The sequence below is a fragment of the Pinus tabuliformis genome, chromosome 1_1 (genome assembly GCF_031772625.1).
Source record: "Pinus tabuliformis cultivar Carrire ecotype Pingquan chromosome 1_1, CPIR1, whole genome shotgun sequence".
Lineage (NCBI taxonomy): Eukaryota > Viridiplantae > Streptophyta > Pinopsida > Pinales > Pinaceae > Pinus > Pinus tabuliformis.
This window is the reverse complement of record NC_142297.1, coordinates 886,570,204-886,642,292: the sequence shown is the minus strand read 5'-3', so window position 1 is coordinate 886,642,292 and position 72,089 is coordinate 886,570,204.

The following is a 72,089-nucleotide window of genomic DNA, read 5'->3' as shown; positions in this document are numbered from 1 at the left end:
AAGGAGGATGAATAAATGGGAAGATAAGGACATTTGGGATGCACATTTTAGTGTGTTAGATATGGTTTTTCTGAGGATTATGGGAGATCAATTTCAGCCACCTAAGGGGACAGCAAATCTTTGACAAGCAAGTATGAGGGGCCATTTTGAGTTAAGAAGCGAGTGGGAGGAGTTGCCTATGAGTTGGAACTTCCATGCCACATGCATTCAAACATCCTGTTTTCCATATCAGTCAGTTGAGGAAGTGTCAACCTGATGTAGGACATCTAGACAGAGTGGAGCCACTAAGGGGACCAGCCATGGTAGTTGACAGATCAGACCTTATTTTGGAGAAGATCCTAGATATTTGAATGACAAGACTTGGGAGCAACATGAGACAAGAATTATCATTGGATGGAAGGATGCACCGAAGGAGGACAATTGGGAAATGGAAGACTAACTGTGGAGATGGAAGAAAAACATTGTGAAGTACGATCAAAAGCTACAGATGATAGCCAAATTGTCGAGGATGACAATGAATTTAAGTAGGGGAGAATGTAACGCCCACGAGTCATCGTTGCGAGTTGGTGAGTCAAGCGCACCAACCAGCGTGTTTAACTGACGAGTCGACATGAGTCGACGTGGGTGCATGAAGGGCAAGATGAGATGGACGCGTTTAACCAGTGAGTCAAGGGCATGCCCGCACGATGTGACGAGCTAATCGATGTGAAAATGACTAAGTTTCGGAGGGGTTAGTGAGTTTATATGGGTGGGCATCCCACACGTGGGCACCCCACACCACAGCCAATGTTCCAAATAGTGAAATCATGGGTGAGAGATCAGCTTGACTAAAATTCGAAGCCCCCACTTAGATCGAACCACCATATATATTGGCGGAGGGATGGTGGCAAAAGGACGAGATCATCACACTTTATAGTGCAAAGGTGTTCATGGTTTATGGGCAAACCACCTGAGTGGAGAAGTGGAGGATGAGCCCGTTGGATGGGCAGAGCGAATAGAAAAGCACCGGCAACACATTTTGTAAGTCAGGCAACAGAGTTAGCCATAGGGTGGGGTGGATTAGGCAGACGAGTCGCACATCACCAAACACCTTAGGAAGAAAAGTTATAGCGGAGGAAATCTCAGCTAACAACGCGGAGTTGATTCAGGTGGACGAAATCGTGGGTAGAGTGGCTCGGGGTAAGGGCACCCATAATTGGAATGAAGAGCTGCAGCAAGTGTGCCCATGGTGAGACAGCACGAGGCCGTGGTAGAGTGACGATTTGGTGGTATGTGCACTAGGAATGACAGAATGTTCGGTGGAAATGAACCAAGTGCATGGTGTTGTAACGCAGGCAGGCCTGCACGGTGTATCAGCCAGGTTGGTGGACCAGTTGAGCTACACAACAACCTCCCTTTTTAAGCTTTAAAAAGACTCAGCTGAGCCATGCTCCCGAGGAAATTGTAAAAACAAGAATTATATATTATTTGCTTGCATACATTGTGTATCTCTTCTCTCGCATGGTTTTATGGTTATTGATGTATTCCGCACATTAATAAGTTAAAATGGGAAAATATGTGTATGTTAGGCATAGTCCGGAAGATAACTTAGAAATAAAAATGTCTAAGTGTTTAGTTGGTGCCGCACGTTGTGCAACTTGTGAAAAAAGAGTTGGGGGTGTGACATAGGTGGTATGGATGCCCAATCAACATCCCTGTCATCCTTCTGCAATTTTTTTACCTGTTTAACAAAGTGAACATATCACGTTTCTGGTAGCATACGGTGTCTGTCTCCCATGAAATGAGTTGCACTAGATTCAGGATGACAAGAACTATGCAACCATTTAGGTTCCACACCATTCTGACAAATTTGATTTTTGAGCATAATTTTGAGCACCTGTTCACTCCTCCCCACTGGAAGTCTTTTGGACCCCAAAAGATCACTTTCATATTTCCAACAGGTGAGGGTATAGTTCCCTCACCCTTCCAATCTTGATCCATTTTTCACTAACTTGGAACTTGTGGTCTACACGATGCTTGTCATGCCTTACTATGTACTTGCCTTTGCCCTTTTCAAGTTGTTCTTGCATTTTTTGATGTACCATTTGGAGTCGTTCAATGAAAACTTTAGCTTTGTACATGTTACTATTAGTAGCAACATCCTTCTTACCAAGATGATCCAATACATTATGATGCAACTGGTAAACAAATTCCTCCACTTGATTCCTTTGACTCAAGCTTGAATGTATATCTTGAAAGTATGTATTCTTCTGAGCATAACTTTCATGTAAAATAAAATGATGCTTGAGGAAAGTAGTTATACAAACTATAGGCCTAGAAAGTACATCAACAAACTTGTTGCTTATACCTTTCTTATACCTTTTGACCGAGTGGAATAGTAGAAGAAAACCCATCCAATGGAAGTGCCTTTGTTGTTGCAACTTAAACACTTCGCCATTGAAAAATTTTGAATGAAAAGAAATGGGCTTACAACATTACATAAAGACTGCACCCATGGCATAGTTGCATACATCAACTTGAAACTTAAATGTCTTTTTCAAGTTTAGAAGAGTAAGTATAAAGGATGAAATGATCTTTTTTTTTTAAAGCATCAAATGCCTCTTACTGTTTGCCTTCCCACTAGAAGACCTTTCACACATCTACCAAAGAGTGCAAATGAGCTACAATAGAAGAAAAATTAACAAAATCTCTCTAACATTGGGATGCTCCCAAAAGAACTCTTATCCAAATGACTATCTTGAGCATTTACCAATCCATAATGGCATCAATCTTGGAGAGGTCTAACTTCAACTCACCTTCTCCAATATCATGGGCCAAGTACATCAAAGACGTTTTATCCAACATATACTTTAACATCTTGAAAAAAAAATGTTACTGACATATGCCATCAAGTATTTTTTTCTCACACATGACATGTTCATAATGAAATTTTATGAAAATGAAAATGTCATCCAAGTAGACTATCATGTCTAGAAATGGCTTCAACACATCTTTCTTCATATGCATGAAAGTAGTAGGAGCATGGCAAATACCAAAAAGCATAACAAGCCATTCAAACAAACCTTGCTTGGCTTTCAACATCGTCTTACATATATCTCCTTCAACAACTCTAATTTGATGAAAACCACTTCTTGAATCCAATTCAATGAAATTCTTACCATTCTTCTTGGGTGACAAAGAAAGAGGCGCACCACATCGTAAAGGAGAAGGTCGAATGATCCTTTTATTCAACAATCCATGGATTTTTTTTGTTATTTCTACACTTTCCCTTGTTAACATCATGTGCATGTCAATGTTAGGAAGAAGACACATTTGCTGAAATGGTATTTCATGTTGGATTCTCCTCTTGGAAAGAAATCCTTTTTCTTTTGGAAACACCTAATCATCATGGTTAACTACATCAACAAAATCAGTTTTAAATTTTGAATTACAACCATAAAATTCTTCATAATCAATACCAACATTGGGTTTGATCATGAGAAGCACTAAATTCTTTCTTGAATTAACTAGTCTTTCCATTTTGCCTACATTAACTAATGAAAGATTTAGTTTCTTGCAATGAGCTCTCACAATATACTCCACACCATCCTTGAACAATTGGTACTTGTTTTCATGATGATATAAGGTTGCTTTTCTATCATAAAGGTAAGGAATACCCAAAAGAATTCCTGATATATCAAGCGATACAACATTTAATTCAACTTCGTCAATGAAGTTTGTTGTGATTGCAAACTGAAGAATAATTTTTTTTGTAACCAGTAAATTTGTGTCCTTTCATATCCAATCCAATGGAAATGGCTTGGGATGTGAAATGGTTTCAAGATTAAGTTGTTTGACTAAGTCATCGGATATCAAGTTGGCTTGAGACCCACTATCAAAAAGTGTGTCGACTTTTGTATGTTTTGAGATTACCCTCACATGAAATAATTCAATCCTTGTTTCTTCATTTGGAGTACTAGTGTGACAATTTGATATACTAGTGCTAGCAATGGATTTGTTTCCTTTTATACCCATGAATGTAATTTTAGTTTCATCACCCAAATCGGATCCCAAATCCTCTTGAATGATGGAAGATATCTTTTCTTTTCCTTTGTTGTTCAATTTCTTTGATTTCATTTCGGGATGAAGCTTCCAACAATGAGCTTCATCATGACCCTCTCCGAAACAATGTTTACATATTTTTTTCTCTCCTTCCTTTTTAATGGATGCATTTTTCTTTCCCTTGAAACCCTTTTCTTTCTCTTTACCCTTAAATGGATTTTTACTAACTTCTTCTAGAGTTTTTTTCCCTCTTTCCTCAAGATGAGTGACTTGCACACACACATCATCTAGATTATTGGGATTAAACATTAAGATAGTATGCCTAAGTTAATTTTGTAAACCCCTATGTACTTTAGCAATGTGTTGTATGATTGCAAATATACACCTAACATCAAATACCTTTTTCTGAATTCTTGGGTGTAATCTTGCACATTTTGACCTTTAAGCTGTCTAAATTTTTGCCAATTCATGATGGATTTATGCATATAAGCTAGAAGGTATGATTGTCTTTTCACTACAACAATGAAATCAATGCAATAAATTGATATCTTACCATTTTTTTTAATCTCCTTTTGGGTCTTTGATTCCCACCATACTAGTGTTTCACGCTCCATTGTCAAGGAAGCTAACTGAATCTTTATGTCATCCTCTTGAAGGTTTTGAATCCTACAATAGATCTCCAACTGATGAATCCAATTATCAAGCTTCTTTTCATTCACTTCACCATTATACATTGATAGCTCAAATTTAACATCAAGTTTAAAAAAAGGTGATTTACCAGTTCCCTTTGAAGTATGATGATGAGTATGAGTAAGGGTTGTGTTAGTGGAAGAGGGTGAAGATGCTTGTCAGGAATAATATGAAGAAGATGGTGGAGAGGGTGGAGGTTGTCTCCATTTCCATTACATCCTTTTCCATTACCTCTTCCTAAAGAACCTTCTCCTCTGGGAGGTTTGGGACTTTCCCCTTGTAGCCCAGTATTCCTCTCTTCATATAGGACCTTCACCATCTCTTTCATATCAAAGAAATCATTTATGAAGGTCTTCTCATCTTCTGTCATGTTTGTAGGTTCTTCTTCACGTGACATGATCTCTAGAGTCTCAACTACAACTTGAGATTGAACTGGCATCGAAGATTGTGGTAACCTTTCTCTCCTTCCCCTTGACCCAACTACATGGCTTCCAACCAGCTTCCCTTCTCCTCTTTTGAGTTTTAACCTTGTAAGCATGTCTGAAACTTGTAAACAGTTAAATCCTTCTTTCACAAAGCAAAACTTGGCTCTGATACCAAAATGATCTGATTCAAAATACTAGATTGTCATGCTAAGATCCTCCTCATATTAGAAACAAAATGCTTTCATTGTGCTTACAGACTCATGAATTTTTGCAAGCGAAAAATGAATTTTTATGTTAATTTTATGAGAAATTAAACATAAATAAGAGACTAAAGAATAGCATAAACATGTAGATAACATCATCAAAAACACATTACAACAGGAACATGATAAAGCAGTTCACCCCTACTGGCCTACCTCTCCTTGGTCTAGCTTCCAATGGATTTGGCCTATCTATTATGCTCAAAAGTGAAAAAAGATGTGTTTACAATGCTCAAATGCTTCTGAAACCTACTCGAATTAGTCCATAATGTCCAAAAATGGCTACCTAGCCTCTTTTTAACTCCAATTTGGTTGAAAAATAAAGAATTTATGAACTCTCCTAGTTAGGCAACTATTCGCTCCCCAAATTACACCAAGTATGACATGGTACTACAATTTCACCCCAAAAAGCACTATCTAGGTGAAAATTTTACTGTGCAGTGGGAGAAATTGTAGGATGATTAATTCTTCCCATAACCTCATCAATGGTTATAAAAACCGCCACAGTTAGCAAAGTGTGTTCACATGGTGTTTGGACTCAAGGTTAGTTCTGGTGGTCATCTTAACCATTTGTGAGCTGCGGACGAGGTGGTCACATGGGAGGTTGGCAGTCACGGTTAGGCTGGCACTTGAAACAACCATTTTCTGTCAGTGGATGGTGGTCAAATGGGAGGGTCATGGAGGGTTATGCTGGCGGTCTCCCCCCCAACCTGGTGGGCAATATATTTTAAATATAATCCGTCACCATAGCTTGTTAAGTCACATGTTGCGTGCGTAACAGTAAACCTTGGCGCTGTTATATGGGAGGTCAGAGGTTTGACTCCAGCCTCTAACCTGTCTTGCCAACCATATTTTAGCCAACCATTAGGAGGACACGTGGTAGCCTCTGGCTTAGCCATGTGTCACCTCCGCATTTGTCAACAGTATAACACATGAACTAATCGAACAATGCCACCGAATCAGAATATTCCAGAAATATTCCACTTGCCAACTAAGTTGTATGGCTGCCCAGTTAGTATCCCTGACATCTTTCTCCAATTTTTTTACCTGTTTGACAAAGTGAAAAAATAAAGTTTTTTGGAGTATACAGTGTTCGTTTCATGCGGAACGAGTTGCACCAGATTTAGGATGACGAGCACTATGCAGTCATTCGGGTTCCACACCATTCTGAAAATTTTGATTTTTGAGCATAAATTTGAGCACCTGATCATTCAAAATGCGATGTTAGACCATGGTTGATTTTCATATCGAGACAATATTTGTCACAATGCAACGTTTAATGATGGAAACCCTAGTCTATTTTCATATCTAGACAATTTGTGTCACAATGCGACATTTGATACCATGGTTGATTTATATATCGAGGAAATCTTTGTCGCAATGCGATGTTGGACCATGGTTGACCAAGATTGACCATGGTTGACCATGTTTCATTCTATATAACATGGTTGACAATGATCAACCATGGCTGACCATGGTTGACCATGATTGTCCATGATTTTCATATGGAGACAATTTTTGTCATAATTCAATATTTGACCATGGTTGACCATGACTGGTTATGATTGGCCATGATTGATATTATAAACCCAGGGGATCAATACTAAAACCCCAAGGGATCATGAACCCAAGGGTATAATATTAAACCAAGGGACAAATATTATAAACCCAATTTATATAAACCCTAAGATAAATATTATAAACACATGGTTGACCATGGTTGAATTTCATATTTAGACAATTCTTATCACAATGCGACGTTAGACCTTGGTTGATTTATGTATCGAGACAATCTTTGTCACAATGCGACGTTAGAACATGGTTGACCATGGTTTATTTTCATTTCAAGACAATATTTGCCACAATGCGGCGTTAGACCATGGTTGACCATGGTTGATTTTCATATGGAGACAATCTTTGTGACAATGTGACATTAGACCATGGTTGACATTTCTTGACCATGATTGATTTTTAAATTAAAAGAATCTTTGCCACAATGCGACATCAGACTATGGTAAACCATGGTTAATTCTCATATTGAGACAATATTTGACCATCATTTATTTTCATATTGAGATAATGTTTGTCACACTGCGACATTAGACCATGGTTTATTTTCATATTGGGACAATATTTGCCACAGTGTGATGTTGGAAAATTATTGACCATGGCTAAACATGACCGATCATAATTGACCATGGTTGACCATGTTTAACCATGGTTGACCATGGCTGATTTTTGTATTCAGAAAATCCTATGATAAACCCTAAGATAAATATTATGAACCAACATATATAAACTCTATGATAAATATTATAAATGTTAAAATAAACATGGTTGACCATGTGTTACAGATCCATTTGGGCACACAACTCCCAACATCCAAATTAGTTTTTTAAGGCTCATCAAACCCTAAATTCAGTTGCTTCATGCCCTAAACAAGTCACCCCTTTGAATGCCTCCTTCCCAGACAGTTTCATGACTTGAAGACATCCAGAAATAGCCTCTAGAGGGACCACCACAGGTAAGCCGTTATGAAGGTGCGCTGCAAAGTGGTCGAGTCCACTGCTAGGGTGCTCTACAGAGCACTTAGATTTCCTTTCACCTGCACTAGGAAAGAATGAGCGAAATTCACATAGGGTTTGGTGAATATTCTTATCTTTTAGAGTCATATAGAAGGTTCCCTCACTTATCAACTCCTATGAGCTTGAAAATGGATGAGGAATGAGTTAAGGTGCATCCTATTCTCTCATCCCTTCCTACATGGAACTAATTCTAAGTTTGGAAGACCATTCAATGCCACCGTTAATGACAAAACCTCCTTCATCTTCCTATAAATTTACCACTCATCTAAGTGATCAGGGGCTAGATTACGTTGAATTGCAAGGAGATAATGTTGCTATGAGATTTCGCTTTGAAGCAAGTATTGTAATGCTACAAGTTTGTCATGCTTTTGATGTGATGTGGATGGGATCCAAGCTGGACGAATGGCTTTGAATCGGGCACCAATGGTTGTAATTCCTTCTTCTATCTAATAAAGTGTTTGAACCCTTTTCCCATATGTTTGTATTGTTTCATAATGTTTATGTGTGTGAATTGTATCTGATTCCTTTCACTTATATTCAATAGATCTTACGCTTTGATCGGCTTTTATCTTCTATTTTTTTTATAGGGTACTTCTCAAGCAGATTAAGTATGGGAAGGAGCACCAGAATCAATACAAGAGAGACGAGAGGAAAGTGGAACTAAAGGTAGGCCTTCTATCTTCTCATCTTATCTATTACTTATAGGAAAAGTCTAAAACACTCTAAACTATTGTTCTCAATAGAGCTACTTATCTAGGGAATTAGTATTTATCCTTAGATTCTAAATTCTCCAAAACAAATTGGTGACTCCGCTGGGGATAAAATCCTCTTTCCTAGTAGCTTATCCACCTCCTAAGACATCCTTGTAGGCCTTATTTGTGTTCATAGATTGTAATTCAGCTCTTTACATTGAAAATTTGGTCAAAGCTATGTCAAATTGCCTCTTGAAATGGCTCATTGTCACCAGTGTAGGCCTGTGAGGGACACAATGCACTGCACAACACCCCTGGCTTAGGGACAATGCTTTGAAGTGCACTGTCTCCCACTCTAGTTTGCGCTGATCCTCCAAGGATCCGTTTCCCACCTTTGGAAAGATTTTTGCCAACTTTTCTCTGTTTGTTTGTTTGTTAATTGATCAATGAATGTTATGTCTCAAAAAATGATTTTTTATCTCCTGGTCTAGCCCAACATTGATTGGATTGATTAATGTTTCTTAATGTTTTCTTTGTCATTATTGATCGATAGTCAAAGTTAGGATATAATTGATTAATCTTCATTCGAAAGAAAGTGTTGTAAAGTCCTCTCTTCCTTTGAATTAGAACTGTTGTCAAAGTCTTCATTCTTATGAAATATTGATTGATTGCACGTGCATATTTCCTTTTGTTCATATTCACATTAAGGAAATTGAAAAGAAATACATGCATGTTGCATTGAAAAAGTTTGTGTGTGTTCATAGGAATAGTGTAGGGAAATTTCTTTTAGATTGTGCTCTTTGCTCTTTGATTGAAATAAATCTGATTTCTCTATCCCTAAGTAGCTAGGATTTTCATCGTTAAATTGAATGGAAAGAATGCTTATCATGATAGTTGCATTCCTAGTAATTTCAGAATACATACGTGGTGAACTAGAAAGGAAAATTCCTAAGCAAGATCAACTTAAAATTAACATCAGTTTACCCAATGGAGCATTGTCATTAACAACAACATTTAGTGGTTCTAAGATAGATATGTGTTCCAGTGTCGTAAAACAAAGCAGTTTTCACTAACTTGTCTTCAATACATCCCGAGTGTGATACCTCATTCCATGTACGTGAGTATATCATAGCTCATCCATGTACCTTCAGCTATACAGGGCGATGTTACAGTACATAAAGTATATGAGAATGCTCTCACTGTGTAATTTTGCATTCGACAGTGCTTATACAGACTAGGCCTCGATGTACATTCAGGTATATATGGGAGGACAAATCTAGGTTGCTATTCATCCTTAAGTAACCGAGTTGGCTGCCTTGTAAACTCTGATACACTGAACACAACATTCGGGGAGATTTCTTGCCCATACTTCTTGGTTCGCCTAGAGGTATTTTGTAGTTCACAGTTGCTTGGTAAACCATTTGCCTAGTATACCCCTTTTGTTTATTTATTTTTTGATAATAAAATTAATAATCAATCGTGGAGGAACATCAACCCTTACCTTGTTGTTCGTGGAGAACAATGAGCAAACCGCCTTTGCCACCCAAAGTGACACCTATTCAGACAAAGCAGTCTCACTTAACTGAGTCTAGTACATCAAGAACTCCTAGTTCTTCATCTGAATTACCAGAATCATCTATTTTAGTAAGTACTGAGACTCCAGTTACTCCAACCATTTCTGGTACATTCGTTTCTGAAGAAGTTTCACAATTACCTAAGGACATTAGCACTAATCCTAGTGAAACAGTAATCGACATTGTTCAACAACAAGTTGATTCTCAACTTGAAGTTTCTCAACAAGAAAGTACTTCTAAACTTGAATCAGTTCAACCAGAAGTTAATCCAGAACCTATCCCAGTTCAAACAGAAGTTACATCTAAACCTAAAGTTGTTCAGGAACCTCTTTCTGAAGCTGTTGTTCATTTACCTGAACATATGGACTTTGAAATTAAACATTCAGAAGTTGTTACTTTACCAAAGGATGATCAACTGGTTACCCCTCAAACATCAATAACTACTGAAACTTCAACTTTATCAACACCAGAAATATTTTACGGACGTGACGTTGAAGTTCTTCCACCTAGTTTAATTGCTATAGAGGAAGAATTAGAAGAATATTCTACACCTGGAACCCCTTTCAACTTTGGAACTGGGCTTTATCTTTACCCTCATACTTCTCATTTTAATTCTCCATTTGATCCTACTTATTTTCAAGTATGCGTCGATTCTTTAGGACAAATTTTGGGTCAGTTAACTATGGCTGAACAACCGTCAACATCTCAGACTGTATCATCTAATGCAGTTGTGGCAAAATCTTTTGTTGCAACCTCTTCAATGTTTTCTACCACATTTGAGTCACACCTGAATGGTGAATCGTCCGTCCCGGTTGGTTACCAATAATTGTGTGGAACCCACTCAGGGGTTGCTTCTACACCATCGTCATCACCCATGTCCTCAACTAGAATTTTACCTAGTCCTTCTCTAATGGGAACTCAACAGTTTGATCCTATATATCAATATCAAGCTGGGCAATTTGGTCAACAAACACCCATGTATCCATTAAATACTAGATTTCCACCATATGGAAAGCAATATGCTTATTCACCATATCCTCCTTATTCCGGAGAACCATCATATGGTAATATGCTACAGTATTCAGGTCAATCTGGAATTAGAGTTTGTCAATGGAACCAACAATGCTAGTTCAACCCAGGCTTATGTATCTGACACAACCAATGCAAACGGTGCCAGCTATTCCTACTACACCTGTTGTTACTACTGTACCACAGTCACAAGTTCAAATTGTTGTATCTCAACCCATACAAACTAGTCCTTCTACCTCGCAACCACAAGTTTCAGGTTAAGAAGTTCAAGTTCCTTAGATTTTTGTACAACAACCACTTGTTTCCGGGGTTTAGCAACAACCTCATGTTAGTATACCCTTATCTGGGCTGACCCAAGCTTACACTAGTATAGTTTATTCACAACCTGGCCAACCTTCCATTGTTGGGCAACAACAATTGTTAAATCAACAACAGTTGTACCAACAACAACAACGGTTGATTCAACAACCATAGTAGCCTTAATTTCAACAACCCCAATTCCAAAAATTCCAACCCCAATTTGGACTTGCTAAATAGGCTCAACCTGGGTTTGGTTAATATCAAGCTTACCAAGCTCCTGGTCAACCAGGTTTTGTAGGTTATGGACAACCACAAATTCAACCTGGTTATCAACAACCACCTTATGCTAGTTTTGTTTAACAATAATCATACCAAGGTTACCAAATGAAGATGCCCTATGTCGGCATGCAAAGACCTATTGCCCAGGAAATTCTATCATATCCTGGGTATGCTCAACCTGACTTGAATTGATAGTTTCTGTTTGTAGCAAATTTAGAATTACCAGATTTAAATCGGCTCACAAATGATCCAATCTTATATGCATCTTGGCAGCCAATAATTCTACATAATTTACCATCTGACATTATGAAATTTAATGGAAATCCTGGAGAATACCCATCAAATCATGTCATGACCTTTCATTTGTGGTGTTCATCAAACTCCTTAAATGATGATTTGGTTAGACTTCACCTTTTCCAAAGAACAGTTACTGGTCCGATTGCTAAATGGTACATTGAGCTACTAGGATCTTCTTTCGACAATTTCAACACTTTAACCACTACATTTTTTACCCACTTCTAGTTACCCATCAGAAACAAGACTGGAATAGAAATTGTAACCAAATTTAAACAGACTAATACTACCCATATATCAGATCATATTCATGAGTGGCGGTGTGATCGTCGAATGGTTAAGACATATGTTCCCGGTCAGCTTTTATCTGAGTGGTTCATAAAATACTTGTTGCCATCAATCACTGAGGATGTGGCCAAAGGTGGAGTTGTCATAGAAGAGCAAGTATTTTTTCATGCCTAAAACGTGGATTTGATTTACACACAATCTGGCACTCTCTATGATAAAATTCTTAATGCACCTCGACCAACCTTCATTGTTCCCCCTCCTCCACAATCGAGTAAGAACTCTGATGCCAACGATGGCGTGATCGGTTCCTCGAGCACACAAATGGTAGGAAGACCATCTGGTCAAGATCTTGCCCCTTCCAATCAATCTACCAATGCATAAGAAAATACTCTTGCCTCTGAAATTAATGTCGTGTCATTTGGTAAAGGAAAAAATCCAAAGCAACTAGGAAGCAAGAAAAATGGGGAAAACAAAAAGAAACAAGATAATTCACCTCTAGAGAAATCATCTGATTCCTCTACTTTGGCAAGGAAACCTTGTTATCCATGTCTAATCTGTAATGATGAGCATTTTACAAGAGATTGTCCACACCGCTCTAAGGTCTCTAAACTTTTAAAGACTTCAAACACATCGACAGTGTTGACTGACCCTGAGACACATTTGGTTGCGATAGACCATGCTTCCACATCCCAAGTACTCATGTTATCCATCACAAAGCCACAAAATGAAGTTTTGGTGTCAATAAGAAACAAATATTATGGAAATCTACCATCATCTTCAAATCATCAGGTTAGTGATTAACCTAATCCTTCGATTTCAACTTCATCTGAAAATATTTCACCTATTGTAGCGGAATTGACAATAAAACCACTAAAGGGAGTTGTGCACAAATTTACATTTAACCCTCGATCTCGAGCAGCTAAGAATTATAACATAGTGGAAGATCTTACTCAATCACCTTCTGCTATGTCGACACTCGAAGTGTTGCAAAATTGTCCCTCCCAGAAGCAGGACTTACTGTCAGCAATTGGCAAAATAGATCCTATGGATTCTAATCTTGTGGTTTTTAACCATGCGAGATATACACCATAGTTACCGACACGGTTAGCTTTCCTAATTCAAGTAAAAGCTCTCAATAATAATGTTCACAGAACTATTATTGATAAGGTGGTATCCACTTGTATTATGTCAATGAGCTGCCAAAAAAAACTTGGTTCACCACAGTTTTCATGATCACCAACCACTTTGAAAGCTTTTGACGGAAGAACATACACTCCTTGTGGGATTTTGAGTAACCTCCAAATCGAACTAGGGGCACAACAGTTATTGTTGAAGTTGAGGTAGTTGAGGGACCCCTCGATTACAAAATTTTAATGGGAAGGCCATGGGTATATGCTATGGCTATTGTGGTTTCCACGTACTTTCATACTATTGCATTCCCTTTCAAGGGTGGAATTACAATCATTGATCAACTAGGCTTCTTTACCAATAGTTCACAGGCTACGGGAAGCATTCTATTGGTAAACGAACCCCCACTATCACTTCAAAGTGTTGGAGTAGGTCTCTTTCAAGATCCTTCCCTAATGGGTACTTTTACCTTACCATCACCATCTGATTTGGTGGAAGTGGCAAGAGTAGAGACTTGCAACATGATTTCCTCCACCTCATCTGACTTAACGAGGATTACCAACAAGGTTGAATTTGATAGCAATATTGAGGTAATTCTGTTAGGCCCCATTGAATCGTCATAGCAATCAATTTTTTGGGCTTGTGCGGCAAACCCAAATCTACACTCAACAATTGTATGGGTAGACTGTTCGTTAGAATATTATACTTCTTCGGATCCTTTTCCATGTATACATTCTAAGGATGAAGGAATCATCCAATCAATGATGATAGGAGAAGAACCATGGGAAGATTTTCATCATTGTTCCCATATTCCAGATGATGTCGAAGATTATTCAAATGAACTAAACCACCCGTCGGTAGTTGATTTCCTATCAAATTCAGTTTTCATAGACACAATAGAATCTGAGAAAAACCTATCAAATATTGAAGAAATAATTTCTATTAATATTTCGACTAAGCCTAATATTGCAGAGAATATTCATGTCGGCAAATCTTGTTCTCCATCAAAACTCGATAATTACCATACTCTCTTTCATGAATTTAGAGATATCTTTTCATGGTCTTATGTGAAGATGCTAGGAATTGAATCTAGTATTGTTGAACATGAAATTAAAATGTACCCTAATGTCAAGCCAGTTTGACAGTGGCTTCGACCTGTTCATCCAAAGAAAGCCACTACAATTAAAGCATAAGTTGAAAAAAATTTGTGTACTGGTTTTATTTACCCTGTTCCTCCCATGAAGAAACAAGGAACAATTCGAGTGTGAATCAATTATAGGGATGTGAATGAGGCATGTCCAAAGGATAGTTATCCTGCTCCTTTTATCAACCAGATTATTGATGAATGTGCCAGATGTGAAATATTCTAATTTATGGATGAATTTTCCGACTACAATCAAATCAATATATGCCCACAGGGCGAATCGGAAACAACTTTTATTTGTCCATGGGGCACATTCGCCTATAGGAAGATCGCATTCAGTTTGAAGAATGTTGGAGCCACTTTTCAGAGGGCAATGAATTATGCCTTCCATAACATCAAGCTCATTGTTCAATCTTACCTTAATGATTTACCTACTCATTCACGAAAGCGGACTGATCACCTGCAACATTTGAGAGCAATATTTTTTACAATGCTGACATTACAAAATATGACTAAATCCACACAAATGTGTGTTTTGTGTTGGTTCTGGTTGATTGTTTAGATTTGTAGTGTCTAGAGAGGGGATTCGACTTCATCCATTAAAGGTTCATGCAATTCTAGATTTGCCTCCACCTTCAAATCTTTTACAGTTACAGAGACTCCAAGGGAAAGCCAACTTTCTGAGAAGGTTCATTCCTAATTACGCTGAAATGGCTAAAGGTTTTACACGTCTTTTGAAAAAGGAGATAACCTTTCATTGGGATCATGTTGCACAAGCTTCCTTTGACGTTCTTAAAGATACGTTGATTAGAGCTTCATTAATGTACTCTCCAAATTATCAAAATGACTATTATGTGTATCTCACTGCTGCAGATACAACCATTGGGATGGTTTTAGTCCAGGAGGAAAAAGGGTTTGAACATCTGATTTATTACTTAAGTTGTAATCTCAACGATACAAAAAGTAAGTACTCTTATATTGAAAAACTAGCTTTGGTAGCTGTGCAAGCTGTTCAAATATTTCACCATTACATCCTGTTACGAAAAACAATTGTCATTTTAGATTGAAACCCTATTTATGACATACATTTTGTCACGTCAATTACTAGGGGGAAAATACTCAAAATGGGTAGTTATTTTAAAGGAATTTGATTTGGAATTCATCAAGTCCAAATCAAAGAAATCTCTATTTTTCACTGAGTTACTATGTGACCTTCCCTTGACCTCCATTGATTCAACATCTAAACCATAAATATTGGATGAGTCTCTATTTCTAATTTCATCATCCAATGCATGGTATGGAGATATATTGATCTATCTCCAAAACCAAACTTTCTAGCAAGACACCTCTCGCTCGCAACAGCGACGTATTTGTTACCAAGATATATATTATATGATCTTTGGCGACACACTTTACCGTCGTGGTATCGATAAGGTTTTATGGAGGTGCCTCATGCATGAGGAAGTAAAGAAAGCATTAAATTATTATCATTTAGGTGCCTGTGGTGGAAACTTATCAAGATATGCAACCGCACAAAGAATTCTCTGTGCTGGTTAATTCTAGCCAACTATATTTAAAGATTGTATTATTGCTGTCAGAAACTATCATGCATGTAAAATATATGACCGAAAAACTAGATTACCACTTGCACCATTACATCCAGTTGTTATTGTTGGCCCATTCGCCAAATGGGGCATTGACATTATGACATGTAAACCCACCTCAGCTAGGGAGCATGGGTATATTATAATCGTCGTTGACTATTTTACCAAATGGGCTGAGGGGATGCCAACATTAAACAATAGTGGTGAAACAACTTCTCTTTTCTTTTTTAACAATGTGGTTGCCCGGTTTGGTGTACCACAAGCCATAGTTATAGATCATGGGTCACATTTTCACAATCACATGATCACTGAATTGACTGCTAAGTTAGGACTATCACATGAAAGTTCTACCTCGTATTACCCGCAAGTGAATGGACAAGTTGAGGCCATCAACAAAGTCTTGAAGTGAATGTTGCAAAGAATGATAAGGGTTGATAAGAGAAATTGGCACTTGATCCTGTACTTTGCCTTGTGGGCATATCGAACCTCGGTGAGAAATGGAACTGGATTCACACCCTTTCAGTTGGTGTATGGTTTGGAAGTAATCTTACTGATACAATGTGAAATTTCACTGCTCAAACTCGTGACGGACCTGTTACTTGACACTTCTAAAGAAGAAGCGTGTTTCTTGGAATTAATCCATCTGGATGAAATCCATCGTGATGCTGCACTGGCTAATGAAGCACATAAGAAATGTGTTAAGGTGCAATATGATAGAAATGTCAAGCCTTGTATCTACTCAAGAGGAGACCTGGTCTTGCTTTATGATGAGGAAGCTGATAAACTTGGAGCGAGGAAATTCGAACCAATGTGGATGTGTCCTTATGTTGTCAAGCGTGTTCTAGAAAAAGGAGCCAACAAGTTGGTAGATTATGATGGGATTCCATTGTCACAGCCCCAAAATAGGTTGTACCTCAAATGTTACTATGCTTGATTAAGTGTAGTAAAACTCACTGTATATATGCTTTCATTGCATGTGTGTGTGTATCTTTTAGAGATTTTTATCTGGTTATTAATCTGCTTTGCATTTTCTTGTAGATGTTGGAGTCTTCGGAACCTTTTATTGGTTACGCTAATGGTGCTAGTCGTAGTATGCAAAATTTGACTTCTACAACATGGGATATTTTTGCTCCAAGTGGCGAGTTAGTGATTTTCCAAGGGATTTGTATCAGTCGATCAACTAACAATATCGCTGAGTATAGTGCGTTGATTGAACTACTCTCTGATGCAATTTCACTTGGCATTCACCGAATCATCGTTAGGCTAGACTCGCAACTCATTGTACTACAAGTAACAAACATTTATACTGTCTGAAATCCAACAATTTTTTGTATGTTCCTTAGAGTTCATATTTTGGAAAGACGTTTTGAACACATTCAATATGAACATATTTCTAGAAATCTGAACACATTAATTGATTCCTTAGCGAATTATGTGTTAAGTAGATATTTGCAACACATGTAAAAGTAACATTTTTATTTCACATCATCAGTTGAATATGATTGCATAAAAACATAGAAAACTCTGAAATTAAATAGATAGGCGTTTTATAAGTTTTTACAAAATTTGTGCCCAAGACATGTTTGGTCATCTCACCCAATAACTCAAAAATGCATACAAAACATCCTAAGTAGATCTAGTGGTGCTCATGGTAACAAGTCACAACCTGTGCTATCATGCACAAAAGCCTCGCCCAATGGTTAGGAACACCAACGTTGTAGCCTCATAGGTAACTCCTCATTTCAGATATTTGGAATACGAAGGGTTAATCCCTCTATATGATCCTGCAACATTGATAAGGTTTCGGCCAAATCCAAGTCCTAGAGAACTACTCTCCCAATGTTTCTTTGCGCTGGCCCATCTGCAACCTGTTGGTGTCCTATAGGTCAAACAACACCCACATCTGTATGCATAAGTGTAATTTTAGTATAGTCTTGAAAATAATAAAAAACAAAAAAGAAACATGTAGAAACTTGAAAAAATCAAAAAACACTTTGGTCAAACAACTTACCCATAACACTGCATTGTGCTCCAACTAGTCGAATCAAATTTGGATCTCCACAAAAATCCATCCCCGAGTATGTATGCTTCTCGATAACAAGATGTTGTCGCTCAAGCAAGCTGAAAAATTCAAGGGAGAAAATGATTGTTGACTAACCCGCATGTCGAGCCATCAATTCAACCCACCTCTACATACGTGGATCTCTAGGATGAGAGACACCTAATGATACATGTTGTGGTTGCATCAATGGGATTATTTCTAAGGAAAAACCAATTAAGATCGAACCATAGCAGAAATTCTTCATCTTACCGCTCTTTATCTTAGTTAGTTGTTCTTTCAACAAAGAAAGCACGGCCTCACACCAGTTGAAAAAGTTTGGTTCTAAACACTCCAGTGCTCCCACTGTCTAGGTGGTCCAGGCCTCACTTGATGAGGGTTTGAAGTTTTCTAAAATTGCCCTAATCTATCGGTTTAATAGTTTTTGGCCACGGCTTATAGCTCTCCACAATTGGATCTTGGAGGTATGGAAGCATGTCATTTCTGATGAAATTAATATCTACCCCTATGATAGGGGTTTCTTTATAGTAGATTTTGAAAATCCTGAAAGTAGACAATGTATTCTAGATTCTAGCCCTTGGTTTTGGGAAAACTCAGGCCTATTCATGAAGCCATGGAACCCATCATTCGATTCCTCAATAATAGTCATAACCTTAGCACCAGTTTGGGTGATATTTCCAAGCCTACCCTTACATCCCTGGAATCTCTACTCGCTAAAATCCATTGGAAATGTGATTGGGAAATTTTACTGCAGGTACCCAGAAATAGAGGAATATGCCAAAACCACCTATGCACGCATCTGTGTGGAAATGGACTTCAACGCCAGATTCCCAGCTGAAATAAACCTAACAAGTAAAGATTATGTGTGGAACCAGAAACTCGATTATGATAGTTTCCTCTTGTGATGTTGATCCTGCTTTGAGACAGGCCATCTAGCCAAAAATTGCCTAGAAGCCTCCCAGAAATTCTGGTAGAAACAACGACCACAGATCTATAGGATGGGAAGGAGCACAGAAAGAACACTACACTATCATCAAAGATTAATACTCTAGAGAAAACTCTGAATCACAAGAAATCGAGAAAGAAAGAAACAACTCTCAAGACAAGCAGGGAGAAAGCCCCGCCCAACAACAAAAAAGTGAACATGACAACCCTTTAAGCATAAAAAATTATGAGGATTTGAATACTGCACAAAATAAATCTTCATTTAACAACAAATCAGATCTCCTAGACTAAACTTCTTCTCTTACTATCTTCAAAAGGACGAACACAATAGATGATGAAGCTAAGACACCAATGTCCCAAGAACTAGAAGAGATGAAGGAGTTGCAAGATAAAGGAAGCTAGAATACGTAGAGAAAAAAAGAAGGCTACAACATCGATCTCGCCAAGAAATACGAGGAGCCAAACAATTAAAAACTAAGAAAATTGTAGGTCCAATAGACCAATTTGGTCTCAGTGGACATTAACCACTATCATCATCATCATCATCATCATAAGATCTATTCACCAGATGTAGTGTCACACTTCCAGCCAACTTTGTGATTGTGAAGAGGATCATTCTTAAAGGAAAATCACCTACATCCCTAATATTTATTTTCCCACCCTTTCTAGGCTATGTACCTGGTTGACAAAACTGTCTCATATAATCTCTCACCGATTCACCTCCCGAGCAAATCTAGAAAGTGAGATGGGGGCACCTTGCCTCGATAGTCCAGTAAGAAAGCAAATATCCTCAATGGTAATAGGGACCATCTTGTCCCTAATATGAAAATTCTTATCTGTCAGATCCCATGCACGAACAAGGAACTGCAGTACTTCTATTTGTTGTCTCATTCCGGACAACTTAAAGTATTTGAGTAACCCACAATTCTTGAAGGCCTCAACTATACCCGGATTGTTTAGGGAAACCATGTCTTGTTCTTCATGCTCTCCTTATCACCATATAATTGACATTCTGATCCAATGAAAGCCTAAAACACAATCATAAGCTAAATTAGGATCCTTTCCAAGCAAAAAAACAGGACAAATTTTGGAACAAACAGCGAAAACAAACTTGGGAAACTCACCCAACGCAACCAACGCATAGAGAAAGTGCACTGCAGAGCATGCAACCTTCTATCTGGGTGCTCTTCAGCGTAGTTTTTGATGTCAAAGCCTGTGCTGATCCCAGGGCAAAAAAATGAATCCCCAGGGGCACCAAAAGACCCTAAAAATTGCATGAAATGACAAAAAGATGACTTGAAAAGAAAGTAGAGAGGTTTAGCTCCTACTTGGTCTGAACGGCTCGAGAAATGGTCCACAAAATCCCTCGAAATCAACTAGTGAAAATCGAGGTAAAAACTAAGCTCAAAGCACAAAACTGAATGGTAAGTTCCAAATGGTAAAAATGTAATGGCAAATACTTGTTTTATGTTTATTTCATGTTCATTAATCCAGCAAAAGTTAGTACTTACCTATTTTTGCCTATGAAATAGATATTTTTAATCCATTTGGTGATTTCTTGAGTAGGTTTTGCAATTGATTTATAGAATTCAACGTGCTTGATTGTAAGTTGTACCTTTGACCACAGAGTACGCTTTTATCTCTTTTTCGAGCTCTATTAAAAACGTAAAAGGGAACCCCCTTGGAGTCCTCTTTAAGCTCTTTTTAGACTCTCTAAATATGAAAATATTGCCGAGCACTTGTCCTTTCCATCTCATTAACGAATTGGAAATGATATCTCTCTTGTATTATTTTACGATTTTTCAGGCTTGAGAGATTAATTTACGAGAAAGAACTTGTGGAGTTTTCTTTATTTCCCTTTCCAAACTCTCTAAACATGAAAGGGACTAAGTTATCTTTGTCGTTAAACTCGTTAAAAACATCAAATAGTTACAAACTTGTCCATCTAGACAAGACTGAGTTTCACCTTTGCTAAACTCGTTAAAACATTAAATAGAAATGGATTCACCCGAAGGGTAAAATTATACAACAAGCATATGTTATCCTCCTCAAGCTTGATAAAAATAAAGAGGTACTGGTCAGCAATGACTGGGGAAAATGGGAAAAGGGGAAAACCACTTTATGGTAGTAGGTCACTTTTGAATATGACACTTTCACTCCATCACCGTGACTATTTGAGTTGGGTTATTAGCATAATGGTTATCACACCATTTATCTATCATACCATCCATCACTTTGTTCTGGGTTAATGCTACAAATTCACTTTAGTGTCGATGACATGTTCAAGAGAAGTCATTCAGTCAAAATTCATCTTTTGCAATACCATAAACCTTCATTTTCATGACTGCCATTCTTGAACTTTGTGTCGTCAGTCAAATTCCATCTCTAAAATCACTACACTCATTTCATGTCTTTAATGTGGACTATGTCAAGGCCCTCCTGCGACGAGTCACTTCTTGTCGACATGAGCACATTATCCAAGAAGTTGACTTAGAAACACCCATTCAGTGCCTTGAGGCTTGCATATATCAATGGCAGGTTTTGTGATTCTAGCGATAGGCATACATCAATGGCCTTCGATTGAAAGACTTTGTATGGTGTTCGACATCAAATCATCCATTCACACCATGAAAAATGTATTGCATTACCTTGAGGATCATTATCATTACCGGTGATTTCTCTCGCATCTGTTAACAACTTACATCATTCATTGGTAATCATATGGTGTCCTCCCATGTTCGACTTTAGATTACATATTCACATGGTTATACTCGTACTTGAGCAAACAGTTGAACAAGATTGAAGACCTCGGATCTAGTTTCATCCATCCGGGCTGCGATTTCAGGAGTACTAAAGCATATGTACAATGGATTTACATTGATGGTCATTCCAATCATGGGTCTATATATGTAAATGACTATTTATGTACATGTAATGAAATTGTATAAGCTGAGCATGGGTATCCCTTCCCTCAGCAATTCATGTAAAAATCAAATATCATGATATATGTATTGTAATTGATGCAAGTCACCTTCCACTTTGATATCTCCTCATCACATCGTAAAGAATTTCATTTGAAATGGGCATTTTTCCGACTTCATGCTGTAGGGGGCATCTATTACAAATCCATTTGAGCACATCAAACCCCAACATCTAGATCAATGTTTTAGGGTTCATCAAACCCTAAATTCAGTTGCTTCATGCCCTAAACAAGTCACCCCTTTGAATACCTCATTCCCAGAGAGTTTCATGCCTTGAAGACATCCAGAAATAGCCTCTAAAGGGACTAGCGCAGGTAAGCCCTTATGAAGGTGCACTACAGAGCAATTGAGTCCACTGCCAAGGTGCTCTGCAGAGCACTTAGGCTTTGTTTCACCTGCGTTGGGCGAGAATGAGCGAAATTCACATAAGGTTTAGGGAATACTCTTACCTTTTGGAGTCATCTAGAAGGTTCCCTCACTTATCAAATCCTATGAGCTCGAAAATGGATGAGGAATGAGTTAAGGTGCATCCTATTCTCTCATCCCTTCCTCCATGGAACTAATTCTAAGTATGGAAGGCCATTCAATGCCACCATTAATGACAAAACCTCCTTTATCTTTCTATAAATTGACCACTCATCTAAGTGATCAGGGGTTGGATTATGTTGAATTTCAATGAGATAATGCCGCTATGAGATTTGGCTTTGAAGCAAGTATTGTAATGCTACAAGTTTATCATGCTTTTGATGTGATGTGGATGGGATCCAAGCTGGAGGAAGGGCTTTGAATCAGACATCAATGGTTGTAATTCCTTCTTCTATCTAATAAAGTGTTTCAACCTTTTTCCCATATGTTTGTATTGTTTCATAATGCTTATGTGTGTGAATTGTATTTGATTCCTTATATTCAATAGATCATATTCTTTGATTAGTTTTTGTCTTCTATTGTGTTTACAGGGTACTTCTCAAGCGGATTAAGTATGGGAAGGAGCGACGGAATTGATACAAGGGAGACGAGAGGAAAGTGGAACTACAGGCAGGCCTTCTATCTTCTCATGTTATCTATTGCTTATAGGAAAACTCTAAAACACTTTAAACTATTGTTCTAGATATAACTACTTATCTAGGGAATTAATATTTATCCATAGATGCTAAATTCTCCAAAACACCATGGTTGATTTTCATATTGAGACAATCTTTAACAAAATGCGATGTCGTTTGACAATGATTATAAATCCAAGAGATTTATATTAAACTCTAGGATTAATATTATAAACCCTATGTATAATATTTTACTTTGGGAATATGAACCCTTAGATTAATAAATCCAAGGGATTGATATCATAAACCCATGAGACTAATAAACCGAAGGGAATAATATTAAACCCAAGGGATAAATATTATAAACCCAAGGTATATAAACCTTAAGGTAATATTATAAACCATAAAATAAACATGGCTGACCATTGTTGACTTTCATAGTGACACTATATTTGTCAAAATAGGACGTTGGACCATGGTTGATTTTCATATTGTGACAATCTTTGTCACACTGTGATATTGGACCATGGTTGACCATGAATGACCATGGTTGTCACAATGTAACATTCGGCCATGAAATAATCTTTGTCACGATGTGACCATAGTTACTAACCTCTGTTGACCATAGTTGACCATTATTAACCATGGTTGATTTTCATATTGAGACAGTCTTGGTCACAGTGCGACATTGTAACAAACATAAACTTAAAATTGAACCTATCATATTATATTAAACCTATAAAATACTAAATTAAACTTAAATTATTTTATATTATTTTAAAATAATACAAATTAACTTTTTTATATTCTAAAATTGAGTTTTTAAAAATTGAGTTTTAGAAATAATATTTTTGTAACTAAAATAAAATAAAAATAAAATATGACACCATTTTTATTAAGTTTTGAAAAAACAATTATTCATTTATAAATTTAATATGGATAAACAATATCCATTTCATTGAAATTTGCTTTTTCTAAATAAATGAAAATTTATAAGATCAATATAATAATTTAAATAAAAATAAATTTTATTTGTTCTTAATTTAAATCTATGTTAACGAATGAAGACACTATTGGGCAAAATGCCCATCAAATGTAATGACGACAAAGAGGTTATTTTGGTATGAGATGCAGCTACGAATAAATGGAGCGAATTGAAGCACAATCCACCCCATCACCTTGATCCAAGGATACCAACCAACGGTCACGAGGAAAACTCCATTGAGATGGATCCTCCTGCTTCCATCTAGCTTTCATTGAGCTGGGTCCCTCTGTTTTCGGAGAAGGATATTTATGTTTTTCAATAGATTTCATAATAGATTTTGGGCTACTGTTTTTGTATTTCCTCTATAATTTGCAAAATTCTGTATAATAAACCATTTCAGTTTTGATTAAAACAAAATGTCATATTTTGTTCAAATTTTGATTTCATACTTTTCATAACAAAAGGTTGTTACATTGCCACTAATAAGGATTCCAATCAGAAACTTAGAGTGAATATCTAAACATAGTATCCGATGAAGAAAAATCAACTTAACTGAAGAAACCCCATCAAACATTTAACAAAAGTAAGGTGAGCTTTTGCAAATACGTTTTCTTTACACATGTGAGGGCATCAACCAAAATAAGAGCTTTTGGTTTCTTGATTTAAATAAAGAGCTTAATTGACTTTTCAAGTAATTGTTAATTAATTCACCAAATAGTGGGTAACTCTCCTTGTGAATATGCTCGGGATGAAAATGAGATTGAATAAAAAAATGAGGCTATTTGTACAAAATAAACGTTCATTCAAAGAACTCTTTTGTCTTCATTCCAAATTAAATTATAAATAATTCCATTAAATTATTTAAATTACAGATTAAAGTAATTCCATTATATTATTCTTCTTTATTATTTATTATTAATGTTATATCTTCTGTAATATTATAATTATGATTGAATAATAAAGTAATTCAGAATTGAAAAAATAAACAATATAAAATGATGGGATAAAAAGGAAGAATATTTTTTTATCTCATGTATATTCTAATGTCTAAATCTTCTTTCCAAATTTAACACTATATATCTAATATATCTAGCTATTTATCATTAAATTCATCACTGTAATGTAGAAGTCTTTGTTTAAATCCTGACATTATATACTTTATTCTTCATCGTCCAAAGATTAATCTATTTTCTAAAATCAATTTCACTGTGCGAAATATATTTTACTGGATCCATTAATTTAATGTGAATATATTTCAGTATGTTAAAAGACATCTACGAAATAGTTTTCAATATCTACGATATTTACAAAATAGTGGCCTCTTCTTTACATGGTATGAAAAATGTGTATACATCACATCAATGCTTATCTTCAGAAATTCAACATAATTCTTATAAATCTCAAAATTCACATGAAAAGTGGCTTAAAAACCTGTACATAATGTCATAAACTGCAAAGCTGAAAGCACATAAGAAGTGCCTTACATTTGCCAATTTTGTAGAACTTACAACAAATGGTTTTTGATGATGTATGAATAATCGATTGTCTTTTACCTTTCGGTCAGAGCCTCTGAGTAATTCATCAAGCTCCTTGTGATATTTCTTTATTCAAATTGGTATCCTGCATAAGTAAGCATAGAGCCATGGACAACTTTCGATCACAAACCTTGGCGTTTCTTGCCAGAGAACTCATCATTAAATTATCCAAGAGGGGCGTTTTCTGTGAGGTGGGTGAAGAAAATGTAACCATCACCAAAGATAAAGTGAGCTTCTAGCAGTTTTGAATTTAGATTTGCTATGAGGTTTTTGGTAGCCACGTTAAAGTTGACGGCATACTGGTTGAGATCCTCTTGGAAACTACCATCTGTTGTCAGTACTCGCTGCAGTGAAATGCAACCCAGAGGTCCCAATCCTACGAAGAGCAACCTGCATACGCCTAATTGATGTATGGTGTGCGTCATTTTACATGTAAAAGATTATTAACAATAGGTCCAACCCTAATGATAGTAGTCTCAAATTTATGGTTCAAGAATACTCACTATGAGTTGTTGGCGCAGTGTGGAGAATCTAAGATAGTCTATGAAATCATCAGGAGCGGTATTCTCAGGAAATAGCCACCATAGGCGTCGATCCATCATCGGGAGCGTATTGCCACAAAACAGCCTCCACAGGTTTCGGTCCATCATGTAACAACAGAGAGTTGAAGTGGTGGCTCTTCGACTTCTTATCAGCAGCAAGAGCCTTTCGGCCACATTTCAAATCTATTCAATGTAACGCTCAATTAGTGGAAGAGATGATGGAAGCGAAGCCACTTCCACTTGCCTCTACCGATGGTTGTTCCAGATGAAACGCCATAGTTAAAACACAACCCTCCGATCAGACGAAGAATATTTGGTTGTCATAAAAAACCTATAAAATGTTAACGGCGATACATCCATATAAATATTCAGGTATATGTATTTTAATCATTTATTTGTAAAATAAATAGTCATATTGACAAAAACCGAACGAAACTCCAACGCATAAATTGCACTCAAACTTCCACTGCAAAAACCGGACGAAACTCCAACACATAAATTGCACTAAAACTTCCACTTACTCTAAACTTCCACTTCAGGAAAAATTTCAATTTAATAAATTGCCCACTTAATTTAAAATTTGAATGGGAAAATTTTGTGATTCCCACACGAATGGTTCTTCGTGAGCAGTCTGGATCAACGTCAAAAGGCCTACAGAACCAGCCCGTCAAGTTTGACACTCAACTTATTATCCGATTTAAAAGTTTTAACAAAAGATGTTGACGTTCTTTAAAAACAATTAAACGAGCAATTTTTTAAATAAATTAACAACCGTGTTTGACGAGCAAATCATCCCCGTAACCGGCAATTTTTCTGTCAAATTCCATCCCAATACCATAGTGTATATAACAACGCAACGCAGATCTACGAATTCTTGCACAGCCGTCGTCCCATATTTTTCTGCCTGCTTATCAGCTCTCCCACACTATAGCAGAGCACAGGATAATGAAAACTATACGTCTGGCACTCGTTCTAGTACTGCGATTCATTATGGCAGCTAATGGAAGCAACCCTTCATGTCCCACGGATTTTAACTTCGTCCATCAAATTCCATGGAACTTCGCTTTCTGCCAGACAGGTAATCATTATGAACAATGCCGGGATGTAGTGTTTAGCTTATTTACATTAGGGGTCGCGCAGTACATTCAAGATTCTTCCATATTCGGTTTTCCCGACTATGCCTCGGCCGCTGCCTGCCTCGATGAATTCGAGCATCAACTTTCATCATTGCACACGGTTGCACATTCCCCAACCTTGGCCTACCGCTGCCTGAACGCAGCCATGTTTGCTTCAAACCGTACTCCGTGCGACGGCATACAGACGAAACAGGATTGGATTGATCGTTTGGGCACTACTGCAATCGATTAGGCCTGCAAAGGGGATCTCTCTGACTTAACAGTTTGCAGTTCATGCTTTTATGCCGCTCCGCAAGTTCTCGGCACATTGGTCGGGATGAAGAAAAACAAAACGGATCTAAGCGCTTTCATATGCCTCCAGCTTGTGTACGTCTATGCTGCCGTTGTGAGTAAAATGGGTCCGAAGAGCCCAATAATCGCTTCTTGTATATTCAGATTGGGTATGTACCCACACAAAGAGAAAGATTACAACCGTTTGGTTTTAATCTCCGCTGCTGCGGGATCTGCACTTATAGTTGTTTCTCTTTCGGGGCTTCTGACCCTATCTGTCAGGCCCTCAGGCCTGCGGCAGTTTTTCAACTGTGCTTGGCGAGGTGCCGCACCACCAAACACTTTCTTTTCACCAATATTTATGTTCATGGACTACGCCTAACCACTTATCCTACTTAGTTTGTGTTTCTCAACCAAGTAATTATTAATGTTCTTTTATATCAATGAACACCCATACATATTCATTATCATTAGTAATTATACATGAAGAACACAATTGCACAGTATAAAGGGAGGGGCAACTCCATGAACAATGAGTCTGCCCAATAAGATATTATACAGTCTTTACAAAGTTACAATGCTTTACAAGTATACTTGGAAACCCCAAGTTTGATACTTAGCCAATTTTACAACCTTGTCACACCACCGTGTGACAACCAAGATTTCCTTGCCCAAGGTGGGCGGGTGCACCCTCACACGAGTTTCCTTCCACACTTCACAACCGAATCTTGACTTTGTGCACGAGAGGCCGGTGACTCCACCAAGTCACCAAGACACCCTCTTCACACAACCGGGTACACTTCGTTTCACCATGCACAACTTCCGCATTTGCCTCTGCACGACAGGCGGGTGCTCGCCCGAGCTGCCGAAGAACCCGTGCACAACCACCCAACCGCACAACCGCACAACTGGGTCGTGCACACCTTCACCTGTGCCCTTCGCACAACCGGTCACCCATGCCTTCACCCGTGCATGCCTTGCACAACCGGGCACCCACGCCTTACCCGTGCACGCCTTCTCTTCGATCGGCGGGCGCTCCTCGCCCTACGCCTTCGTTCACCTGATACCTCCGTGCGTTTAACCCATGCAACCTTGCCCAAGACTTGGGCGCATCCGGCTACACACTAAACCTGCACCTCGTATCTTCTTGAATTGCGCCTTACTTCTTGTTTGAAGGTCGAAGATGTGATGTCGAAATGCCATCCATGGTATGTTTACTTATACGAGTGGAAGGGCGAGTCGAGATACCCAACTGACTCGTCCTCCACATGGTTACACACCCCTTCACTTTGCAAACACCTCTAAAACATAGGTCGACCTTGCTCCAAGTATGGGTTGGCTGTGGGTAATCAATCCATGCTCCCACGCCTATATAACACTTCGCTCTATCCTTCTTGTGCTCGCATTTTTACTTGACTCTTCGCACATCGGTCGTAGAGCTGTTCATTCAAGTTTCCCAACCGTTTGTTCATTGTCGAACGCGGTCGCACTTCAGGTGGAACCACAAGTCCTTACATCCTCCTCCACCTAAAGGCGTTGTCGTCCTCGACAACATATCATCCTGGTAGCCATCCACCAAGATCAACATCAATATCTGTCTCATCCTTGGTCCATGATGTCAACTCCTCCACATACTCAAACATCCCTGCAACATATGTGGAACTGTCAGCTCCATCATGTGTCGTCCCATCCTGTGAATTGTCCTCCTCATCTGTCTGATACCAACATCTCTCCGTGCACTTCCGGACCCCATGTTTGAACTAGTTGGGTAGCTAATCCAACTGTCATGCTCAAGCCATGAGAGTGAACATCTTTATGCCTTCACCAGTCTATCTTGGATTCTGCCACATCTCGGACTCACCAAGAATCTCACCCATGCTCAGGTCCATAGAAACTCCATCCCATCTGCAAAATATCATGATGCTTGATGCCAAGTCATCCCTGCACCATCTGTCATACCTACTCAACTTTTTTTAAGGACTCAATGCCATGAGCAGCTAACAATGAGCCCCATCTTCTTTTTCACCTAAGAAGATGTGGAGGGAGTAGAGCCTGAAGGCTCACCCTCACTAATCAACTCAATCCATCTATCAAGATTTTCTATCTCCATCCTCTGTAGATAAGTGACCCGATCCTCCTCCGAGACATTCAGCCTCACATATGCCTCATCATCATCATCATCATCCTCAACCACTTCTAGCCTTCTTGACAAATCCAAGATACTATATGAAAGTGTCTTGATGACTAATGACTGCTCGGTAAGCTTTGTCTCAACTGTGGACAACTGCTTACTCATATCTTCCTTCTGCTTCTCATCCTCCATTTGCATCATTTCCAACTCACAATCAGGCTTTGTCACTCCAATGGTTAGTACACCAATGGGTACATCTTCCCTTCCATCGTAAATGCACAGCCTCTTCAAATGTTGAACAATCATAGCATCAAATTGTTTCAAGAATTCCATTCCCAGCACAGCTTCATGGTCATCTATCCACACTATAGTGAAGTCGACCTTCCCTATCCACTCACCTAGTGTTGTGTCCACCATTTCAGCTACACCAAGAAGACAATGAGGAGGAGAATTGACTGTCTTCATTTGTGCCTTCACCGGTACAAACTTCAGCCCAATCCTTCTCATACTATCTTCACCCATGAAGTTGTGAGTAGCCCCACTGTCTACCATAGTGAGTATATCAGCTCCCGCAACCTTCATCCAAACATACTCCAACTTGTTTCTCTCATGATCCCTTCGAGAGATCACCTCTGTAGCAGCAGCACCACCAAGTATCTACATCATCCCCACAGAAGCTTCTTCATTCTTCGCATTAGATTGTGCAATCGTAGCCACTTTCGGTCTAGAAGGACAATTCTTCACCGTATGTGGTTCAACACATATCCAACACTTCAAGGTTTTCTTCGTCTTCGACTTATCATCCGATTTCGAAGCATAATCCTTCTTTTTCTCTTTCGGCTTATCGGACTTCTTCTTCCTATCATCAGAAGACTCATCATAATGTTCCACCAACCAGTCCATAGCAGCAAAAGCTTCCTCAAGTGTTTTAATCTTCTGCCTTTTCACTTCATTGCTTGCCCAAGGCCTCAATCCAATAATAAAGTTGAACACCTTGTCCCTCTCTGCCATGTCAGGAAGTTCCAGAATCGCACTTGCAAACTCCCACTGATATGTCTGAAGGTTTCCTGTCTGCTTTATGAACTTTATCTTCATCCTTGCTTCCCACATTTCATCCTGAGGACTGAAATGGGTCTGCAAAGCTTTCTTCATCTCATCTCACAAAGTAATGTCACCAGCACTGCCATTGGCAATCTGATCCATCCTCCTTCGCCACCACATCTTAGCATCCTTTGTGAAGAACTGAGCAGTTGCCTTCACTTTAGTCTCATCATCAGATAGACCCAATCGTTCCAAGTATTGCTCCATGTCTCATAAAAAATTGCCAAGAGTCTTCGCACTCCTTGTACCATCATAAGATTTCGGTTCTTTGACTTTCACATGAGACATTCCTCCACCTGAGTTATGCCTCATGGCCTTTTTCAACACCACGATCTCATCTCTCGCTTCGTTAAGAGATTTCTGCAAGTCCACGATTTTTGCCAAGCCCCAATCTCTTGGCTCTTCAATCTCCTTGACCCTTACTTCAAGTTGTGTACACAAAAGATCAGTGTACTCGTGTTGAGTCTACAGTTCCTCGAGTTCTTCCTTCATCTTCGAATTGGCCTCTTGATCTCTCTCGACCAAGTCCATCTTCTTAGTCCAGAAAGCCTCTAAGTCATCCATCTTTTCCAACACCTTTTCAATGAATCCTATAGTAGTATCCTTTGCACCGTGACTAGACCCAGCCTAAGATTCAGCTGCCATCGCTAACAACTTCCTTCTTCTTTCTGGTCTAGTTTCAACCATCCAACAGCTTCACCAAGATGTCTGCAACCTGAACCAGCTCTTGTTCCACTTGTATGTGAAACAACTCCCTTCACCTTCAAGTACCTGCTTCACTGTCACTAATTCCAAGCTTCAACCAGCTTCTTGCAAGACTCCTCCAAGTCTTCAGACTAGCTCTGATACCACCTTCACTTCAGTGGAGGTGTGTAGCAGCTTCAACCTTAAATGCCCGAATCAGCTGCTCTAATACCACCTGTCACGCCTCCAGGCCGGAAGTAGTCTTTCAACTGCGCTTGGCGAGGTGCGGCACCACCGAATATTTTCTTTTCACCAATACTTAAGTTCGTGGACTACGCCTAACCACTTATCCTACTTAGTTTGTGTTTCTCAACCAAGTAATTATTAATGTTTCTTTATACTAATGAACACCCATACACATTCATTATCATCAACAATTATACATGAAGAACACAATTGCACAGTATAAAGGGAGGGGCAACTCCCTCAACAATGAGTCTGCCCAATAATATATTATACCGTCTTTACAAAGTTACAATGTTTTACAAGTATACTTGGAAACCTCAAATTTGATACTTAGCCAATTTTACAACCTTGTCACACCACTGTGTGACAACCAAGATTTCCTTGCCCAAGGCGGGCGGACGCCCCATCACACGAACTGCCTTCCGCACTTCACAACCGCATCTTGACTTAGTGCATGACTGGGGAGTGACTCCACCAAGTCACCAAGACACCCTCTTCGTACAACTAGGTACAAACAGAAGAAGATCATCTGGAGACCGCCAAGGGCTTGGCTTAACTTCACGATGGTGTCCGGCCTGCCATTTACCTTCACGATGGTGTCCGGCCTGCTATTTGCCACAGAGACATCAAACCCGCTAACATTCTGCCAGATGATGAAATGAATGCCAGTGTATCCGACTTTGGCATGGCGAGGACGATGACTAGAGAAGAAGGAAAATCCCATGTTACAACGAAGGTAGCAGGAACGCACGGCTACTTGGCCCCCAAATACGTTCTTTACAGCCAACTCACAGACAAGAGTGATGTGTAGAGTTTTGGCGTTGTTGTGTTGGATATCATGAGCGGCAGAAGGGCGCTGGACACCTGATTGGAGCCGGCGTCCAATTATCTAATAACGGATTAGGCATGGGTGCTTGTGAATGCAGGCAAAGGTATTGAGGTAATAGAGGTAATAGAAGAAAGGATTCATCATTGTGGGTCTTTGAACATCATGGCGAAGTTCGTTTCAGTGGGTATTCTTTGTGCCCACGTTATGGTCGCTTACAGACCCACGGTTGCGGAAGCTCTACAGATGTTGCAAGGTGACATTGAGATTCCCGAAATGCCCGACAGGCCTTTGCCTATTATTTATCGATCTCTCAGCTATGGAAGTTGCAGCGTAACTACAAATTACGAGAGCTTGTCATTCTCTCATCAGCAAATTGACAGTGGTGAGGTAGGCTAAAGCGGCCACCGTTTAAAGGAACGAAGTGTATTGCTATTTTTCTCAGCTCAAAGGTTCAATGTGGATCCAATCATGTAGGCGATATATATTAACACAGCATTTGGATTGTTGCTTTGTATGAATATAACGAAGCGTATGCAGATAAAAATCTGCAGTGAAAGGAGTAATTAGTATTATGTATTTTCAGAACTATTCTCTCTTCATCTGCTCCGATTTTCTTCCCATTATATGAAAGCTAGGTCGACAAATTCGAGCACCCTCGATTTCGAAGTTACAAAATCCTGTCAGTACAGTGTGATGCGGATGATATAGAATGATGAATGAGAAATTTGGTTAAAAAGATTCAAGGTGAAAGTTGGAAGAGCGCAAAAACCCTCTTGGAAATGAACTGTAAAGATGGTTTCGCCCGCGTTTTCTTGATCACTGGACGTATGCCACACCGATGTTTCGAAGTTTGTTTGTGAAGCCTTTTTTTTTTTTTTTCAGTCACCTAGGTATGATATACGTTAATATTAAAGTATTCGTTTACAGGTAGGATATACGTTAATATTAAAGTATTCGTTTACAGTTTCTATTAAAGGACTAAAATTACGTGCGATGCATATCTAGGGGTGGAATTAAAATGCAACGGAAACACTAAGCATAATCACACAGAGCATGCATGATCACTCAATTATCATACATTAATTAATTATTTATATAAATTACTTTTTATAACAAAAAGTAGACATAAATTTTGCATATTCATAAACAACAATAATGAAATTATCTATCAGCTAAAGAGAGTCCAAGAAACTGCCTTGTTGGGAATGATTTTCCATTTAAAGATATAATGGGTACCACCAGCCACTTTAGGTTATAAAGTCATTAGGATGAAGGAAACAAACTATAGGCATCTCTCCTTGCTAGTGCAACCCATCTGCTATTATTCTTAACTAATCTATTCATCTACAAAGCATTACAAAGAATTATGTTTCACTACCCGACATAACATAAGGAAGATCTTCCTCTTATATTCTCCACAGTCCATCATAAATATTATTACCTTTAGTGCTAAATATCATTACCTTTAGTGCTATTTAGTATAGGTAAAAACAACCTAACTTGTTGTATGATTCATAAGGATTGTCTAAAACATAAATACTCAGTTCTCAAGAACTCAAAGAGTAGAAAATGAATTCCTTTGGAAGGTTTCCTAAATTTCCCACCCTCTATATTAATTTAGAACCATAATTCTTTATTCAAATGTATCCGATTTTATCTTAATAGGGTAATTTTAATCAATTTATATATTTTCTCCAAATAGCAATGAAGAACATAGCATGTGAAGCTGAGAGTGATAAAAAGAATGTTAGTGTCAATAAAAAATAGAGGATTCATTTGGTAGAAGTCTTAAACTCCCATGATGATTGTACTTAACCTATGTTTTCATAACTATATGAGAAGACTTTCCCCTAACCTCTTACATTTATTTAATGATTAGTTTTAGTAAATCAAAGAGGTAGACAAATTTATTTAAATGACATGGTAAAAAATTAGATGAATTCTAAGGCTAATGCTTTGGAATAGGGAATTTAACTTCTCATAGACACCATGTTTCTTTTCCTTGTGGTAGAATTATAGCTCTTCTCATGCTCTACATAAACATATTGGATCATTATATATTATACTTCAACATTATCGTTTACATACCATGATTTTACTACCCATATCTAACAAATGGTCCATGTATGAATATTAACATCATGCATATGCCTGACCATTCACTAATTGGCCCTTGGCCTTGAGCTTCATACTAGGATTTCATACTACCATATTTAAGATATCTACATAATTGAATTTAACACATAGTAAGGTTCAAATTGAGGTTTTACATTTCTCAAAAAGAGTGGCTCCATGCAAAATGCATTGTAGTGGATCATAGCGTTGGGGTAGAGGAATGATAAGAAGAATAAATGAAGGAAACATGTGAGAGATTAAATGAGGATTATAGGAGGGAAGCATTGAGGGTTCCAAGATCCTAGTTAAAGACTGGAAATTTCATTACTTGCTTTTAAAAAAAAACTATATTAACAAACATTGATATTTATTTATAAAATATCAAGGGAAAATATTTGCTTCAAAACCTACTTAAAATACAAATAGATTTTTTCAATTTGTGGAAGTATAAATAAATATATAGCTAAACCCTTGAAGTTATGAATGATTGGTTTTCTCTTGTGAAAAAACGTTCAACAATGCAATAAGGAGTCACTAGCCTTAAGATTTAATAGAGGTTGTGGAGACCCTAGAAAAATACCTTTAAGGTTTAACAAATGTCTCAAGGACACAAGCACAACATGAACATTTAACAAATATCACTACTACACCAAGGGCACTTTTAAGACAAAAGAAATCTTTTGTCTTAAAAAGTCAATTTTTATTGCTGAACAGATGCTTAGTCTTAATGCTTATCAAGGGTTGTAGTGTATTAGAGACTTGATAGGTTGCATTGGCTTTTAATCAATTACAAAAATTATATTCGTGACTTCTAATAAATTAAAAAAATTAGGTTCATGCCAAGTGTCTCCCCTCCCACCAATTTCCTAGGGATTTGAGATTATTCCAATTCTAATAAAGTCCACCATGATAAGTTCCTCATTGTTATTTATAACATTCATTTATATATAGACAAATTTTACTTATCAAAATGGTCCATTACTTTTAATAAATATAAAAGATAATATTCTTGCCATGTAGCTCCCCATCCACCAATTTCCTAGGGATTTGAGATTCTTCCAATTCTAATAAGTTCCTCCATGATAAGTTCCTCATTATTATTTATAATATTAATTTATAATTCATTTTTTTTCTTAAGTTAAAGTTGACTCATAACCTTTTTATACATGGTTAATGAGGTAAATATGTTCATTAGTAAGGCATTATTCTTGTTGTAATAATTTTTTGGGTTATATTTATGAAGCTATTTTACATTAAAATTTAATATCAATTCAATTGTCTTAAATATAAAATTTAAAACAAAAATATTTTGAGACAAAAATATTTTAAGACAAAACTTTTATTTAAGACAAAAACATTTTGAGACAAAACTAATTTAAGAAAAAACTTTATATTTAAGACAAAATTAGTTTGAGACAAATGTTTTAAGAGAAAACTTTATATTTAAGACAAAATAGTTTGAGACAAAAATATTTTAAGTCAAAACTTTATTGTGGAAGGCTTCTTATTTCAACTTAAGGTGGATGAGGATCTATTAATTTTTTATTGAGGGCCTAGATTGGTTCTCATGGAAAATACTCAGCATATGTTCAGTTTTAATGTTTATCTAGTGTATTAAATGGTTCATTAGGTTGCATTGACTTTTAATAAATTTAAAAGGTCGTGCCACCAGCCCACCAATTTCCTAGGGATTTGAGATTATTCCAATTCTAATAAGTTTCTCCATGATAAGCTCCTCATTATTATTTATAACATTCATTTCTATACAAAAAAATATATATATATTTAGCAAAATGGTCCATTAATTTTAATAAATTTAAAAAATTATATTGGTGCCAAGTGGCTCTCCACCCACCAATTTCCTAGGGATTTGAGATTATTCGAATTCTAATAAGTTCCTCCATGACAAGTTCCTCATTATTATTTATAACTTTCATTTAAAATTCCTTTTTTTCTTAAGTTAAAGTTGATCCATAATCTTTTTATACATGATTAGTTAGGTAAATGTGTGCATTAGTAAGACATTCTTCCTGTTGCAATAGTTTTTTTGGTTATATTTATGAATTCTTCAGCCATATTAACCGCATTAATATTTTTAATGTGGTTTTACTAGTATTTAATACAATGGTCACTTAATACAATAGTCACTTAAGACAATGGAAATTAAGATGAAAAATGTTCAAGACAGTTAATTAACAATTAACACAAAACCATATTATCTAACACCTGAAAAATTGGCTCTTACAATGCACCCTAAGTCGGCCAACTTGTAAGCTACTACTTTCTATTTCACCCACTATTCATGTTATCTTATATAAAGACAATGATTTGTTGGGCTCTTCTTGTGGGGGTAGCTGACTCTAAAGAACGTGATAATTTTTTCTAGTAATATTTTCGAGAAGTTCACCAACCCGTAAGCTACTACTTGCTATTTCACCTACTATTCATGTTATCTTATATAAAGAAAATTATTTGTTGGGCTCTTCTTGTGGGGGTAGCTGACTCTAAAGAACATGATAATTTTTCCTAGCAAGATTTTCGACACAACAATTTCTCTCCAATCCCTTCGATCTCTAAAGAAGGCACTAATTTTTCCTAGCAAGATTTTCGAGACATCAATTTCTCGTCAGCCCCTTCGATCTCTAATTAGAGACAACTTTTGTGTTGTTTTTGCATTCGATAAGTTTTCACATAGATTCCATGAGTGGACAAGGGATAATCATATTTTTAATTTTTGAAAATAGATATTCAAAACACATGAAATTTAATCATCTCAATTTTTTTCTTGTATATTATGTTTTCTTTTTCATTAATCCTTTTTAATTAAATATAAAATTGGAAAATTCCAATTACATTAATTATAAAAGTAAATGTAACATTTTGAAAAGTGAGAATACTTTTAACTAATTTTTAAGTATTTAATTTAATGTATATTTATTTGAAAAATATATTAAAAATTACATAAAAGTAATAAATTAAAGATAATTTGATTTCAAAAAAGAATTACAATATACGTAAGACATTCCCAAAATATAATAAATAAATAGATAAAAATTATTATTTTTTGGTTGGTCTAACTAATCACCGGGATTTGAAATTTGAATCTCATTCTTTTACAGAATTCTTCATAACAAGATGATTTTCAATTGATTTACATTCCATAAACTAAAATTATATTATTTTTTAATTATGTGAATTTTTTGTTTTTGTTTGTCAAGTTGTCTGTGATCCTCCAGGCTTGACCTATGGCTTGAGGAGCTGCGACCTAGGGGCATCTAAGAAGTTAAAGTCACCCTGGGAGTGATCCTCCAGGCTTGACCTATGGCTTGAGGAGCCGCGACCCAGGGGCATCTAAGTAGTTAAAGTCACCCGGGGAGTGATCCTCCAGACTTGACCTATGGCTTGAGGAGCCGTGACCGAGGGGCATCTAAGCCGTTAAAGTCACCTGACTTGGGCCACAACAACCCTCATTTGACTAATTTTTTTAGCATGTCTTCTCCCCCTAGCACAGGCACGAACACCCTCATGAGTTTTGATCCTAGGTCACCTTGTTGATAAGGCCCATCCTCAACTAGCTGTTCTAGTGGGACTTGACTGATTTTTTTTTAAATTACTTCAACTAAAACTTTGATATAAATTTGCAATAAATTAGATACAATACACATAAAAAAGATAAATATTTTCTCAATTGTTATATATATCTATATATATATATATATATATATATATATATATATATATATATATATATATATATATATATATATTTCAAAACTATACATAAAGAAATCCAAAAAAATTAAAATACAAATTCATCAATATATATGCATTTTAAACCTTCCTTTTTTCTTTCTAAATGAAAAGTAAAAATTTGATTCTTGCATATGTCTTATACTCCAATCTCATTTTTTCTTTCCATTATTGAACAAATATATCAAAGAGAAAAATGACAATAATTTAGTTATTTCTTAGATAATATTTTAGTATTTAATTTTTTTCTTATTGTAAAAAGTTTGTAGTAATATTGTTAAAAGAATATATACAAAATGCAAGATATTAATTTAGTGTTAGGTATTAAGATTTTGTTAAAGATTTTTATCTAGTAATTAAATAACCATGAGTGCATTAATAAGAAACCAAGTAATGGAGATCACTGAGAGGGAGGAGAACCGCTCGAGGGTTTAAGGAGCTGCAGAGAATCGATCCTGGGTGACTCACCATGTCTTCTAAACAGCAAAAAAATAATGCATTCCGTGTGTCTCCGCCTTCTCCGATAGCAACAGGTCGGGGGATCAAAACCGCGGGCGTAAACAATGAGATTCTGGCGGAGTTTCTTGAACAGTCTCTTCGCATTCCAGACCTGTTTTTGCCAGAGCCCTTGCTGCGCACAGATATTCCACATCAGGATCTGCCGGCATTCGACCTCCTTTCTCTGTGTTCCAGTGATCCCAAGAATGGTGCCGCGGTCGGCAGATTGGTACAGTCTGCGGTTGAATTTGGTTGCTTTCAAGTGATAAATCATGGAATCCCGTCGGAAATAATCGAGAGAGCATAGGAAGAATGCGATCGATACACAGATCTGCTAACTGAAGACAAAGAAGGGGTCATGCATGTAGCAGATCCGACTCCTTTCATTACAGACCAGGTCAGATCTTGCAGATCCGGGATGGATCTATCAGATCTAGGGTTGTATAAGAGCAATCCAATATGCAGGGGTACAGATCTGGCTCAAAAAAGACTCCACAGCACCGATCTAATTCATACAGATGCAGATCTGATTCAGATCTTCATCAAATTGATTGAAGGAAAACACTACTGCGTGCGGCTCAGAACGACAACAAGCATCCATGAATTAAAAAAGGAAATACAAGGTCGCCATGGAATCCCAGAACGACTACAAAACCTCATTTACTCAGGGTTCAGTCTGCAAGACAACCAAACCCTGCAGCATTATGGCATAGCCAACGATTCAACTATTAATCTAACTCTTCGACTGCGTGGCGGAAGCTCTGGAACCAGCTCTAAAAATACAGGTTCCTTTCGGGATGCAGTAAAAGGAAAGGGAGAAAAAATGAAAAATAAAGCAGCACCAACATCAGAATTGCCAGGACCCTACATCGTCGAACAAAAGCCAGAATCACCAACTCTGCAAGTCTCTATACCGGAGGTAAATGAACTATTCACTGATTTATCTAATACTGCAGTTATATGTAGATTCAATGGCTTCTGGCCAAAATCAGATGCCTTGCATCAATGGATCTACTCAACCTGGACACCTAACTGTGAAATTTATCTCTGCCCTAAAGGGTTTTTCATAGTTAGATTTGATACAGAACAGGAAAGGGACAGCATTATCAAACAGGGGCCTTGGTTCTGGGGCAGTGCTGGCCTCTTCACCACACCCTGGTTCTCAGACTTTGATGCTACTACAATGATAGTCTCAACCATGCCAGTATGGGTGAGGCTACATGGGCTCCCATTGCACTTCTGGCATCAAAAAGTGTTAATCGCCATTGGGAATTCTCTAGGGAAATTCCTAAAAACGGATGAAGACAGAGCAATCAGGGGAATCTTCACATTTGCCAGAATATGTGTAGAAGTGGATTTGAGTCAGGGGCTACCTGACCACATCGCACTAAACTTTAATAATACTCAATGGATACAGCAGCTTGACTACGAAAACACAGCATTCCGTTGCAGGAACTGTATGCAGACAGGGCATCTTCAATATGATTGCCCAACAGCTCGAAAGGACCCTAGGAAAAAACAACAAAAAAAGCCCAAAGGCTGGCAACACACAGAACCACCGGAAGAAGAGGGCATAAAGGAGGAACCCACAGAGAACCAGATGGAACCAGAATCTCAAATGGGACAGAAACAAAATCAGGAAGCGAATACCCTTTCTACTCATACGGGGCTGATCATTACAGATCTGCATCAAGAATTGAAAATGGAAATAAGCGGCATAAAGAGAACCCATGGATCGGAGGGCTCAGAATCAGACAAAGAACAACAAATGATCACAATGGAAAACCAGCTAGCTACAATTACACGCACAGCTAATTCGGGAGGATGGCGCCGGGTGGAGAAGAAGAAGGGAAGAAAAGAATAGGCTTGCTGGAACATAATTACTTTTTCTGTTACTCTGTTGGATCCTGTCCTTACAGGAATTGTTCATTTGCTATTTAGTGTTTTTTCTTTGTTTGCTGCCTGTTAATATAGGTTCAGCCATCTGCATATGCCTATGGCATCTACAAAATGTAATTTTATCAATTATGAATAAAATTACGACTTTTCCCTAGGGGAAAAAAAGAAACCAAGTAATATTAGTAATCGATATCATTTTAAACTAGGGAATAATGACTATGTGATTGATCTTCCTTACTTAATAGAGATATATATAAATAAATTATGAAGGAGGTTGAAAGAGTACCTCTAGCATGAATTTTAATTTAGCCTAACAATCCATTGTCATGTCCTTATAGTCACCCACATTGGAGGCTAACTTAGCACACCTAGATGGTCCATCACTATAGGTTTGTGTTTCTTCATGACTCATTTCATCTCATTGATTTTCTCAATCTGAAACTACGTTATTCCATATTACACCTCATTTTTTATATTTTATGATTATTAAAATTCATAAGTTTAACACTTACTAAAGAATGTAGATAATCATTCCATACAATTATGCCGTAACATAACGAATATGAAAATGATATAAATGAAAGTAATCTAATAGAATCAACAACTCAACTGGCCTAACAGTTTCCAAATATTCAAATATGTTACAAGCAAGTTAACTCTAGTCTCATATAGAAATTTAATAAGAGCGCACAATTCATACAAACCTATCCCAAAATTTCCTATTTGATTTACTACCATCGATCACAACTTTGTCATAGATCAAAATAGTTTCACTTAATAGAAATAGCAAGTACTCTCGTATGCATGCAATGTATGAAGAGTTACGTTAAGTGAAGGAAAGGAATTTAAATCTAATATTAGAAGTCAAGTGAGTCAGAGTTAAAGAGTCAATGCATTTTGAAGAAAATCTCTGTTAATGAAAATAAACATATGAATTCATGTTAAAGTTAAGTTAGAAATGTTTAGTTAAAGAGTCAAGTCATAGTTTGCATGATTCCGTATTTAGAAAGTTTAGTGCCTATATAGTCATGGTTGGGTCATTGTAATGTGAAATAAGAAGAGAGAATAACAACAAATCAGTGGATGCATATGAGAGAATAATTAGTGAATAGAACTTATTTATTCAAGGAGGAGCTTGTGTACTTATTTTTCTTGTGTTTGCATGTTTATCTCTTCCTCTAAATAACAAGTGGTATTAGAGAAAGTTTTAGCAAGGTTTCAAATAACCAAAAGAGTTAAGAAGGCAATGAGATACTTCCATTAAGATCCTTGGCTATTGTGAGTAGCCCGAAAAACGAATTTTGCATCCATTGGTCCATAAGTAGAAACTAGAGCTTGTTGAGAGTTTGTAAACCCAACTACTAAAATATTAGGGTGAGTAGACTACAAATCCACCACCATATCAAGAGGAAAGATCCATCACCACTAACTGAAGAAGGATTCTTCATCTTAAGTTGTAGCCATGAGCCTCCATAAGAATTTGCGTAAAAGAGCTTAGCAAAGTTGCTAGTAGTTGTTAGGAACCATCGTTAAAGTGAAGGTTAAAATGTTTAGTTTTAAAGATAATCAAGTGTATACGACATTCATTTCTAGAAGGATGACACAATAAGGAAAGAAGGCATAAGACAAAAGAAAGAAGACAGTCATGGGTCACAAAGCAAGATCGAAGCAAACCGAGAAAAAAATCAAAAGGAAGAGCCAAAGTATTTTGAAGAGCTCATTGAGGTTCTTGTCGTAGTCGAGGAATATAAAAGATAAGTAGATGAAGTAGAAAAATTCGAGGATGAATGGATCAGGATAGATTTGGTAACACTTCCAAAATTTACTAGTAAAAGTTTTAATTTTTGGGAACTATCAAAATGAAAACTTTTCTTCGATGTAAAGAGTTGATTGAGTATCAATCTAATAACCCATATGATGAAGTATGTGATGCCTTAGTATTGGATCTTATAAAACATGAATTGGATGAGAAGTCCTTATGCAAGGTAGAAAAAGCTACATCTTCCTAGGAAGGATGGAAGACCCTCAAAGTAGAGTTTGGTATAAAGGAATGTGATATAATGAAGAAAATTTTGTTATAGTTTGTTGAAGAATCAATAGAAAGTCAACAACATATTTGAGAGTAAATGAGAAAGACTCTAGGAGGAAAACTGGTCTTGGAGAGTCCCACCCAAATGTGGATGATGGTCATACAAACTATAAAAGTGAAACCCATCATTCAAAAATGCATATGGATGAAGAAGACACAAAAAATATTACAGAGTGAGAAGTTGAAGACCCTACGTGTGAAGTAGAGCAAGAGAATATAAATGATCGAGAAACCCACTGTAACATGGTTGGTGAAGGTGATGGTGAATCCCACTGTGACAAGACACATGTGGATGGTGATTGAAAATTGAGTTGTGAATTGGTGAATCCAATAATAGACCTTGTTGATGATGGTGAAGGTTCCAATAAAGAAGTGAATAACATGTGTGATTTAGCAGGTATGATTATAGTTGATGATGACCTTTTTGAATCAGAGTTTGAGGCATTTAAGTTTGAGAATAACAAATATAGTTTTTCATATGAAGTAATGGTTTGTAGAGATGAAAGTGCATCTCTCATGAATCCAGCAACAAATGATGAATTTGGTGAAGTTGAAATTATTAATGAGCACATGTATGTTCAAATATGTAACGAGAGAGTGGATGAAAATTATGTTGATGAAATTTGTGCTCTTTTTTATGATACAAGCGTTTATTGTGAAATATGGAAAGTGTCATGCTTGATGAAGAATTGAAGGTTGAAGCTACCACTGTAGCATCAAGTTATGAAGCAATAGTTATAATTTCTCATGAAGCAGTGTGCGATCTAACAACAAGTGATGATTAAGAAGAGGATAAAGTGATTCATGGGTTTTTTATGAGAATATATACTAAACACATAATAGTGGAAGATAGCGTTAATGAAATTGAAGAGGCAGAGAAGAAAGAATAAGCATAGAAAGCTCTCATTGTAAAACATAATGAAGATTTTTTTAACATTGATTTTGAGTGTGCAAGTAGACATGGCAATAGTCTAGTTACAATTATAACTGAAAGAGAAAATGAAGAAAAGCATGTACGAAAGGTCATGGAAGTTTCTAAAGATGAAGAAGAAAGCATTGAAACAACCTTTCAAGAAGGGAGTCAAGAGGAGATCAATTCTACTATCAAGAAATATGGCAGAAACAAGATCAAGAATATGAAGTTGAAGAAGCATTGAAAAGTTCATAGTTCGAAGATGAAGAACTGTGGTAGTAGTCCATGAGTGAATGAATCTTTCAAGAGGAAGCTTTATAATATTGGCTCTAAAATATTAAATTGTTTTTTAGAACAAATATAAAATAATTCAAAGAAAAATTGCAGTAGCAGCAAGTGGACAAATATGGAGCTTACATCAAGAAAGTGCAGTTGAAAATGAAGCGGTTTCAAGGGTATAGAATATGGAAGAAATGAAAAAGAAAAAATTGCGTTGTAAAAAGTTTTTTGAGACATTTTTTGATTGTAAGTGTAGCAATCATAGTTGATTCACTATTAATTTAATGTTGAGTCATATGGTCATAATTAAGGAGGAGTTTTAGAAATAGTAATGACTCCCATATGCATGCAATGCATGAAGAGTAGAGTTAAGTTAGGGAAAGTAATTCGAGTCTAATATTAGAAGCCAAGTGAGCCACAGTTAGAAGGTTAATGCTTTGTCTAGAAAAGTTGAGTCAAGAAGAAGAAAAGTGTTGAGTTAAGTTAATGGAAAGTTCAAAAATTTTAGTTAAACATGAAGTCTTAGTTTGCATAAGGAAAGGAAAGTTAGAGTTTGCATGATTCCATATTTAAAAAGTTTGGTTTTTATATACTTGTGGTTGGGCCATTGTAATGTGAAGCAAGAAGAGAGAATAACCATAGATCAGTGGATGTATATGAGAGAACAATTAATGAATAGAAATTATTTATTGAAGTAGAAGCTTGTGTATTTATTTGTCTTGTGTTTGCATGCTTATCTTTGCCTTTAATTAACAAGAACTTATATCCCTACATTTTTTCATGTAAGAAAATTGTGTCATGGCTTGTGCAATGAAACACCCAATCATGATAGAAATTAGGTGATTGTAAACTATCCAAATCTATATAAAATTATGCAATGCGCCTCCAACTCCTTCACCAATTGTTTATCTCACGTTAGCACTTATTATCCAAATGGTACTTGGTCAAATGATTGTTGCCTTAGCCAAGTCTCTTGTCGCATTTACAAGAAATTGTTCCAAATTGAAGGAGGTTGTGTCCCTCCATTTCAAATGGGTCAATGTTCTATATTACATACTTATCCCAAATGATATTTTGGCCCAACCTATCTCAATAATCATCTGTTCTCCTTTGTTCTCACCCGACTCATCCGTTATCTCACTTGTCCACTCTAGTTGATTCAACTCATTCTAATGGGTGTCTCTCTACATGCTTGCATGCTACCCTCATATGTTCATTGCATGTGCAACACACTACCCTTGTCTTTAGACTAGACTTGTTCAATCATCTTGTGTGAGCCCGTTTATGTGCCATGTGCCATAAATAGGTAAACAAATGTCTAAGGATTGTGCTTGTTATCATTCCATCATATTGTTACTTCTCTCATTTACCTAATATGATTATTCTAAGTGTCTTTCCTGTCAGACAAGGTTTGTAAATCTAAATCAGATTGTGTTTTACATTAAGAGTGAATATGAATATATATAAGGAGAGGGAGACTATTAGGTTTCATCTCCCAATGTCTCTTCATCTTCTAACTTCCTTTATTTTTTGCTATATTTATAATATTTACATAAGTTTTTCTAATCCCAAAGATTAGGTGTCAATGTTGCCCCCTTAATGTGAAGGGATGTTGATGAGTCCAAGCATCATGGTGAATCTTTCAAACTTTTCCCTTCCAAGTGCTTTGGTGAATATGTCTACAATCTTCTCATTTGCGTAACAATGTCGTAGGTGGATTGTTTTGTCCTCAACATGATGCCGAATCAGATGGTATTTTGTATTGATGTGCTTCGTTCGATCATAAAAATTTGGTTTCTTTTCCACATTTATTGCAGAAATGTTTTCAATCAAAAGAGGAGTTGAATGTACTTGTTTCTCCTACAAATTTTCACATATTTTCCTAAGGCACACGATTTCCTTTGTTGTTTCAGCTGCTGCCACATATTCTACCTCCGTTGTGGAATCTGATGGAGCTACGTGTTTGCATGACCTCTAAGAGAAAACTCTTGATCCAAGACTCATAACATAGCCTAAAGTAGATACTTTGGTTTCTTTGTCTCCGTAAAATATGAATTAGAGTATCCAATCAAGCTATAGTCACCCACTTGTGTATACTTGAGTCCAAAATCTTGAGTTCCCTTCAAGTACTTTAGAACTCTTTTTGCAGCAAACCAATGACCCTCACAAGGATTTTGCATAAATCTGGAGAGGATTCCAACAAAAAATGAAATTTCTGGTCTGGTCTCAATTAATTGAGACTTCCTACGAGTTGTCTATAATTTGTTGCATCCTCAAATTATTTTCCTTCAATGGATGTGAGCTTTAAATTCTATTCCATTGGAGTAGTTAAAGGATTTCACTCAGCCATGCTAAACCTTTTCAATGGATCTCTATTGTAGTTCTTCTAATAGAGAAATATAAACTTTGGATGTTGGGTTACTTCAATACCAATACAATAGTGAACATAGCCTAAATATGTCATTTCAAAACCTTTCCTCAGTTCTTTCTTTATGGATGCAAAGTAGTTCTCATTGTTCCTTGTCATCAAACGATCATTCACATACGCCACAAGATACACAACTAATTTTTCAACTTTCTTGACAAACAAAGTTGCATTATCAAGATCATAATGTTTGAAATTTAGTTTCAGGAGATGCTTAGTCAAATTCTTGTACCAAGCTCGCGGTGCATGCTTGAGGCCATACACTATTGTAGCATTTTTTGGGTTTTGGTAAGTTAGAATCAATTAGTCAAAAAATGAAAATATATTTCAAAAAATGTTAAGTTAGGATAAGAACAAAAAGAATATTGATTTAAAAAATGTTAGGGACTTTTAATAAACAAGTCCATATAAAATAAAATGTTAGAATAGATGCCCTAAAAAATGAACGTAAAAACAAAATGTTAGGTTAGAAAGAAGAGAAAAAAATAGTAAACTATGGAAGTGTTGCAAATCTAGATGCCACTACTCTTAGTCTAGTTTAGTTTTGCAAATAATAGTCGTGTGCAGTTTGTTTAGATGCCACACTAGTTTATTTGATCCAATTATACAGTTTAATCATGATTGGATTTGATTTAAATTTGATTGTAAATAGGTAGAAAATAAAATTGGCTCAACAATTTAATATGAGATAATGGAGGAAATAAGGGATAGAGGTAGATTAGTCATAAAAAGGAAATATTGAGTTGCTATATTAAATGCACTTTGATAAATAAATGAAAATGTTAGGAGTAAAAGGGTAGGTGGACATGTGAAATGTAATTGGAGCAGCAAATTGATTTTATCCTAAGTTGTAACATTGGAGAGCTATGCATTCAATAATGGGTTTTAATTAACCGTAAGTTTTAAAAGCATCCGTGCTATTTCATAAATGTCTCCATTTGTTATTTTATTCACCATAACCTGTAGCTGTCACATCCATCCTCAAAATATTGACCCCACCATCACTTTTACCTCACGTGTTAAACACCCCCCACCTTACCTTTCATCCTGCATACCCACACAAGATCTGATGGCCCACGTCCCTCCTCGACCCTCATTCACCGTCTAAACTTTATCGCCCAGGGGGGGGGGGGGGGGGGGGGGGGGGGCGTGGTTTGAAATGGGCAACTTCCTAAACTACCATCATAAACAACCTTTTCCACATTTTAGTGTTTCGGGACTTAAAATCCTGAAACCACTTACTGCCTCACCTTAGTCCCGAATGTGGTATATAAGTGATTGTTTACTGCCACTCCACGTCATGTTCCACATGAAACTCCATCTCATTTCTACCGTCCAATCAACTGCCACCTATTGGTTATCGATTCAATTCTACTCCCATGAATTTATGTTTCAAAGACTCGTTAATTAATCCCATTAGATAATTAATGCAAAATTTAACTGTTCATTGCCACCCCCGCTCCAATTTTTCCATTATAAACCCTGTTAATTTACGAAAAAGGTTACACAATCCATTTTTTTAGCCACATTGACCATTGAATGTTTCTTCCCTATAGCTTGACCATTTTCTGACATTAAGAAAATATTTTTCCTGTTCAGGAAACTGACATCCAGGTCCACTTGCTTCTTTTATAGTTATACTATTTTAACTGTGATCACTTTGTTTCAGGCCTATTTCCATCATTCTCAGTGTGTAATTCGTTTGAGAAAATGCCTCATAAGGGAAAAGAAATTGCAGAAGTCACAAATCCCCTGATTCATCCATAGGCTGATTTCCATCATACCCCACTGGTAAACAAAGATTGTAAAATCATTGAGAATTCTTCTCAATTTGATTTATATGAAATCTATAGTTGGATGAAAGATCAACTAATTGATTAGGCAGATGAGATAAGGCTTTGGGACTCCAAAATCCCTCACTATATTTTCCCTCAAATACACAGAGCACCTGAATTTGTGAGAAAATGCAATGAATCTTATCACCCCAGTCAGAGATCAATTATTTCACCCACAGGAGAAATCCTTTGTTTAATCAATTCTGAGTCCATTGAGAAAATGTTGTAGGCCCCTTCTACTACACCAACTCATCCTCTTTCCCATGAGAACCTGATAGAAGACTATAAAAAACTAGAATTTACTAAAAGGTCCCAGACCCTTGAACTTTTTCTAGCTGTTGATAGTCCTCTGCCTAAAATAAACCCTCCTTATGATTCATCCATGTTCCCTAATAGAACCAAGCAAATCACCTCTATTTTGTCCTATTTGCTTGGTTACAACTCTGATCAATATGTTAATGAAGCCATCCTTCTTTTCTTGTCCATATTTTCTACTAATTTTAAACCCACTGTTATGTTGGCATTTTGGCACAGGTGTGGCGCTCCGGTACAGGTATTGTCCTTGATGGCAACTCTCTTTGATGACAGATCTCAGTCCAGACTACAAGAATGAAGAGAAATTTCATATACGCAGGTTCATTAAGCCCAAGTTGCGTATACACGCTGGTACGCTGTATACTAAGTCGCGGATACGCAGGTTTGCTATGTACGAAGTCGCGTATACACGTTGTTTCATGAACAGAAAAGAGCGTACATGTCGAGAAGCTTCCCTTTGGTCCGTGGTAGTTAGTCCTCGGTACTTGAGCCTATGTCTTTGGACCAAGGTATCTCGACAGACGTGTTGATCCCTAGTTTTGAAGTTGATGGTATTGGATTTCTATGGTTTTGGCCCGTGGTATTGAGCAAGGCCTAAGGCTATATAAGGAGAAGAAGATCATTAGGCAAGTGTATTGAAAAAAAGTCTTGAATATCTAATGAAGAAAGAGATCTAGCATGCAGGTTCTGGGTTGATGATACATTGCTTGATCTGAGCTAAGGAGAGATCACATCGGTTGATGGAAGGATAGATCAGGATCAAATTGTTTGAAATGAACTATCGGTATATTGTTGATTACGCATATTTTTAGATCTGCATACTGACGCAATGTTATGTTCTGAGTATGACTGATGACTGGTACAACTGCAAGTTATGAGAAATTATTTTTAGATCTGTACGCAGGTTGGCTTCGGTAAAAGTGTGTGTATACACGGGTTTGTTTCATTGAAGTAGCGTATATCTTTTGAGGCTTGATTTTTGGGTTGTAGTTGGGTCTATCTGTTATTGCAAGGTTCTGTAGTCTGCTCTGTGTTCTGGTGACTGGGTGTTGACAGGGTTTCAGTGGTTCAGTGATTCAAAGTTTGATGATGCTGGTATTGGTTGTTTTGTGCTTCTATGATTTGCTATGGAAAGTGAATGAATCGTGGTTTTCAGATTGAAATGTTGTGCTTCAGGAGTATCCAGTCTGAAAATTGATGAAAAGTGGTACCTGAAGGAAAGAAGATTGTAGGCCAGCACCTACGTACTAGTATCTTAGCTAGTACAAGAGCAAAAAGGGGGGTTGGAGCTCCCTTCCAGGAGAGTTTTGAAAATGAGAGAAGGTTGTAGCCTTCTGCAGGTTGTAGCCTGCGTACTGGTATAAGGCTGCACTAGTACAAAAGATTGTAAACTGAAGTTTCTTATTAAAGAAAGATAGAGACGACTTGCAGCAGGTGGTTTTCACCCACATTGGGTTTCCACCTTATATCATGGTGTTCATGTGTGTGGCTTTTGTGTGATGATATGTTCTGTTATACTGCATCTGTTTATCTTTAATATGGTTAATAATGTCCTGATGCCTTTACAGAAGATAAACTAACTGAATCATAAGTTTTCTGGTTATACGCTGGTTGCTTTAGACACAGTAGCGTGTACACGCTGGTTCACTTAACTGAAGTAGCGTATATGTTTCTGAGTATTGAAAAGTTTTATTGATCTGATAATACTGATTCACCCCCCCCCCCCTCTCAGTATTATTTCCAACAATTGGTATCAGAGCAGGTCCTTTAGAGAAGCTTGATCGCTTGAAGGTAGATCGTTCATCATGAGCAACTACGAGAGAGAAGCATCAATTAGGCCACCGGTTTTTGATGGGACAAACTTCAATTATTGGAAGGTAAGAGTTACTGCCTATCTTCAATCTCTTGGTACAGAAGTTTGGGACATTGTAGAGACAGGCTACGCTTTTCCTTCAGCTACTCCTACAGATGCAGCCGAGAAAAAGAAGTATGAAACAAATGCAAAAGCAGTCAGTACCCTATTAGGATGTATATCCCAATCGGAATTCATGAAGGTAATGCACTATAAATCCACAAAAGAAATATGGGACAAAATTGTCACGAGCTATGAAGGAGACGAACAGGTAAAGTGTGCTAAACTTCAAACTCTCAGGATTAAGTATGAGACTCTCAGAATGTATAATGATGAAAGTGTGGCTAACTATTTCCTTAGGGTAGATGAGATTGTTAATTGCATGAAAAACTTGGGTGAAGAAATAAAAGAGGCTATTGTGGTTGAAAAGGTTCTAAGATCATTGTCCCCCAAATTTGAATCTAAAGTGTCTGCAATAGAAGAAAAAGAAAATCTACGAATTCTTACTATGTCTCAGCTTCACGGAATTCTAACTTCTTATGAAATGAGAAAAGGAGGTCCATCAGACAGAAGAGAAGCTGCCTTCAAGGCTTCGGGTAAAGAAGATTATTATGAAGCAAGTCACGTGCCAGAAGATGAAGAAGAAGAATCAAATTTTGTCAGAAATCTTCAAAGGGGTTCTGGAAGGTTCAGAGGTAAGTTACCTTTTAAATGCTTTGCTTGTGGAAGAGTAGGTCATTATGTTGCCAAATTTCCTCACAAAGATAAGAATGAAAAGGGAAAGGAACCTGTTAAATAGAACAAGAAATAGAATGAAAAGAAGAAAAGCTATTACACTCATGAAAATAGTTATGGTCTTTCAAATAGTGATGAAGATGAAAAGGGTTATAGATATAAACTTTTAATGGCTTTTGAAGATGATGACTACATGGATGCTATAGATGTAGAAGGCTTTTATGAAGAAATGAATAATCTCAAAGTTTGCTTAGAAGAGAAAAGTGCTATTATTGATTCTCTACAATGTCAACTGGCAGAAAAGGAAAAACATCTTGAAAAATTGGAATGTGAGATTGTTTGTCTTAGAAAGGAGATTGAGAAAACAAAAGCAATTAATCTTAAATTTGTTAAAGGATCTGAAACCTTGGATGAGATTATCAATGTGCAGCGTTCTCCTCTGATCAAGATAGGTCTGGGATATAATGGAGAAACATCTCAAGCTTCTACCTCTAAAAGTTATCTTGATGCAGCAAGGAGGAGCGAACAAAGACCAAATAAAAGTCATCAGGTGAATCAGGGACAATTTACCTCAAGAACAAATAAAGACTATCAAGAAGTTCGGGGACAAGCGGCCTTAAGGACAAACATAAGCTACAATCAGCCACAGGTAAAATCTTCCCAATTTGCCCCAAGAATGGATGTCAATAGAAGCTACAATCGGTTGGATGATAGATCTGATTATCGGAGAAATTTCTTTAATGGCCAATGCTTTTCTTGCCATAACTTCGGTCACAAAGCAGCTCAATGTGTTGCCTACAAGAAAATCATGACTAGAGAAGCTCAAAAGCAAAGAAGTATGACTGGAACCATGAAAAGGACTTATAACAACTTTTCGGTCCTTGAAAATGAAGTTGAATGCTCTATTTGTAATAACTTTGGTCATGAAGACTCTGAATGCGGGAGCAGGTTCTGGAAGACAACTCAGAAGGAACAAACCTCGAATGTCAGAACATGGAGAATAAAGGAACCGCAACCAGAAAGATGTGGGATAGCCTTTTATGCAGAAGGTCAAGAAAGTCTATGGTACATTGACAGCGGATGTTCGAAGCATATGACAGGGGACAAAGATAAACTTGAATCATATATCGCATTAGAAAAGGGATTGAAAGTTTCTTTTGGAAATGATATCTCTGCAGCCATAAAAGGAAAAGGCGTTGCTCCGTTGAAAGAGAAGGTCAAAGCTGGAAATGTTCTGTATGTTGATGGATTGAAGCATAATCTTCTAAGTGTCAGTCAGATGTACGATCAAGGAACAGAGGTAATATTTAGATCAAATGGATGTTGTGTTCGTGATCTTGATACAGGTGAAACAGTGATCAAAGGAAGAAGGACTCCAAATAATCTATACATATTTGAAGAAAGACAACAACAATGTTATTTGAGCAAGAATGATGAACACTGGCTATGGCATCGGAGGCTGGGGCATCTAAGCTTTCCACAAATAAGGAAAGCATGCAAATATCAGGCAGTTCGTGATCTTCCAGATATCAAAATTCCAGACAACACCATATGCAAATCATGTCATTTTGGAAAGCAAACCAGAACTAATTTTCCTGAGAAGGAAGGATCAGCTAGCATGCCTCTTGAGCTAGTACATACAGATACATGTGGTCCATTCAGAAAAAGAACACCTCGAGGAGAAGAATATTTGATATTATTCATTGACGATTTCTCCAGGTTTGTCTGGTTATGACTTATGAAGCACAAAGATGAAGCATTCAAAAAATTCAAATCCTTCAAAGCCTTAGCTGAAAATGAATCAGGACACAAGATTAAGTGCCTCAGATCTGACAGAGGTGGGGAGTTTACCTCAAATGAATTTTTCGATTTCTGTGAAGAACATGGGATAAGAAGAGAATTCTCTGCAGCTAGAACTCCGCAGCAAAATGGAGTTGTGGAAAGAATGAACAGAACAATCCAACAAATGGCTCGTGCTATGCTTGATGAATCAGGTAATCCCGCAACTTTCTGGGGTGAAGCTGCACATGCTGCGGTTATTATTCTCAACAAAACAAATTTCCGAGTAAACAACACTCAAACTCCTCATGAGCTCTGGTGTGGTAAGACTCCTTCGGTGAAGCACTTCAAAATCTTTGGGAGCAAATTTTATATTAAGAATACTGATGAGCAACTTGGCAAACTTGAACCGAGAGCAGACGAAGGCATTCTTCTTGGTTATTCTCCACATAGCAAAGCATACAAGTGCTACAATAAAAGACTTGGCAGAATTGTTGACAGCATTGATGTTGTGGTTGATGAGAAGGGATACATTCCTAGGCAAGTTCATCATGAAGACATCGAAGAAGATGAAGGCTACCCTCAAAGACAAAATGATGAAGAAGAACCTCAAGAAGAAGAAGAACCTCAAGAAGAACCAGAGGAGCAGACAAGAATAGAAGAGAAGACTCCATCCAGATATGTCCAGAAGAATCATCCAGAATCTCAGATTGTGGGACAGAAAGAAGAAGGAGTACAAACAAGAAGAACAATTGCAGAAGCTTCAAGCTATTTGGCATTACTCTCCTCCACTGAACCACAAAATGTGAAAGAGGCATGCAAAGATGAATTTTGGGTCAAAGCAATGGATGAAGAACTTGAGCAGATCGAAAAGAACAACACTTGGGAATTGGTTCCTAGACCAAAAGATAAGAATGTCATAGGGACAAAATGGGTCTTCAAAAATAAATTGAATGAAAATGGAGTAGTAATTAGAAACAAGGCCAAACTTGTTTGTAAAGGGTATGCACAGCAAGAAGGAATAGATTTTGAAGAAACCTTTGCTCCTGTTGCAAGACTTGAGGCCATCAGAATGTTCCTTGCTCTCTCAAGTTTTCAAAACTTCAAGGTATTTCAAATGGACGTGAAATCAGCCTTTCTGAATGGAGACTTAGAAGAAGAAGTATACATTGAGCAGCCAGATGGTTTCATTCTTGGGAATGATCCAAACCTTGTGTGCAGATTGAAAAAGGCTCTCTATGGTCTCAAACAAACTCCAAGGGCTTGGTACTATCACTTGGACAAATATCTTCACCAACAAGGCTTTTCAAAAGGATCAGCAGATAGCAATCTCTATATGAAAGTTGAAAATAACAAATTGCTAATACTTGTTGTGTATGTAGATGATATTACCTTTGGCAACAATGAAGAGGCTATGAGTCAAAACTTTGCCTTGGTTATGCAGAAAGAATTTGAAATGTCATTACTTGGAGAATTGACATACTTTCTTGGATTGCAAATCCAACAAAATGAAGGAGGTATTTTCTTGTCTCAAACCAAGTACCTGAAGCAGATCTTGAAGAAGTATGGCATGGAAGATTCAAAACCAGTATGTACCCCCATGGTTACATGATGCAGCCTCAGTACAAATGATGAATCAGCAGCAGTTCATCAACCAACTTATAGATCCATGATTGGGAGTTTGCTTTATTTGACAGGTACCCGACTAGACATTATGCATGCAGTAGGAATTGTTGGAAGATTTCAAGCCAACCCAAAGTAAACTCATCTTCAGGCAGTCAAAAGAATCTTCAAGTATCTTCAAGGGACTCAAAACTATGGCCTATGGTATCCTAGAGATACAGATCTCACTCTTCATGCTTACACAGATGCAGATTGGGCCGGAAGTGTGGATGACAGGAAAAGCACAAGTGGTGGTGCATTCTTCATGGGTTCCAGATTAGTATCTTGGTTCAGCAAGAAACAGAGTTTGATTGCCTTATCTACAGCTGAAGCAGAATATGTGGCTGCGACATCTTGTTGCACACAACTTCTTTGGATGATGCAGACCTTGCAAGATTTTCAAATCACTTGCACTCCACCAGTCTCTATCTTATGTGATAATACAAGTGCAATCAGCATTTCAAAGAATCCAGTCATGCATTCAAAGACCAAACACATACCAATCAAGTATCACTTCCTCCGGGAACAAGTGCTTGAGCAGAAGGTCAAGTTGGAGTATGTTCCTTCTAAGGAACAAGTTGCTGATATTCTCACAAAACCACTGCCCAGGGAAACTTTTGAATATCTCAGACAAAAGCTGGGAGTAGTTGATGCTTCATCTTGCTGTTGAAGCTTTTCTGTTCTAAAGAAAAGTTGGTGTACGCGTGTTGTATAAAGGATATCCGCGTACATACGTTGTTTTATGCGGGGAAAGTCGCGTATATGGTGTACGCGTGTTGTATAAAGGATATCCGCGTACATACGCTGTCTTATGCAGGTGAAGTCGTGTATATGGAGTTTTGAACAGCAAGGGCAAACTCTGGTTGGAGAAGGTCTGAGGTGGGTATGCCAAAATCCTTCAGGCACAGTTTCAGGGGGAGCAGCTTAAAGTCTAATAAAGCATTGTTGGCATTTAGATGTTTTTGGTTCTAGTTCACAACTGTTGTTGGTTTCAGGAGAAGGAGCACAGAAGGAAATCTTGGTTGCTGATCTAAAAGATGATTATCAGATGCTGCTAATGACTTTCATAAGTCCTGATCTAGATGTTTCGTCTCTATGTCATGTATCTCTTTTGTGATATCTCTTTTATGGTGTCAAGGTCATGTAACGGCCTATGTTGGTTTCCTCACTATGCCTGGGATGAATGGTGTAATATAATTGGTTGTTATATGTAAATTTTTGATGTATCCCCTCTTGGTTGGGAGTATGGATGTATGTATTGAGTCTTTTGGTGATAGGAAGGTCCTTTATGGTGTATAAGTCTTGGTTCTTTTTGAAGAACACCTTTTGCAGATCTTACCTACAGTCAGGGGGAGCATGTTCAGCACAGCAGAGCAGAGATATCAGCATGTACTCAGGGGGAGCATAGCCCTTTGCCCTTGATGACAAAGCGGGAGAATGATTCTAAGGATCTTGGGGTTGCCATCAAGTCCAAAGGGGGAGATTGTTGGCATTTTGGCACAGGTGTGGCGCTCCGGTACAGGTATTGTCCTTGATGGAAACTCTCTTTGATGACAGATCTCAGTCCAGACTACAAGAATGAAGAGAAATTTCATATACGCAGGTTCATTAAGCCCAAGTTGCGTATACACGCTGGTACGCTGTATACTAAGTCGCGGATACGCAGGTTTGCTATGTACGAAGTCGCGTATACACGTTGTTTCATGAACATAAAAGAGCGTACATGTCGAGAAGCTTCCCTTTGGTCCGTGGTAGTTAGTCCTCAGTACTTGAGCCTATGTCTTTGGACCAAGGTATCTCGACAGACATGTTGATCCCTAGTTTTGAAGTTTACGGTATCGGATTTCTATGGTTTTGGCCCGTGGTATTGAGCAAGGCCTAAGGCTATATAAGGAGAAGAAGATCATTAGGCAAGTGTATTAAAAAAAAAGTCTTGAATATCTAATGAAGAAAGAGATCTAGCATGCAGGTTCTGGGTTAATGATACATTGCTTGATCTGAGCTAAGGAGAGATCACATCGGTTGATGGAAGGATAGATCGGGATCAAATTGTTTGAAATGAACTATCGGTATATGGTTGATTACGCATATTTTTAGATCTGCATACTGACGCAATGTTATGTTCTGAGTATGACTGATGACTGGTACAGCTGCAAGTTATGAGAAATTATTTTTAGATCTGTACGCAGGTTGGCTTCGGTAAAAGCGCGTGTATACGCGGGTTTGTTTCATTGAAGTAGCATATATCTTTTGAAGCTTGATTTTTGGGTTGCAGTTGGGTCTGTCTATTATTCCAGGGTTCTATAGTCTGCTCTGTGTTCTGGTGACTGGGTGTTGACAGGGTTTCAGTGATTCAGTGATTCAAAGTTTGATGATGCTAGTATTGGTTGTTTTGTGCTTCTATGATTTGCTATGAAAAGTGAATGAATCGTGGTCTTCAGATTGAAATGTTGTGCTTCAGGAGTATCCATTCTGAAAATTGATGAAAAGTGGTACCTGAAGGAAAGAAGATTGTAGGCCAGCACCTACGTACTAGTATCTTAGCTAGTACAAGAGCAAAAAGGGGGGTTGGAGCTCCCTTCTAGGAGAGTTTTGAAAACGAGAGAAGGTTGTAGCCTTCTGCAAGTTGTAGCCTGCGTACTGGTATAAGGCTGCACCAGTACAAAAGATTGTAAACTGAAGTTTCTTATTAAAGAAAGATAGAGACGACTTGCAGCACGTGGTTTTCACCCACATTGGGTTTCCACCTTATATCATGGTGTTCATGTGTGTGGCTTTTGTGTGATGATCTGTTCTGTTATACTACATCTGTTTATCTTTAATATGGTTAATAATGTCCTGATGCCTTTACAGAAGATAAACTAACTGAATCATAAGTTTTCTGGTTATACGCTGGTTGCTTTAGACACAGTAGCGTGTACACGCTGGTTCACTTAACTGAAGTAGTGTATATGTTTTTGAGTATTGAAAAGTTTTATTGATATGATAATACTGATTCACTCCCCACCCCCCTCTCAGTATTATTTCCAACATGTTATTTATGATTTCAGTCATTTCCTAGCTGAAGCAATACATGAGCAATTTGTCAAGTTTAATACTGAAGAAGTATTCAAGTATGCTTCGGTACTTGTATACCTTTTTATATATTTTTAGGGAGACAAATTCCCATTTACTTTGCAAAAACTAGATGAGGAAGGATATCAACAATCATTGATATTCTGGACTTCAATGGGAATGAAGGAGAAGGAACAGTTTACATATAAACAATTCATATAACTATTTCTTCATCCATCTATCAGTCTTATGAGCAACACTCCATATTCAAGGATCAGTGAGGATATTGTCAAAGTATTATAGTTGGTTGATCAAGCTACAACATGGGATTGGTATTGCTACCAAAACTATATAGAGATCGGGGTTTATGGTTGTGTACTTCCACCCTACAAACTGCCCAAGTACCCGCCTGTCAGAATCTTTGCACTAGAATACATAAGACAAAGGTTAAATGCAGATGAAGTGCACTTTGTGGCTGCAAAGAAGAAATCACAATTAAAGCTGAATGCCCAAGTTGGTCCTTCATCTGTAACACCAATGCAGCATGAGAGGAAGTAGACAAATTATTAAAGGAGATGAAGTTTGGTCTCAGTTTCACATGGTCTTATGACCCAATGGAAGTGGTTTCTAAACTCAAGCCAGAAAACAAGCTCACTGCATATCACCATACAACAGGCTTGAAATGGAACAATATAAGAATCAATTGGAATGGATAGAGAACACCCTCCAAGAGACTGAAAAGCAGGCAATTTCTACATCAAATGTGCAAACTCCACTTGCACAATAAAAGTCAACAAAAAGAGGAAGGGAAGAACGGTCTTTTCCTACAACTGAAGCATCAAGCCAAGGCTTTAGAATTGTGCATAGAAAGAAGAGACCAAGGATCTATGTGATTGTTGGTGCAAGAAATTAACCTCAGAAGATAACATTAGATGGACTTGGAGAGACTATGATTTATACACAGTTTGGTGGACAATCTACATAGTCCCCAACTCATTCTACTACTTCTGATGAACAGCGGGTAATTCAAACTAGTGAAGGCATTCTAAAGGATAAGGAGGAAGAAATTTTTCATGTCTCAGTGATATTAAAAGGAGGAATGAAGAATTGAAGTTGAACACTTATACCCAATTCTAGAATCATTCTTCCAGCTCTCAAGCCAGGCTTTTCTCAGTCTTTGACTCTGAGAGGGGAAACATGCAGATGGATTTCTTACAAGCCCAAATTCCACAGCCTAGGACTGTTGCTCACTATCAAAAGCAGACTTCTTTTGAGTTCAATGTGAAGGATGTGCATCCAATTGATCAAATTGAGATGCACAAACAAACTGGGTGGATGATTTCTTCCACCTTTACTAACACTGCCATGAGTTTGTCAAAAATGTAGGTTACCTTGGCCAACACTCAGTCACAACTTAAGTTAGAGAAAGTATCCTCATTAGAAAATGGACACCAAGATTCAATCCTTGGAAAATCTAGCGCTAAATATGGGATATGATCCCTCCAACATAAACGTTGCGGAATAGGTTATTAAGAAGAAGAATGCTAAAGTTACAACATTAAAGAAGCAACTCAAATTGCCAGCCTCTGAGGACCCAATGGCTAAAGAAATTGAAGAAACAGAAAATCAGAAGTCTGACATGATGAAGCTAATCACAGAACAAAATCTGTAGATAAAAACAAATGGAGGAGCATATGGAGAAATTGGTCAAGGAAAAAGAGGAAGCTATTAAAAAGGCTCAAACTCCAATGGATATAGTCCCACTTGCAGTAATTCCTACCACCAAGGTTTCTACTTCAGCTACAGCATCAACTACAACTACAACAAAAGGAGCTGAACAACTTGCTGAAGCTGTTCACAACCTATCTATCTAGATAGGAGAAATTAAGAAACTGAAGTATGAACTCAAGGAGTTACAGCTTATGAAGTCAGTAGCAGACAGTTCACATGTAGCTGAGTTGCAAAGATTCAAAATTCATATTGAAGTACTACAAAGGTAACTCAAGGAATATTTCGTTGGAAATAAATTGGTTTTGGAAAAGGAAATTCTGTGGGAAGAAATTATAGAATCAATCAAGGATATTTGGACCTATATCAATACATTGTTTGATCAGAAGGATTTCTTGGAGAAAGCTCAGGAAGCAGTTGAAACTATTACTAAGCATCTTGACGACATGCCAGAAATTGCTTTTGATATCATCAAGTTCCTAAATTCCAAAGACAGATATGAGCTTGAGGAATTAGGCATAAGGGACAGAACAACAACTATATTGGAGGTAAAGAAGATCATCACCAATAAAAAAATCATCCTTCAGCTGTAGGAAAAGTGTAGCAATGTCAATACCATAGTTCAGTGGTTTTTCAGTAGGATAGAACCCTTGACCAACAAGGGTTTGCCCTCAATGCTTGTGATTAATGACAAATTAATGCTAATTGAGGATTATGTTCAGAAGCTGACAGAGGTGGGAAAACATGCAGCTTCAATTTCAAACATAAGAGGTGTAGCAACATCAAAAATTATAATAAATGCACTCAGAGATACTTTCTTTATTTTGAATGAAATCAAACACATATTTTTAGTAAAACCTACTTTTACTAAATATACAGAGATGGATGAAATTTACAGAAGAGTAATTAAGATATCTATCCAAGAAAAGAAACGTTGGGATGAATTGATAGAATTACTTGACTAAAGAGTGATCTAACAACATTCATATTTTAAACGAACAGTCAGCATAGCTTCAACAGTTTTCAATATTTCTAGGAACAGTCATCAACAACTTAGCAACAAAATAGTGCCACATCAACTAGCAGTTTATATTTCTGATTTTGTAATCATCTATTTTTGTAAAACAATTTGAGATATTTTCTTAGTTCTATTATTTTATAAATAGCTTTCTTTCATGAGTTATTAAGGGTTGCACCCTTGAAGAAGCATTTCTAGACATTAAATGTACTTGAATTTTCTGAAACATTAATACAAAGCCAAGGATTCTGAATTCTGGTTCATACAATTTCTCTTTTCTTATAAGTTTTTCCAGTTATATTCATAGTGTTTTTCTTCATATTCTTATGTTTACAGAGATAACTGGGTAGGAATAATTGAGTTTCAATCTATTCCTATAATCTTCTAAAGTGATCATCTATAAAGAGAATGAATTATATTAATTGTCTATTTAATTAATTCCCTCTTAATTATTAAATCATCAACATCTTTTGTAAACTTAAGCGTATTCTGTTAAACCTTTTGAACATGGTTTAAAGGTTTTCATACTTATGATTATTTGATGTTCAATTTGAATATTGTAAAAATCATATCATTTCTCTATTTCTGCTCAGCAACATACAATCTATAACAATGTGTGAATTTTAATAGCATCCCTTTGTTTTAATATTAATACTATTCAAAAGGTTAGGCATCCTTTTTTTATATCTATTTCATACATTGGTCCTCCAAATTAAAACAAAACTCCCAAAACAATTACCTTAGATGCCTTGGCATGATAGTCGACCATTATCATCTCAGAGATACAACATACATAAATTTTACAATATTGCATACTTTATGTTCCCGACCCTTCACAACAAATTGTTCTGGTTGGGGCATAAAACCATTCTCTTTCAAATCTCCATTCAAGAAAGTAGTTTTTACATCCATTTGATGGACTTCCCAACCATTCTGAGCTCTCAAGGCAACGAGTGTCTGGATAGTAGCCCATTTTTCTGTGGTGGTAAAAGTCTCCTCATAATTGACCCCTTCTTTCTATGCAAAACCTTTTTCCACGAGCCTGACTTTATGCTTACCAAGTGAGCCATCTGTTTTATACTTGTTCTTGGAGACCCACTTGCAGCCTATTGGTTTGGTTCCCATGAAGGATCAACCAGCTTCTAGGTGCCATTCTTTATCAATGCATCATATTCTTTCTACATTGCTTTTTTGCATTCATCATGAGAAATGGATTATTTGAAGGATGTTGCTTCATATGTAGAAACATTTAGTTCACAATAATAAGAAACATCCATATCAATAGGTGAATTAGGCTCATCTACATCACCTCCATTATTTCTAGTTGAGATTCTTGTTCTTGTTATTTTCAATACTTTTGCTTGATTGTGGGTATATTTTTCTTCCACACTACGTTATTTGTCTTTGCTGAACATATTAACTATATGCAAGATGGATCTTTTATTTCTCCATGGTATCTTGGTTTCTCTTGGATGTAATTTCAATGACATATTTGGTTCCATTGACAAAAGGTGTGGTCCTTGGTGCTCCTCCAATTGACCAACGTACTTCACTAGTTCCTTCTTTCAGACTTCAACCAAATGACTGAATTACCAAGTTCTAGTTCCTTCTTTTAGACTTCAGCCAAACTACCCAATTACCATGTTGTGGAATGACGTTTGTATTAGTAATATATTGTTCTCTAAAATAACCTTTTTGGTACTATATTGTTCCAATTTTTTTAGTCTTAGCTAATCCAATTTCTTTATTTCCTCTTGCCCCATGTTAGATACATATGTGTCAAGTTTCTTGTGAGATTTCAATTATGAGATGAAGTAATAAGCATAAATATTTGTGAAATTTGGGCAATTTATTGCATTTTGAAACTTTTTTAGGTTGCAATTGTGATCGAGCAATGTTGTGACCCAAATTTATATGATTTTCCCAAGATATCATATGTAGTAATTAAAACTAAACATGTATAGAGAAACTATCTTATTCTAAAAAGAAATATACTCATATATGGTACACACCCAAAATTATTATTGGCTTTTCTCTCATTCTTTAAAGTTTTGATGTGCCATGCGTTAGCAATGTAGTGAGGGGTTTGTCCTCATTACACTATTGTGTTTTGGTAAAAAAATATATAACTAAATTTTACTTGGGATATTGTTTATGCAATGGTCCTTGAGGAATTTCATGAAACACAATGGTTGATTCAAAAATGTTTTTATAATTCTAAAGTATGATTCCATGTGGAGAAAGCACTTTTAACCATGGTGTTGGATGTTCCATTTGTTTTGATTAAAATACATCTGATATTACATTAAATATTCAACATGATTTTGTCAATTGTTACATCCATGGGCTCATGTGTAGCTGATATGGAATTCTTGGTGGAGTCTTCATTTGAATGTATATTTATACTTTCTTCTCTACTGGAAGGAATATGTATAATCCAAATGATACTACAAAGTTGTTTTCCTTTTCTCCAATCACCTAAAGGTATCTTAGCAATGCCCCATTCCATCAAAGCTAACCAACAAAAATCAATGAAAATTATCTTGAAATGTATTCTTTGAAGTACTAACCCACCTTGAATCCATTTACTCCATTTCCCTGTTTATTTCAATAAGACAATACATCAGTTAACTAAGAAGAATGAAGATAAAATTTAACCATCATTGTACTCTTTCTTGCAACTAGACAAGAAATCAGTTAATTAAGAAGAATGAAGATAATATTTAAACACTGAGCTATGGTTAAGAGGCATTTATCCTAGAATATGAGATTTAAAGACACTTCTAATTTTCCATTTGGAATATCATTATTTTATCCAACTATGCGCAGTATCTTGCACTCTCCAATTTGAGTTTTTGGGATATTCATATTATGCAATTTCTTAATATCATAAGAGTTCTACAAAGTAGGAGAAAACCTTACTCTGTAATCTAATGTCCATAATTTCAATGGACCGAAGATGATGGCAAAAGACATGAAATTAAATATATAATAAACTCTACCATTGTGAAGCATCTCAAATATGGGAAGATCAGAGATCCAAGTTTTTTATATTGTTTATTAGAATGTTATCACAATTGACCAAAATTAACAATCCCGTAAAATTTTTCCATTCTATTAGAGAACCAAAATAAGTAAGAAACATAGGGAAATAGATGTGAACTATAGAAATACCTGGATGTGAAGCTTGATACAATATGAGTCCTCATAAATTTTTCTACAAATCTTATGAATTTGAAGTGAGAATTCAAAACAATGTTTATGTGTCAAATTTCAAGCCAATTGTCATCCATGTTGGATCTAATTATTTCTCAACAACCAGACTGAGGTCATGTTTTTCATACATACACAATATATCCTTGGTCATATTCAAAATTCTAAAAAAAGTCATGTGATTTTCCTCGTTAGCTCCAATCGACTTCATAAGCTTTGGAAATGGGACACATGTAAAATATGGAATTGCTCATGTTACATTGTTCATTAGCCGACATGCAAGATGGATAGATGAAGTATTTTGATCAGGAGGATGATTAAGAAAAACATATCCTAGTTACATTGCATAAAGACTGATAATGTATACTGGAAGTAATGCAAGTTTCAATAAGCTAGGAAGTAAGGCAAGTTTCAACAAGCTAGGAATTCCCTTAATAGGAATGACACCTAGATGAGAATTAGTTATAAGGTAGAGTGGTCAAGGATTCTTCCCAAATGGTACAATTGCATTTCAATTTTTTTTATGGATCAAGTCCATACAATTCCCTTAACTAGAATGAGCCTTAGAGTAGTCAAGGCTTCTTCTCAAATGGGACAGTTACATTTTTTTTTAAATTATGGATCAAGTACATACAATTTCCTTAACTGGAATGAGCCTTTTCCATCTGTTGGGTTGTCATATGGACCCATGTGAAGCAAGATGGAATCAAATTTCATTGAAAAACTAATGTTATGAACATAAGTGGGTGTTTCTAACATGATGAAATCCTTTTCTTTTCCTTGTAATCCTTTTATAGGCACCTCTCTTGGAATCTAGTGAAGTTGGCATGAAAAAGATGAAAAAGAGTGATGTCAAATTTCACTTTCAATAATGGTGAGGTTGATAAATGAGTTCATTTCTACAATACTAGGTGAAGAGGTCTAGGGATCAATAAGTGATAATAATGGCATCGATAATTTGTAGAGAATACTTGTCAAATATGGTATCACTAAAGTTTAGAACTTATACAATGTTAATGAGTCCAATTGGCTTGGGAAAAAGGACTTCTACAAAGTAGAAGATTGTTCCATTTCCATGGCCACAATCCAATGAAAAGTTGTATACTTATAAGGATGTAAGCCATCATACTCTTCCTAACATAATGATAAGAAATATACATTTTATGGGTGACAAAGCAACATGTTGAAACATTTAATAGGATGTTGCATGCAAATCTATAACATGAAATACACTCATAACTTTCTTCTCTCTCCTAATGTGAGATAGAAAAGTTTCCAACAAGTACCAATTCAACCCTCAAAACGTTGTCCACAAATTGTCATTCAATTGTCCACAATGAACTCGATCAAAGTCCTGAATTAGATTTGTACTAGGGCCAAATTTAGGCCTTCTTTACTGTCCCTAAAAGCTCACTCTTCACCACATAATAGACTTTGATTTAAACTCTAAATGGGCTCAAATATTATCACAAACAAGGCTTGAACTTCACCCTCAATATGGGCTTGGAATTCATCATAGAATAGGCTTGGACTTTATCTTAGATAAGCTTGGACTTTACAAATTCCATAGAGATGGTGTTCCAATGGAGGCTTGTTCAAGCATTGACCTATTCACCATAGGGTTTCAAGGCAAGCTATAAAATGAGAAGAGCTATCATTTTCTATGGGTGGAGAGAGCCAATAGAGTAACTTCAATTCACATGAAAGCCATTCTTCTCGGTCAAACACCTCAGCGTCTATGATGGTACCATCTATAGGGATACCCATGATCTAGTCTACATCCTCTAGTGTAGGTGTCATATTTCCCCACGTGAATACAAATGTCATTACTACATGAAGAGAGTATTCAAGACATTTATTTAACATGAAATAATCAGTTTTTCCTAAAATTATCATTTTGTCTTAACTCTTTATTCCTATTCAATTATTTTATTTTGATATTTTTAATTATTTTAAAGTAAAATGGCATTGTTCATGTAACTAAACCTCTATGCACTATGTGGCTTGTATTTTTGTGTAACGTTTGCATCTAGAGGAGGAGATATGTGGAAATCAAGCCCTAAATATCCTCTCAATGTATCTAGGTGAACTAGTGTGATGGAAATATTTGGATATACCCTTAAGGTATCCAAGTTGAGTAGAACGATGGAGAGATTGGGGATTCAACCTCCATATTTTAAAATTGATGCTCTCGTAGTCGATATCCATGATAAAGTCATTGAAAATGAGTGCAAAACTGTCAAATATCGCCAAGGATACCATAAAGCTCGAACAAAAGACCAATTCCATGATTTTAAGTGGAAAATGAGATGAATTGAAGCCCAATTCATGCAATGTGGTTGAGTTTGTGGGACATCACACCTGTGTTGCCACTATGTATAAGAGAGAATTTCGCTACTATGTATGGTAATGGCACAACCATATGATGCTTTATGATGAGGAAAAGGGTTTTCACCTTGAGTACATCTACGAAAATGATTTCCAGTGCCTTGGGGTAAATGAAAATGTGAGGCTAACAAGGATGCCTAGAATTCAATTTTGTGGGAGTAGATGGAGAAAGCCGATGACGTCAAAAATGGATTTTTGTGCAGAAAAATTCATCTGGATGTCAAGCGTTGAATTGAAATGTTTATTCTGGCCATGGATGTCTGGTAAGGGTTTACATATATATATATATATATATATATATATATATATATATATATATATATATATATATATATATATATATATATATATATATTTATATATATATATATATATATATACATATATATATCACGGGTCTGTCTACTGGGGTTTATTTCAAGTCTGTCTGCTAGGGCTTTCAATTAGAAGACACTTTGGATGGAAATGCTCCATGGACATTTTTAAATAAAAGAAACCCTACTACTTAAATCACTACAATTTCAGTATTTTCCTATTCTTGAAAGCTTGATTATATCTGTTGATCCTAAGGAGGAGGATATTGAGATTTATAGTGTATTAGAGGCAATATATGACGATGTTTTATTGGCCTAGATAGGCTTTCCTCATATGCAGATATGATAGACAACGAGGCTAAGGACAAGGCGGATTATTTAGAGGATATACCACTAAATAACCAATGCACTACTTCTGGAGTGGAAACCCACAATTTCAAATTCAAGATGCTACATCTTGTCCAAATGTAGGTATGTATGATTGTATATCAATGTTTAGATTGTTGGGTTTTAAAATTAATGACATGTCTAATAATTCGGTTCCATTGCTAGTTTGGTTCAAGTAGACCATTGTTCAGAAAATATTTGTTGTGGAGAAAATTATCTGGTCAAAACAATTGACAATAATGGTTTCTAATCCAGTTTCAAAAAAAATGTCCTACCCTCCCTACAACCCTAGCAAATCAGTCTACACTTTTTATCCCTAAAATCGTAGTTTTAATGGCCGACCTTAGCTGGAATGCTTGTGTTTTTTAAGACCTGGTGAAACTCAAGGTTGGTTAATACTAATTTGAAATAAACTCTTTTTAAATCAAAATTTTAGCAGTGGCACACTATTTAAAATGCTTGCTCCCTTGCCTGCACTTTCTCCTACACTAGAATCCAATCGCTCTCCTGCAACACTCCCCTACTGAAAACTTGAGCCATTTGACCCTACCGCTCTATTCAACCTTAAGTCATTGAAAATGGAGAATTGGTTTCAGTTTTCAGAAAAATGATTTTAACAGAAAATACCTTTAGTGATTTGAGAAGGATGTGCACATAAATACATGTGGGAGTTGTTCAAAATAGATCATGCTCCTCTCATGTATGAAATTGTTGTTGCCACCTTTGGGCAGAGCATTGTAATGTTACTGACATCGTTGATTTTTCCTTTCGGAAAATCATTGTAATGTTATTGACATAGGAGAAGCAACCTTGTTCTTTGATTTGATTACTAAAGTCTAAGGAGGTGTACATGCTCTATCAGTGATTTTTTTTGTGTGGGTGATATGTTGCAGGAAAAATGCACACATGAGGGTTACCTTGTATTGTGTCATTTAAGGGTTACTTTTTGTCATGTCTTGCATTAATCCTTAGTTATATATCAAATAATTATATATTCTTACATAGAGTAGATGAATGTTTGAAGAGGAGATTGATATTGAACATCAATTTTCTAATTGTTGGGAGTCACTGGATATACGATATTAACTTCAGTAGTTTAGGATTATGATCATTTTCCCATATTAAGGAACCTTATATTTAATGTAAATCCATAATTGGACACTCTTATAAAATCCTTCACTCGATGTGATATAGCCTTGCCTTCCTTGTGCAATTAGAAGATTATGTATTCTCATATTTATCTACTACCTAGATCATCTTGATATCAGATCTCATGTAATGGGCTTCAATTTTATTCATTATTATAATTCTCTATTTTCTAAAGAGGCCCCTTCTCTTGCAATCTACATGTCTTCTATCTTCTCATCAAGATTCGTATTTACTCATCTCATTTTGATTGTGATTGTAATGAAACTATAATATCTTCATGCGTATATTTAGATTTGTTGTATTTGTTTATGCAAGCACATTCTGCATGTTGCTACTTATGGAAATTCTTAGTGATTTTTTCCATGCATTGCATATTCACTAGGTTGAGTTTCGAAATAATTTCTATGAAGGGGATGGTTACAAATTCCATCCATTCTCCCATTCTATATATGAATCTCATTCTGTTAGCCTCACACAGATAATGCTTTGGCACAATATTACAACCTTTATGTAGCAACATAAACCTTTTTCTCCCCAAGTTTATGCATTTACCAAGGTACAATGGCCCTCCACCATAATTTTATGGTTCAAGCACAATATACCTTTTTTTAGCTTATAAATACCAACAAGAGGAGTCTAGCCTCACATAAATAAGGCTTTGGCACAAGATTATACCCTCTATGCAGCGACATAAACCTTTTTCTCCCCAGGCATGAACATTTCCAATGAAGGTATAATGGGAAACATTGGAGTATGGAAAATATCCCAAAAACCAACAATAGAACCATCTTAAGAACCAACCACTAAAATCAGTCAGAACTACAAAAATACCATGGGATTAGCATCCCTTTTTGCTTCTATTTTTGCGTATAGAGCCCATTTTTAGTATTATTTGCACCCATTTATCAAATATGGTGCAAAAGTTGATGAAACGTTTGCACTAAAACTTACACCAAGTTTAGCACCAGGTATTGCAATAGGTTTTTCACCAAGGTTTGCACTTGGTTTTATGCCAGGTTTTGTGTCATCCTTTGCACCAGGTTTTGCATTGAGATCAACACCTAATTTTATTTGACCTACTTTTTAATCCTTTATTACATACACTTTTTGTGCCTACACTTGCATCAACTTTTGCATCACCTTTTGCATCCTCTTTTGCATCCTTTTCAAATAATTTTTTGCATCCATTTCACATCCTTTTTTTCATCCCCTTTGCACCAAGTTTTGCATCTACTTTTACTACATCCACTTTTGCATCTTGTTTTTCATCCATATTTACATCCTCTTTCACATCTATTATTATGTCCACTATTGCATCCATTGTTTTTGTGCCACAATTTGCACCTAGTTTGACACCTCCCTTTGCACCCTCTTTTTCTTCTAATTTTGCATTGATGTTCACATCCTCATTTGCATCGAAGTTTTCATCAAATTTTACATCTATTTTTTCATCCGTTTTTGTATCCACTTTTGCGTCACTTACGCAAATGAATTGTAAAACTAGTTGGGCTAGCCTGCTTATAGTTTGGTTGGGTCATCTTGACAAAATATTGCATATCTTCTCATTTCTATGGAATTGGAAGGATAGCCTGATACTATTTCAAATTTCTCGGAATGTAATTTCCAACCATATGTCCTATGCTCCCATTTTAGATAGGTATTGGAGTTAAAATTTATTTAAATATAGGTTACTTAATTGGGGCATCAAAAGTCCAAAAATGTTGTTTCCAACAATCTGCTTTTTCCAATCTTTTTCTTGGACACAAGTAGTCTCCCCTATGTTTGACATCAACGAAAACGATATCTCTAACACATTTAAATAGAAAATGATACAATAATCACATCATAGATTTGAACATAATATATACATGGAAGACGATCTAGGAGATAACCACAAAAAAACTTTTCTTTATATCATTTAAAGCAACAACCAACGTGTTATTACAATCTTTGCAGGCAACAACATACATGATACATCAATCCCATCATATTTTCAAGATCCAACTTTTAGGAGGAGCTAACCCCTTGGATTTGCAAGTACCAAATTGCTAAAGAGACAAATCCCCTTAGGTTTTCAAGTACCAACTTGTTGGAGACACCAATCCCTTATGGATATGTTGATATGATTTCTTCTATCCTCTAGATATTTGTTTCATCACATTTTTAGACTAGATTTGGAGGCAACTTCTTTAATTCTAACAAATTATTTAATTATGATAGCCTTCTTGTTAATTATTTTACAACAAAAGTCTTTTATTTATAATTCAATAACAATCTTCTCTCATGCTACACACCACAATGCTATGATCTACACACTCCTTATAATATATGATCTCATACTTGTTAGCTTCACATACTTTCTTCATGGATGTTAACTTAGATATGCCACCATGTTATCTCTATGGTTTCTTTTCGTCTCTTACAAGATCACATCTCTACAAATCTCATCTCTCTTCACATAACTTTCACATTAACTTCACCTTTTTTTTTCTCTCTGCATGCAGATTTAGTTCTTACATGTGTTATTCCCTCACATAGACTTTGTAATGGACTATTTTCTCTGATCACCAATACCACTTCCATTATCCTTTAATAGCTTGATTATATTTATAACTTTTCATGCTCCATTTGGTTTCATATTTGTGCCTTTTACTGCCTAGTTACTTTCCTTTATTTTAATCCTCCATAATCATTTATTATAACTAAAACCATGATGGGACTATAAATTGTTAGATTCATTAACTTTTTGAATGGCCACTTCAATGTTTATTGTTGTAAAACTAATGCACTAACATTTTTTAATAAACACTACTTTGTTGCGGAACCTGGAGAAACTGAAACTCTTTTAGTAGAACAATATGCCTAGACTAAATTTCAGAAACTAGTAAACTACTGACATCTAATTGTCCCATTACTTTGAGATTTTTCCCTTTGAGACAATTCACTACCTTTTCATTTCAACATCTAATTCTCTAATCTCCTGAGATCCAATGTGGCACTCGAAAGTATTGTGATTGTCGTTGTTTCATGATCTTCATCCATCAACACTACACATTTCAAGATTCCTTAACACATAAAACATTTACCAAACATGGTCCTTAACAAGTATGGTCATGACTTAAATCTTAAGGCCCCTACTTCTGTTGCATTATGTCACCATGGATGTATTATCGAATTCAACTTGGCACTCCACATTGTCACTATCAGCTAGTGTTTTTGGCCCCTCTTTGTGTGGAGCGATAGAACATATCCTGAACTCTACAAACTTTCCTCTGCATAGACTATGCTTCCGCATAAGCCTTTCTTGCACACAAACTTTACTTCCACACAAGCCTTTTTCCCACGCATGTTTTTCTTCCACACAAACTCTCCTTCCCTATAAGAGTTGCTTCTACACAAAATTCCCCTGAACATAATCTTTCCTTCCACAAAAGCTTTTCTTTCACACAAACATTTCTTCTACACAATATTTTCTTCAACACGAGCCTTCCTTCTGCACCAGCCTTTCTTCCACATGAATTTACCATCTAGAACAACATTGCTTCCTTCTTCAACTTTTTGCATTCCACCTTCTTGTCCTTAACAACCTTGAAATCAATGAAAACACTATGCACATCATATTTTTGGATTTTTCTATGCTTTTAAATGTGCTAATTTTATTAGAATTTTTTGAATCTCTTCTTATTTTTCTTCTATAATAACAAGAGATTCTTTTTATAACACCATTCCTAGACTCCAGTGGATGTTATCAATAGAAGAAATTGCACAAGTAGGAATTGTTCCTTTATATTTATTATACACAAGTTTTTCCATTTTAGCATTGGGATTTTCCATTAGCTAGGATGGTAATTTAGGTTGAGGTTGGTAAGACGTCA